Raw genomic sequence first — 71,222 nt, forward strand, 5'->3', positions numbered from 1 at the left:
CAGAGAGGCACAGCATCTCAGGCAGGGTCACTATGATGGCACGGAGGCACAGCGTCTCAGGCAGGGTCACTATGATGGCACAGAGGCACAGCGTCTCCAGGCAGGGTCACTATGATGGCACAGAGGCACAGCGTCTCCAGACAGGGTCACTATCATGACACAGAGGCACAGCGTCTCCACGCAGGGTCACTATCATGGCACAGAGGCACAGCTTCTCAGGCAGGGTCACTATGATGGCACCGAGGCAGAGCGTCTCAGGCAGGGTCACTATGATGGCACCGAGGCAGAGCGTATCCAGGCAGGGTCACTATGATGTCACAGAGGCACAGCGTCTCCAGGCAGGGTCACTATGATGGCACAGAGGCACAGCGTCTCAGGCAGGGTCACTATGATGGCACAGAGGCACAGCGTCTCCGGCAGGGTCACTATGAGGGCACAGAGGCAGAGCGTCTTAGGCAGGGTCACTATGACGGCACAGAGGCACAGCGTCTCAGGCAGGGTCACTATGATGGCACAGAGGCACAGCGTCTCCAGGCAGGATCACTATGACGGCACAGAGGCACAGCGTCTCCGGCAGGGTCACTATCATGGCACAGAGGCACAGTGCCACGATTGAGAGACGGGAACGCAGTTTGATGCAAACAAGTGTTCGATTTATTGATCAGAGGCGACACATTTATATAGTCTATGGCTAGCGTGTTACATACTGATTAGTTACTTTTTGCAAAGTTAGTTCGGCTGAGAAGGTTTTACAAGCTACGTTCCCATCGCTAATAGTTGCTAACAGTTGCTAGTTTCATGGTCATAAGATATACTCTGTTGCAAGGAGAAGACAGCTGTTTATCACAGTAAGTCCCTTGTTCTTTGTTCTTGCTTCAGCACGTTGTAATTTTCCACTGCAGCACATTCCCACTGTTGTCATGGCCTACTCTTCCAACAGACTAGCTAACTTATTATATGTATATAAGACTATGTTATAGATCAATTCACATCATATGAATTTAGACAACCCACAGCACAGCGTCTCCAGGCAGGGTCACTATGACGGCACAGAGGCACAGCGTCTCCAGGCATGGTCACTATGATGGCACAGAGGCACAGCGTCTCCTGGCAGGGTCATTATGACGGCACAGAGGCACAGGGTCTCAGGCAGGGTCACTATGATGGCACAGAGGCACAGCGTCTCCAGGCAGGGTCACTATCATGGCACAGAGGCACAGTGTCTCAGGCAGGGTCACTATGATGGCACAGAGGCACAGCGTCTGCACGCAGGGTCACTATCATGGCACAGAGGCACAGTGTCTCAGGCAGGGTCACTATGATGGCACAGAGGCACAGCGTCTCAGGCAGGGTCACTATGGTGGCACAGAGGCACAGCGTCTCAGGCAGGGTCACTATGACGGCACAGAGGCACAGCGTCTCCAGGCAGGGTCACTATGATGGCACAGAGGCACAGTGTCTCCAGGCAGGGTCACTATGACGGCACAGAGGCACAGCGTCTCCAGGCAGGGTCACTATGATGGCACAGAGGCACAGCGTCTCCAGGCAGGGTCACTATCATGGCACAGAGGCACAGCGTCTCCAGGCAGGGTCACTATGACGGCACAGAGGCACAGCGTCTCCAGGCAGGGTCACTATGACAACACAGAGGCACAGCGTCTCCTGGCAGGGTCACTATGACGGCACAGAGGCACAGCGTCTCAGGCAGGGTCACCATGACGGCACAGAAGCACAGCGTCTCAGGCAGGGTCAATATGATGGCACATAGGCACAGCGTCTCCAGGCAGGGTCACTATCATGGCACAGAGGCACAGTGTCTCAGGCAGGGTCACTATGATGGCACAGAGGCACAGCGTCTCAGGCAGAGTCAGTATGATGTCACAGAGGCACAGCGTCTCTAGGCAGGGTCACTATGATGGCACAGAGGCACAGCGTCTCTATGCAGGGTCACTATGATGGCACAGAGGCACAGCGTCTCAGGCAGGATCACTATGATGGCACAGAGGCACAGCGTCTCCAGGCAGGGTCACTATCATGGCACAGAGGCACAGCGTTTCCAGGCAGGGTCACTATCATGGCACAGAGGCACAGCGTCTCAGGCAGGGTCACTATGACGGCAAGAGGCACAGCGTCTCCAGGCAGGGTCACTATGACGGCACAGAGGCCCAGCGTCTCTATGCAGGGTCACTATGATGGCACAGAGGCACAGCGTCTCAGGCAGGGTCACTATGACGGCACAGAGGCACAGCGTCTCAGGCAGGGTCACTATGATTGCACAGAGGGTCACTATGATGGCACAGAGGCACAGGGTCTCTATGCAGGGTCACTATGATGGCACAGAGGCACAGCGTCTCCAGGCAGTGTCACTATGATGGCACAGAGGCACAGCGTCTCAGGAAGGGTCACCATGATGGCACAGAGGCACAGGGTCTCCAGGCACGGTCGCTATGATGGCACAGAGGCACAGCGTCTCAGGCAGGGTCACTATAATGGCACAGAGGCACAGTGTCTCTAGGCAGGGTCACTATGGTGGCACAGAGGCACACCATCTCTAGGCAGGGTCACTATCATGGCACAGAGGCACAGCGTCTCCAGGCAGGGTCACTATCGTGGCACAGAGGCACAGCGTCTCAGGCAGGGTCACTATGATGGCACAGAGGCACAGCGTCTCCAGGCAGGGTCACTATGATAGCACCGAGGCAGAGCGTCTCAGGTAGGGTCACTATGATGGCACAGAGTCAGAGCGTCTCAGACAGGGTCACTATGATGGCACAGTGGCAGAGCGTCTCCAGGCAGGGTCACTATGATGGCACAGAGGCACAGCGTCTCTATGCAGGGTCACTATGATGGCACAGATGCACAGCGTCTCAGGCAGGGTCACTATGATGGCACAGAGCACAGTGTCTCCGGCAGGGTCACTATGATGGCACAGAGGCACAGCGTCTCAGGCAGGGTCACTATGATGGCACAGAGGCACAGCGTCTCCAGGCAGGGTCACTATGATGGCACAGAGGCACAGCGTCTCCAGGCAGGGTCACTATCATGGCACAGAGGCACAGCGTCTCCAGGCAGGGTCACTATGACGGCACAGAGGCACAGCGTCTCCAGGCAGGATCACTATGATGGCACAGAGGCACAGCGTCTCAGGCAGGGTCACTATGATGGCACAGAGGCACAGCGTCTCCAGGTAGGGTCACTATGATGGCACAGAGGCACAGCGTCTCAGGCAGGGTCACCATGATGGCTCAGAGGCACAGCGTCTCAGGCAGGGTCAATATGATGGCAGAGAGGCACAGGGTCTCCAGACAGGGTCACTATGATGGCACAGAGGCACAGCGTCTCCAGGCAGGGTCACTATCATGGCACAGAGGCACAGCGTCTCAGGCAGGGTCACTATGATGGCACAGAGGCAGAGCGTCTCAGGCAGGGTCACTATGATGGCACCGAGGCACAGCGTCTCCAGGCAGGGTCATTATGATGGCACAGAGGCACAGCGTCTCAGGCAGGGTGACTATTATGGCACAGAGGCACAGCGTCTCAGGCAGAGTCACTATGATGGCACAGAGGCACAGCGTCTCCAGGCAGGGTCACTATGATGGCACAGAGGCACAGCGTCTCCAGGCAGGGTCACTATGATGGCACAGAGGCACAGCGCCTCAGGCAGAGTCACTATGATGGCACAGAGGCACAGCGTCTCAGGCAGGGTCACTATGGTGGCACAGAGGCACAGCGTCTCAGGCAGGGTCACTATGGTGACAGAGAGGCACAGCGTCTCAGGCAGGGTCACTATGACGGCACAGAGGCACAGCGTCTCAGGCAGGGTCACTATGGTGGCACAGAGGCACACCATCTCTAGGCAGGGTCACTATGATGGCACATAGGCACAGCGTCTCCAGGCAGGGTCACTATCATGGCACAGAGGCACAGCGTCTCAGGCAGGGTCACTATGATGGCACAGAGGCACAGCGTGTCCAGGCAGGGTCACTATCATGGCACAGAGGCACAGCGTCTCGGGCAGTGTCACCATGACGGCACAGAAGCACAGCGTCTCAGGCAGGGTCAATATGATGGCAGAGAGGCACAGCGTCTCCAGGCAGGGTCACTATGATGGCACAGAGGCACAGCGTCTCAGGCAGGGTCACTATGATGGCACAGAGGCACAGCGTCTCAGGCAGGGTCACTATGACGGCAAGAGGCACAGCGTCTCCAGGCAGGGTCACTATCATGGCACAGAGGCACAGCGTCTCCAGGCAGGGTCACTATGACGGCAAGAGGCACAGCGTCTCCAGGCAGGGTCACTATGACGGCACAGAGGCCCAGCATCTCTATGCAGGGTCACTATGATGGCACAGAGGCACAGCGTCTCAGGCAGGGTCACTATGACGGCACAGAGGCAGAGCGTCTCAGGCAGGGTCACTATGATGGCACAGAGGGTCACTATGATGGCACAGAGGCACAGCGTCTCCAGGCAGGGTCACTATGATGGCACAGAGGCACAGCGTCTCAGGCAGGGTCACTATGATGGCACAGAGGCACAGCGTCTCTAGGCAGGGTCACTATGATGGCACAGAGGCACAGGGTCTCTATGCAGGGTCACTATGATGGCACAGAGGCACAGCGTCTCCAGGCAGGGTCACTAAGATGGCACAGAGGCACAGTGTCTCCAGGCAGGGTCACCATGATGGCACAGAGGCACAGCGTCTCAGGCAGGGTCACTATGATGGCACAGAGGCACAGTGTCTCTAGGCAGGGTCACTATGGTGGCACAGAGGCACACCATCTCTAGGCAGGGTCACTATCATGGCACAGAGGCACAGCGTCTCTATGCAGGGTCACTATGATGGCACAGAGGCACAGCGTCTCAGGCAGGGTCACTATGATGGCACAGAGGCACAGCGTCTCCAGGCAGGGTCACTATGATGGCACAGAGGCACAACGTCTCAGGCAGGGTCACTATGATGGCACAGAGGCACAGCGTCTCTAGGCAGGGTCACTATGATGGCACAGAGGCACAGTGTCTCAGGACGGGTCACCATGATGGCACAGAGGCACAGTGTCTCCAGGCAGGGTCACTATGATGGCACAGAGGCACAACGTCTCAGGCAGGGTCACTATGATGGCACAGAGGCACAGCGTCTCTAGGCAGGGTCACTATGATGGCACAGAGGCACAGTGTCTCAGGACGGGTCACCATGATGGCACAGAGGCACAGTGTCTCCAGGCAGGGTCACTATGATGGCACAGAGGCACAGCGTCTCCAGGCAGGGTCACTATGATGGCACAGAGGCACAGCGTCTCTAGGCAGGGTCACTATGATGGCACAGAGGCACAGTGTCTCAGGACGGGTCACCATGATGGCACAGAGGCACAGTGTCTCCAGGCAGGGTCACTATGATGGCACAGAGGCACAACGTCTCAGGCAGGGTCACTATGATGGCACAGAGGCACAGCGTCTCAGGCAGGGTCACTATGATGGCACAGAGGCACAGCGTCTCAGGCAGGGTCACTATGGTGGCACAGAGGCACACCATCTCTAGGCAGGGTCACTATCATGGCACATAGGCACAGCGTCTCCAGGCAGGGTCACTATCATGGCACAGAGGCACAGCGTCTCAGGCAGGGTCACTATGATGGCACAGAGGCACAGCGTCTCCAGGCAGGGTCACTATCATGGCACAGAGGCAGAGCGTCTCTGGCAGGGTCACTATGATGGCACAGTGGCACAGCGTCTCAGGCAGGGTCACTATGATGGTACAGAGGCACAGGGTCTCCAGGCAGGGTCGCTATGATGGCACAGAGGCACAGCGTCTCAGGCAGGGTCACTATGATGGAACAGAGGCACAGTGTCTCTAGGCAGGGTCACTATGGTGGCACAGAGGCACACCATCTCTAGGCAGGGTCACTATCGTGGCACAGAGGCACAGCGTCTCCAGGCAGGGTCACTATCATGGCACAGAGGCACAGCGTCTCAGGCAGGGTCACTATGATGGCACAGTGGCAGAGCGTCTCCAGGCAGGGTCACTATGATGGCACAGAGGCACAGCGTCTCTATGCAGGGTCACTATGATGGCACAGAGGCACAGCGTCTCCAGGCAGGGTCACTATGATGGCACAGAGGCACAGCGTCTCTAGGCAGGGTCACTATGATGGCACAGAGGCACAGTGTCTCAGGACGGGTCACCATGATGGCACAGAGGCACAGGGTCTCAAGGCAGGGTCACTATGACGACACAGAGGCACAGCGTCTCAGGCAGGGTCACCATGATGGCACAGAGGCACAGGGTCTCCAGGCAGGGTCACTATGATGGCACAGAGGCACAGCGTCTCAGGCAGGGTCACTATCATGGCACAGAGGCACAGCGTCTCAGGCAGGGTCACTATGACGGCAAGAGGCACAGCGTCTCCAGGCAGGGTCACTATCATGGCACAGAGGCACAGCGTCTCCAGGCAGGGTCACTATGACGGCAAGAGGCACAGCGTCTCCAGGCAGGGTCACTATGACGGCACAGAGGCCCAGCATCTCTATGCAGGGTCACTATGATGGCACAGAGGCACAGCGTCTCAGGCAGGGTCACTATGACGGCACAGAGGCAGAGCGTCTCAGGCAGGGTCACTATGATGGCACAGAGGGTCACTATGATGGCACAGAGGCACAGCGTCTCCAGGCAGGGTCACTATGATGGCACAGAGGCACAGCGTCTCAGGCAGGGTCACTATGATGGCACAGAGGCACAGCGTCTCAGGCAGGGTCACTATGATGGCACAGTGGCACAGCGTCTCAGGCAGGGTCACTATGATGGTACAGAGGCACAGGGTCTCCAGGCAGGGTCGCTATGATGGCACAGAGGCACAGCGTCTCAGGCAGGGTCACTATGATGGCACAGAGGCACAGTGTCTCTAGGCAGGGTCACTATGGTGGCACAGAGGCACACCATCTCTAGGCAGGGTCACTATCGTGGCACAGAGGCACAGCGTCTCCAGGCAGGGTCACTATCATGGCACAGAGGCACAGCGTCTCAGGCAGGGTCACTATGATGGCACAGTGGCAGAGCGTCTCCAGGCAGGGTCACTATGATGGCACAGAGGCACAGCGTCTCTATGCAGGGTCACTATGATGGCACAGAGGCACAGCGTCTCAGGCAGGGTCACTATGATGGCACAGAGGCAGAGCGTCTCCAGGCAGGGTCACTATGATGGCACAGAGGCACAGCGTCTCAGGCAGGGTCACTATGATGGCACAGAGGCACAGTGTCTCCAGGCAGGGTCACTATGATGGCACAGAGGCACAGTGTCTCAGGACGGGTCACCATGATGGCACAGAGGCACAGGGTCTCAAGGCAGGGTCACTATGACGACACAGAGGCACAGCGTCTCAGGCAGGGTCACCATGATGGCACAGAGGCACAGGGTCTCCAGGCAGGGTCACTATGATGGCACAGAGGCACAGCGTCTCAGGCAGGGTCACTATGATGGCACAGAGGCACAGCGTCTCAGGCAGGGTCACTATGATGGCACAGAGGCACAGCGTCTCCAGTCAGGGTCACTATGATGGCACAGAGGTACAGCGTCTCAGGCAGGGTCACTATGATGGCATAGAGGCAGAGCGTCTCCAGGCAGGGTCACTATGATGGCACCGAGGCAGAGCGTCTCAGGCAGGGTCACTATGATGGCACAGAGGCAGAGCGTCTCCAGGCAGGGTCACTATGATGGCACAGAGGCACAGCGTCTCAGGCAGGGTCACTATGACGGCACAGAAGCATAGCGTCTCCAGGCAGGGTCACAATGACGGCACAGAGGCACAGCGTATCCTGGCAGGGTCACTATGACGGCACAGAGGCACAGCCTCTCCAGGCAGGGTCACTATGACGGCACAGAGGCACAGCTTCTCCAGGAAGGGTCACTAAGATGGCACAGAGGCACAGCGTCTCCGGCAGAGTCACTATGATGGCACAGAGGCACAGCGTCTCAGGCAGGGTCACTATGATGGCACAGAAGCACAGCGTCTCCAGGCAGGGTCACCATGATGGCACAGAGGCACAGCGTCTCCAGGCAGGGTCACTATCATGGCACAGAGGCACAGCGTCTCAGGCAGGGTCGCTATGGTGGCACAGAGGCACAGCGTCTCAGGCAGGGTCACTATGGTGGCACAGAGGCACAGCATCTCAGGCAGGGTCATTATGACGGCACAGAGGCACAGCGTATCAGGTAGGGTCAATATGATGGGAGAGAGGCACAGCGTCTCCAGGCAGGGTCACTATCATGGCACAGAGGCACAGCGTCTCAGGCAGGGTCACTATGATGTCACAGAGGCACAGCGTCTCTAGGCAGGGTCACTATGATGGCACAGAGGCACAGCGTCTCTTTGCAGGGTCACTATGATGGCACAGAGGCACAGCGTCTCCAGGCACGGTCACTATGATGGCACAGAGGCACAGCGTCTCCAGGCAGGGTCACTATCATGGCACAGAGGCACAGCGTCTCCAGGCAGGGTCACTATCATGGCACAGAGGCACAGCGTCTCAGGCAGGGTCACTATGACGGTAAGAGGCACAGCGTCTCCAGGCAGGGTCACTATGACGGCACAGAGGCACAGCGTCTCTATGCAGGGTCACTATGATGGCACAGAGGCACAGCGTCTCAGGCAGGGTCACTATGACGGCACAGATGCAGAGCGTCTCAGGCAGGGTCACTATGATGGCACAGAGGGTCACTATGATGGCACAGAGGCAGAGCGTCTGCAGGCAGGGTCACTATGATGGCACAGAGGCACAGCGTCTCAGGCAGGGTCACTATGATGGCACAGAGGCACAGAGTCTCAGGCAGGGTCACTATGATGGCACAGAGGCACAGCATCTCAGGCAGGGTCACTATGATGGCACAGAGGCACAGCGTCTCCAGGCAGGGTCACTATGATGGCACAGAGGCACAGCGTCTCAGGCAGGGTCACTATGATGGCACAGAGGCACAGCGTCTCTAGGCAGGGTCACTATGATGGCACAGAGGCACAGGGTCTCTATGCAGGGTCAGTATGATGGCACAGATGCACAGCGTCTCCAGGCAGGGTCACTATGATGGCACAGAGGCACAGCGCCTCAGGCAGGGTCACTATGATGGCACAGAGGCACAGCATCTCCAGGCAGGGTCACTATCATGGCACAGAGGCACAGCGTCTCCAGGCAGGGTCACTATCATGGCACAGAGGCACAGGGTCTCCAGGCAGGGTCACTATGATGGCACAGAGGCACAGCGTCTCAGGAAGGGTCACCATGATGGCACAGAGGCACAGGGTCTCCAGGCAGGGTCGCTATGATGGCACAGAGGCACAGCGTCTCAGGCAGGGTCACTATGATGGCACAGAGGCACAGCGTCTCAGGCAGGGTCACTATGATGGCACAGAGGCAGAGCGTCTCAGACAGGGTCACTATGATGGCACAGTGGCAGAGCGTCTCCAGGCAGGGTCACTATGATGGCACAGAGGCACAGCGTCTCTATGCAGGGTCACCATGATGGCACAGAGGCACAGCGTCTCTATGCAGGGTCACTATGATGGCACAGAGGCACAATGTCTCAGGCCGGGTCACCATGATGGCACAGAGGCACAGGGTCTCCAGGCAGGGTCACTATGATGACACAGAGGCACAGCGTCTCAGGCAGGGTCACTATGATGGCACAGAGGCACAGCGTCTCAGGCAGGGTAACTATGACGGTAGAGAGGCACAGGGTCTCCAGGCAGGGTCACTTTGATGGCAGAGAGGCACTGCGTCTCAGGCAGGGTCACTATGATGGCACAGAGGCACAGTGTCTCCAGGCAGGGTCACTATGATGGCACAGAGGCACAGCGTCTCCGGCAGGGTCACTATGATGGCACAGAGGCACAGCGTCTCCAGGCAGGGTCACTAAGATGGCACAGAGGCACAGCGTCTCAGGCAGGGTCACTATGATGGCACAGAGGCACAGCGTCTCCAGGCAGGGTCACTAAGATGGCACAGAGGCACAGCGTCTCAGGCAGGGTCACTATGATGGCACAGAGGCACAGCATCTCAGGCAGGGTCATTATGACGGCACAGAGGCACAGCGTCTCAGGCAGGGTCACTATGGTGGCACAGAGGCACAGCGTCTCAGTCAGGGTCACTATGGTGGCACAGAGGCACAGCGTCTCAGGCAGGGTCATTATGACGGCACAGAGGCACAGGGTCTCCAGGCAGGGTCACTATGATGGCACAGAGGCACAGCGTCTCAGGCAGGGTCACTATGATGGCACAGAGGCACAGCGTCTCAGGCAGGGTCACTATGGTGGCACAGAGGCACAGCATCTCAGGCAGGGTCATTATGACGGCACAGAGGCACAGCGTATCAGGTAGGGTCACTATGACGGCACAGAGGCACAGCGTCTCAGGCAGGGTCACTATGATGGCACAGAGGCACAGCGTCTCCAGGCAGGGTCACTATGATGGCACAGAGGCACAGCATCTCAGGCAGGGTCACTATCATGGCACAGAGGCACAGCGTCTCCAGGCAGGGTCACTATGATGGCACAGAGGCACAGCGTCTCAGGAAGGGTCACCATGATGGCACAGAGGCACAGGGTCTCCAGGCAGGGTCACTATGATGGCACAGAGGCACAGCGTCTCTAGGCAGGGTCACTATGATGGCACAGAGGCACAGCGTCTCAGGAAGGGTCACCATGATGGCACAGAGGCACAGGGTCTCCAGGCAGGGTCACTATGATGGAACAGAGGCACAGCGTCTCAGGCAGGGTCACTATGATGGCACAGAGGCACAGCGTCTCCAGGCAGGGTCACTATCATGGCACAGAGGCACAGCGTCTCAGGCAGGGTCACTATGATGGCACAGAGGCACAGGGTCTCCAGGCAGGGTCACTATGATGGCACAGAGGCACAGGGTCTCCAGGCAGGGTCACTATGATGGCACAGAGGCACAGCGTTTCCAGTCAGGGTCACTATGATGGCACAGAGGCACAGCGTCTCAGGCAGGGTCACTATGGTGGCACAGAGGCACACCATCTCTAGGCAGGGTCACTATCATGGCACAGAGGCAGAGCGTCTCCAGGCAGGGTCATTATGATGGCACAGAGGCACAGCGTCTCAGGCAGGGTCACTATGATGGCACAGAGGCACAGCGTCTCAGGCAGGGTCACTATGATGGCACAGAGGCACAGCGTCTCAGGCAGGGTCACTATGATGGCACAGAGGCACAGCGTCTCCAGGCAGGGTCACTATGATGGCACAGAGGCACAGCGTCTCAGGCAGGGTCACTATGATGGCACAGAGGCACAGCGTCTCAGGCAGGGTCACTATGATGGCACAGAGGCAGAGCGTCTCCAGGCAGGGTCACAATGACGGCACAGAGGCACAGCCTCTCCAGGCAGGGTCACTATGACGGCACAGAGGCACAGCGTCTCCAGGCAGGGTCACTATGACGGCACAGAGGCACAGCGTCTCCAGGCAGGGTCACTATCATGGCACAGAGGCACAGCGTCTCCAGGCAGGGTCACTATGATGGCACAGAGGCACAGTGTCTCAGGCAGGGTCACTATGATGGCACAGAGGCACAGCGTCTCAGGCAGGGTCACTATGATGGCACAGAGGCACAGCGTCTCAGGCAGGGTCACTATGATGGCACAGAGGCACAGCATCTCAGGCAGGGTCACTATGATGGCACAGAGGCACAGCGTCTCAGGCAGGGTCACTATGATGGCACAGAGGCACAGCGCCTCAGGCAGGGTCACTATGGTGGCACAGAGGCAGAGCGTCTCCAGGCAGGGTCACTATGATGGCACAGAGGCACAGTGTCTCCAGGCAGCCTCAGTATGATGGCACAGAGGCACAGGGTCTCCAGGCAGGGTCACTTTGATGGCAGAGAGGCACTGCGTCTCAGGCAGGGTCACTATGATGGCACAGAGGCACAGTGTCTCCAGGCAGGGTCACTATGATGGCACAGAGGCACAGCGTCTCAGGCAGGGTCACTATGATGGCACAGAGGCACAGCGTCTCCAGGCAGGGTCACTAAGATGGCACAGAGGCACAGCGTCTCAGGCAGGGTCACTATGATGGCACAGAGGCACAGCATCTCAGGCAGGGTCACTATGATGGCACAGAGGCACAGCGTCTCAGGCAGGGTCAGTATGATGGCACAGAGGCACAGCGTCTCAGGCAGGGTCACTATGATGGCACAGAGGCACAGCATCTCAGGCAGGGTCACTATCATGGCACAGAGGCACAGCGTCTCCAGGCAGGGTCACTATGATGGCACAGAGGCACAGCGTCTCAGGAAGGGTCACCATGATGGCACAGAGGCACAGGGTCTCCAGGCAGGGTCACTATGATGGCACCGAGGCACAGCGTCTCAGGCAGGGTCACTATGATGGCACAGAGGCACAGCGTCTCTAGGCAGGGTCACTATGATGGCACAGAGGCACAGCGTCTCAGGAAGGGTCACCATGATGGCACAGAGGCACAGGGTCTCCAGGCAGGGTCACTATGATGGCACAGAGGCACAGCGTCTCAGGCAGGGTCACTATGATGGCACAGAGGCACAGCCTCTCCAGGCAGGGTCACTATGATGGCACAGAGGCAGAGCGTCTCAGACAGGGTCACTATGATGGCACAGAGGCACAGCGTCTCCAGGCAGGGTCACTATGATGGCAGAGAGGCACAGCGTCTCAGGCAGGGTCACTATGATGGCACAGAGGCACAGCGTCTCCAGGCAGGGTCACTATGATGGCACAGAGGCACAGGGTCTCCAGGCAGGGTCACTATGATGGCACAGAGGCACAGCGTCTCAGGCAGGGTCACTATGATGGCACAGAGGCACAGCGTCTCCAGGCAGGGTCACTATGATGGCACAGAGGCACAGCGTCTCACGCAGGGTCACTATGGTGGCACAGAGGCACAGCATCTCTAGGCAGGGTCACTATCATGGCACAGAGGCACAGCGTCTCCAGGCAGGGTCATTATGATGGCACAGAGGCACAGCGTCTCAGGCAGGGTCACTATGATGGCACAGAGGCACAGCGTCTCCAGGCAGGGTCATTATGATGGCACAGAGGCACAGCGTCTCAGGCAGGGTCACTATGATGGCACAGAGGCACAGCGTCTCAGGCAGGGTCACTATGATGGCTCAGAGGCAGAGCGTCTCCAGGCAGGGTCACTATGATGGCACAGAGGCACAGCGTCTCCAGGCAGGGTCACTATGATGGCACAGAGGCACAGCGTCTCTAGGCAGGGTCACTATGGTGGCACAGAGGCACAGCGTCTCCAGGCAGGGTCACTATGATGGCACAGAGGCACAGTGTCTCCAGGCAGGGTCACTATGATGGCACAGAGGCACAGCGTCTCAGGCAGGGTCACTATGGTGGCGCAGAGGCACAGCGTCTCAGGCAGGGTCACTATGACGGCACAGAGGCACAGCGTCTCCAGGCAGGGTCACTATGATGGCACAGAGGCACAGCGTCTCAGGCAGGGTCACTATGATGGCACAGAGGCACAGCGTCTCCAGGCAGGGTCACTATGATGGCACAGAGGCACAGCGTCTCCAGGCAGGGTCACTATGGTGGCTCAGAGGCACAGCATCTCAGGCAGGGTCACTATGATGGCACAGAGGCACAGCGTCTCAGGCAGGGTCACTATGATGGCACAGAGGCACAGCGTCTCCGGCAGGGTCACTATGATGGCACAGAGGCACAGCGTCTCAGGCAGGGTCACTATGATGGCACAGAGGCACAGCGTCTCAGGCAGGGTCACTATGATGGCACAGAGGCACAGGGTCTCCAGGCAGGGTCACTATGATGGCACAGAGGCACAGCGTCTCTAGGCAGGGTCACTATGATGGCACAGAGGCACAGCGTCTCAGGAAGGGTCACCATGATGGCACAGAGGCACAGGGTCTCCAGGCAGGGTCACTATGATGGCACAGAGGCACAGCGTCTCTAGGCAGGGTCACTATGATGGCACAGAGGCACAGCGTCTCAGGAAGGGTCACCATGATGGCACAGAGGCACAGGGTCTCCAGGCAGGGTCACTATGATGGAACAGAGGCACAGCGTCTCAGGCAGGGTCACTATGATGGCACAGAGGCACAGCGTCTCCAGGCAGGGTCACTATCATGGCACAGAGGCACAGCGTCTCAGGCAGGGTCACTATGATGGCACAGAGGCACAGGGTCTCCAGGCAGGGTCACTATGATGGCACAGAGGCACAGGGTCTCCAGGCAGGGTCACTATGATGGCACAGAGGCACAGCGTTTCCAGTCAGGGTCACTATGATGGCACAGAGGCACAGCGTCTCAGGCAGGGTCACTATGGTGGCACAGAGGCACACCATCTCTAGGCAGGGTCACTATCATGGCACAGAGGCAGAGCGTCTCCAGGCAGGGTCATTATGATGGCACAGAGGCACAGCGTCTCAGGCAGGGTCACTATGATGGCACAGAGGCACAGCGTCTCAGGCAGGGTCACTATGATGGCACAGAGGCACAGCGTCTCAGGCAGGGTCACTATGATGGCACAGAGGCACAGCGTCTCCAGGCAGGGTCACTATGATGGCACAGAGGCACAGCGTCTCAGGCAGGGTCACTATGATGGCACAGAGGCACAGCGTCTCAGGCAGGGTCACTATGATGGCACAGAGGCAGAGCGTCTCCAGGCAGGGTCACAATGACGGCACAGAGGCACAGCCTCTCCAGGCAGGGTCACTATGACGGCACAGAGGCACAGCGTCTCCAGGCAGGGTCACTATGACGGCACAGAGGCACAGCGTCTCCAGGCAGGGTCACTATCATGGCACAGAGGCACAGCGTCTCAGGCAGGGTCACTATGGTGGCACAGAGGCACAGCGTCTCAGGCAGGGTCACTATGATGGCACAGAGGCACAGCATCTCAGGCAGGGTCATTATGACGGCACAGAGGCACAGCGTCTCTAGGCAGGGTCACTATGATGGCACAGAGGCACAGTGTCTCTAGGCAGGGTCACTATGATGGCACAGAGGCACAGTGTCTCAGGCAGGGTCACTATGATGGCACAGAGGCACAGCGTCTCAGGCAGGGTCACTATGATGGCACAGAGGCACAGCGTCTCAGGCAGGGTCACTATGATGGCACAGAGGCACAGCATCTCAGGCAGGGTCACTATGATGGCACAGAGGCACAGCGTCTCAGGCAGGGTCACTATGATGGCACAGAGGCACAGCGCCTCAGGCAGGGTCACTATGGTGGCACAGAGGCAGAGCGTCTCCAGGCAGGGTCACTATGATGGCACAGAGGCACAGTGTCTCCAGGCAGCCTCAGTATGATGGCACAGAGGCACAGGGTCTCCAGGCAGGGTCACTTTGATGGCAGAGAGGCACTGCGTCTCAGGCAGGGTCACTATGATGGCACAGAGGCACAGTGTCTCCAGGCAGGGTCACTATGATGGCACAGAGGCACAGCGTCTCAGGCAGGGTCACTATGATGGCACAGAGGCACAGCGTCTCAGGCAGGGTCACTATGATGGCACAGAGGCACAGCGTCTCCAGGCAGGGTCACTAAGATGGCACAGAGGCACAGCGTCTCAGGCAGGGTCACTATGATGGCACAGAGGCACAGCGTCTCAGGCAGGGTCACTATGATGGCACAGAGGCACAGCGTCTCCAGGCAGGGTCACTATGATGGCACAGAGCCACAGCGTCTCAGGCAGGGTCACTATGATGGCACAGAGGCACAGCGTCTCCAGGCAGGGTCACTAAGATGGCACAGAGGCACAGCGTCTCAGGCAGGGTCACTATGATGGCACAGAGGCACAGCGTCTCCAGGCAGGGTCACTAAGATGGCACAGAGGCACAGCGTCTCAGGCAGGGTCACTATGATGGCACAGAGGCACAGCATCTCAGGCAGGGTCACTATGATGGCACAGAGGCACAGCGTCTCAGGCAGGGTCAGTATGATGGCACAGAGGCACAGCGTCTCAGGCAGGGTCACTATGATGGCACAGAGGCACAGCATCTCAGGCAGGGTCACTATCATGGCACAGAGGCACAGCGTCTCCAGGCAGGGTCACTATGATGGCACAGAGGCACAGCGTCTCAGGAAGGGTCACCATGATGGCACAGAGGCACAGGGTCTCCAGGCAGGGTCACTATGATGGCACCGAGGCACAGCGTCTCAGGCAGGGTCACTATGATGGCACAGAGGCACAGGGTCTCCAGGCAGGGTCACTATGATGGCACAGAGGCACAGCGTCTCAGGCAGGGTCACTATGATGGCACAGAGGCACAGCCTCTCCAGGCAGGGTCACTATGATGGCACAGAGGCAGAGCGTCTCAGACAGGGTCACTATGATGGCACAGAGGCACAGCGTCTCCAGGCAGGGTCACTATGATGGCAGAGAGGCACAGCGTCTCAGGCAGGGTCACTATGATGGCACAGAGGCACAGCGTCTCCAGGCAGGGTCACTATGATGGCACAGAGGCACAGGGTCTCCAGGCAGGGTCACTATGATGGCACAGAGGCACAGCGTCTCAGGCAGGGTCACTATGATGGCACAGAGGCACAGCGTCTCCAGGCAGGGTCACTATGATGGCACAGAGGCACAGCGTCTCACGCAGGGTCACTATGGTGGCACAGAGGCACAGCATCTCTAGGCAGGGTCACTATCATGGCACAGAGGCACAGCGTCTCCAGGCAGGGTCATTATGATGGCACAGAGGCACAGCGTCTCAGGCAGGGTCACTATGATGGCACAGAGGCACAGCGTCTCTAGGCAGGGTCACTATGGTGGCACAGAGGCACAGCGTCTCCAGGCAGGGTCACTATGATGGCACAGAGGCACAGTGTCTCCAGGCAGGGTCACTATGATGGCACAGAGGCACAGCGTCTCAGGCAGGGTCACTATGGTGGCGCAGAGGCACAGCGTCTCAGGCAGGGTCACTATGATGGCACAGAGGCACAGCGTCTCCAGGCAGGGTCACTATGGTGGCACAGAGGCACAGCATCTCAGGCAGGGTCACTATGATGGCACAGAGGCACAGCGTCTCAGGCAGGGTCACTATGATGGCACAGAGGCACAGCGTCTCCGGCAGGGTCACTATGATGGCACAGAGGCACAGCGTCTCAGGCAGGGTCACTATGATGGCACAGAGGCACAGCGTCTCAGGCAGGGTCACTATGATGGCACAGAGCCACAGCGCCATAGCGCCACAGCGCCACAGTCAAAGGGTCTCAGTCATACTCACAGCATCACAAAGTCACAGACTCACATAGTCAGAGTCACATATACACTTAGACACAGAGTCAGAGTCACAGTCACAAAGTCGCAGTAACAGTCACAGAGTCACAGTCACCGTGTCACAGTGTCATAGACAGACAGTGTCACAGTGACAGTCTCGTTCAGAGTCACAGAGTCACAGAGTCACAGAGTCACAGAGTCACAGTCAGTCACAGCGTCACAGAATCAGCGTCACAGCGTCAGATCCACAGCGTCACAGCGTCAGAGCCACAGCGTCAGAGCCACAGCGTCAGAGTCACTGTGTCACACTCTCACAGAGTCATAGAGACATAGTGTCACATAATCACAGTTTCACAGTCACAGGGTTACTATGTCACAGAGTCTCAGTGTGACAGTCAAAAAGTCAGAGTCACAGGGTTGTCACAGGGTCGTCACAGGGGCATCACAGGGTCTGATTTATAGTTACAGAGCCACAGAATCACAGTGACAGTCACATATTCACAGACTCACAGTCACAGTGTCACAGAGTCACAGAATTACAGTGACAGTCACAGAGTCACAGTCAAAGTGTCACAGTGTCACAGAGTCATAGAGACACAGTGTCACAGTCAAAGTGTCTCAGTCACAATCACAGTGTCACAAAGACACAGTCACAGTCACAGAATCACAAAGACACAGAGTCACAGTCACTGTGTCACAGTGTCACAGAGAGACAGTGTCACAGTGTCGAGGGTTAAGATTGCAGGGTGACAATAAAACCCTGGCAGATGTATTGTTAACCTCCTCTCCCCGCTTCCCACTAAGGACAGGCGATGGGGAGGGAAAGAAGAACAGAGAGAAGAGAGTTGGAAAAGTTAAAGATGTTTTACTAATGCTACTAATAAGAATAGAGAAAATAATACAAAATATACAAAAGCAATCTTGAATGTCTCAGCAACTGCAGAGCCGGCACCCAAAGTCCTGGATTAGACTCTGCAGCCAACCGGAGCTGGATTCAGTCTCTCACTAGGCCTCAGTTTGCAGGGACGACCAGCAAGGTCCTCTCCTAATGTCGGCCACAAGCAGAAGGGAAAAGGGCAAAAGGGAACGAGATCCTTGTGATCTCCCACTTTTATATGAAGTATTCACGTGAATGGAATGTTATACACAGTTGGTCAGTTTCTTAGTCTCTTGTTTCTCGTTACCCCTCTCGCGAGAGGTCCATCCATGCTTATCAATAAGTTTGCATTCCATTGCTAGCTTTACCAAAACATGTGTCTGGTTCTCCAGGAAAATGCAGTTAATATGAAGGCTTTAGCTGACAGGCAAAATTCACTGAAAGAGAAACTTGTTTTTAACAAAACCAGGACATTCCACCCCTTATAATATGCCATTCACTGAATACTTAAACCTTATCAATACAATCTATCAACACAATCTAATTAATCACTACTACTATGTATATATATATACATATATACATATATACACAGGAGTAATTAATCAGTGGACCATCCTTTAAAAAGTTCATTAAGTTCATTTTGTCACGACAGTCTCCCAGGGCAGGAAAAATGGTACAAGTGCATCCCATGACCACTGTTTGTGGGTTAAAGACATCAACTTCGAGGAATTTGTCAGGCGCCACTCGAAGAAGCCAGCTCTGGTTTCATCATCGCTGTCTTGATCTGAAAGACACTTATTTAATACTGTTAGTATGGCAATTCACATCCTGCAGTTCAGTATTGAATATTTTCACCTAAACTCAAATCCCCTTGAGGCACACACCGAACTTCTCCATCCTTAAGCATCACCCACCAGGTGCTGCCAGGTCCCTGGGCAAAAACAATCCCGCGAATGGGTTTGCCTTTGGCTGAGGCAGGAGGAACCCAGACTGCCTTTCCTAACATGTTTTTCATGTGTGCTACAGGGACTTTATCTCCTTCTACAGTCCGTAGAATTTCTGATTGGGCAGGCCCGGCTCGATTGGTTGATCCCCTGGTGTTGACCAACCAAGTGGCTTTTGCTAAATGTGAATCCCAGTTCTTAAAGGTTCCACGACCAACTGCCTTTAGTGTAGTTTTTAGCAAACCATTGTACCTTTCAATTTTCCCAGAGGCTGGTGCATGATATGGACTATGATATACCCACTCAATACCATGTTCTTTGGCCCAATTGTCTATAAGACTGTTTTTGAAATGAGTACCATTGTCTGATTCAATTCTTTCTGGCGTACCGTGTCGCCAAAGGACTTGCTTTTCAAGGCCCAAGATAGTGTTTCGGGCTGTAGCATGAGGTACAGCATATGTTTCCAACCATCCAGTGGTTGCTTCCACCATTGTAAGTACATAACGCTTACCTTGACAGGTTTGTGGAAGTGTAATATAATCAATCTGCCAAGCTTCTCCATACTTATACTTTAACCATCGCCCCCCATACCATACAGGCTTTAACCGTTTCGCTTGTTTGATTTCGGCGCAAGTTTCACATTCATGAATAACCTGTGAAATAGTGTCCATAGTTAAATCCACCCCTTGATCGTGAGCCCATTTATACGTTGCATCTCTACCTTGATGCCCTGAAGCATCATGGGCCCACCGAGCTAGGAAAAGTTCACCTTTATGTTTCCAGTCCAAGTCCACCTCAGCTACTTTAATCTTAGCAGCTTGATCCGCTTGTTGGTTGTTTAGATGTTCCTCGGTGGCTCGACTTTTAGGCACATGAGCATCTACATGATGAACTTTCACAGGCAGGCTCTCTAGCCGAGCAGCAATGTCTTGCCAGAGTGTGGCAGCCCAAATGGGTTTACCTCTGCGCTGCCAGTTGCTTTTCTTCCATTGCTGTAGCCACCCCCACAAGGCATTTGCTACCATCCATGAGTCAGTATAGAGATAAAGTATTGGCCACTTCTCTCGTTCAGCAATGTCCAAAGCCAGCTGGATGGCTTTTACTTCTGCAAATGGACTCGATTCACCTTGTCCTTCAGTGGCTTCTGTAACTTGTCGTGTGGGACTCCACACAGCAGCTTTGCACCTTCGATGTTTTCCTACAAGACGACAGGATCCATCTCTGAACAGTGCATACTGCTTATCAGTCTCTGAAAGAGTATTATACGGTGGTGCTTCTTCAGCACGTTTTACTTCCTCATCTGGAGACATCCCAAAGTCTTTGCTTTCTGGCCAGTGTGTAATCACTTCTAAGATCCCTGGGCGATTGGGATTTCCAATTCGAGCTCGTTGCGTGATCAATGCAATCCATTTACTCCACGTAACTTCGGTTGCATGATGTGGAGAGGGAACTGTCCCTTTGAACATCCAGCTCAGTACCAGCAGTCGAGGTGCCAGGAGGAGCTGTGCTTCAGTACCGATCACTTCTGAAGCAGCTCGAACTCCTTCATATGCTGCTAGTATCTCTTTTTCAGTTGGAGTATAGTTCGCCTCAGATCCTTTGTATCCTCGACTCCAAAAACCTAAGGGTCGACCTCGGGTTTCTCCTGGTGCTTTCTGCCAGAGGCTCCAGGTAAGTCCATTATCTCCGGCTGCGGTGTAGAGCACATTTTTAACATCTAGTCCAGTCCGAACTGGTCCAAGGGCCACCGCATGAGTTATCTCACGCTTCATTTGTTCAAAGGCTTGTCGTTGTCCAGGGCCCCACTCAAATTGGTTCTTTTTACGAGTCACTCGATAGAGAGGGCTCACAATGTGGCTGTACTCAGGAATATGCATTCTCCAAAAACCTAGAACGCCCAAGAAAGTCTGTGTCTCCTTTTTATTAGTAGGTGGAGACATTGCTGCAATTTTGTTGATCACATCCATTGGGATCTGACGACGGCCATCTTGCCATTTTATTCCTAAAAACTGGATCTCTCGTGCAGGTCCCTTGACCTTGCTTCGTTTTATGGCAAAACCAGCATCCAAAAGAATCTGAATTATTCTCTCACCTTTCTCAAAGACTTCTGTCGCTGTGTCGCCCCATACGATGATGTCATCAATATATTGCAAGTGTTCTGGAGCTTTACCTTGCTCCAGCGTGGTCTGGATCAGTCCATGGCAGATGGTAGGACTGTGTTTCCACCCCTGGGGCAAGCGATTCCACGTGTACTGGATGCCCCTCCAGGTGAAAGCAAACTGCAGCCTGCACTCTGCTGCTACAGGAATAGAGAAAAATGCATTAGCAATGTCAATTGTAGCATACCACTTAGCTGCCTTTGACTCCAGTTCAAATTGCAGTTCTAGCATGTCAGGCACAGCAGCACTCAGTGGTGGCGTAACTTCATTCAGGCCACGATAGTCCACAGTTAGTCTCCACTCATCACTAGACTTACCCACTGGCCAGATTGGGCTGTTAAAGGGTGAGCGAGTCTTACTGATCACACCCTGGCTTTCCAATTGACGGATCAACTTCTGGATAGGAATCAAAGAGTCTCGATTGGTGCGATATTGCCGGCGATGCACCGTCGTGGTAGCAATTGGCACCTGCTGATCGTCAACCATCAGCAGTTCTACAACAGAAGGGTCATCTGAAAGACCAGGCAAATCAGACAGCTGTTCAATTCTCTCAGTGTCCACAGCTGCTATACCAAATGCCCACCTATACCCTTTTGGGTCCTTAAAATACCCTCTCTTGAGGTAGTCTATGCCAAGGATGCACGGAGTATCTGCACCAGTCACAACGGGATGCTTTTGCCAGTTTTTTCCAGTTAGGTTCATTTCAGCCTCTACAACAGTCAGTTCCTGGGATCCCCCAGTCACTCCAACAATATTGATGGATTCCGTTCCTTTATAATTAGAAGGAATTATCGTGCACCGAGCACCAGTGTCCACTAAAGCTTTGTACTCCTGGGGGTGTGTTGTACCAGGCCATCGTATTTGTACAGTCCAATAAACTCTGTTATCCCTTTCCTCCACCTGGTTGGAGGCAGGGCACCTCTAATTTCTGCTTTGCACAGTCTCTGGTGTGAATTAGAGGTTCCTTCGAGAGCATCAGAATCTCTTCTGCTCCTTTTGTAAACTGGAGCAGCCACCTTCCTAGGAGTTTTTCCTTTGATCTCACGTACTCGTTCTTGAAGTTCTGAGGTAGGTCTTCCATGCCACTTATTCATGTTTTCTCCCTGCTCATGTAGGAAGAACCACAGTGAACCTCTTTTTGTGGGCTGCCTCTGTCCTCTCTCTCGAGATCGGAAACGCCTTTTCCTAATAGCTGAAACATAGGTTTGCGCAGGTCGTGAATGGTACGTGTCTTCTCTGAGTTCTTTGATTTCTTGCAATAGCTTTTCAAACCGGTCATCAGATTTTTCACAGTTTCTCCACAGCAGAGACACAAGCCCATAGAGAACCAGCAAGGCTGTCCTCAAAGTTCTGGAGTTGCTCAATCACTTCAGTAATATCTTGTACACCTCCAGCTGACCAGACCATTCCTGCCAATGACTGAGGATATGCAGGTGGTGCGCTTTGTACAAATCTGCGCCACAGAGGTCGTGTACAATTGATTCTATCTGGGTCTGTCCCCTCTTGGCTGTTTGGTCCAAAATAGATGATCTCTCGCACAGCTAATTCTCTCAGGAACTGAATACCTTTCTCCATAGTATTCCATTTCCCTAACTTGGATATACAATCTTCCTTGTAGGGAAATCTTACTTTCATAGCTGCCAAGAGTCGGGTCCAGAGAGTAGTGGCATTAGACTCTCTTGAAATTGCCCTATCAATGGTGGAATCTTTTGACAGAGATCCCAGCTTCCTGGCTTCACCACCTTCCAATTCAATTGTTTCTGCCCCATTGTCCCAGCATCGGAGCAGCCAGGTTAAAATATTCTCACCTTCACAACGACTAAAGTCTTTTCGCAGATCTCTCAGCTCACCTGGAGAAAAGGACGGAGTGGTGGTCACTTCATCTCCTCCCTGTCCTGATGGTGCCCCTTGGGTTGATGTTGGCCCTGTGCCAACATCTGCTGCACGGGTAGTCTTTCTAGTGACTTTCTTACAACCAGCAACTGATGCTGATATGGGTTCACCATCATTTGATTCATTTCCGGAGTCTGAATGACTGTCACAGTGATTGCTGTGGTTACAGCAGCAACAGTGCCCAGTGTGTGAAGAAGCGGGGGCTGCCTTGTTAGCCTTTGAGGCTGGAGAAGTAATGTTATCTGCAGTGGCCTTGGCAGAGGACCTCTGCAGAGGAGCTGTAGCTTCAGCCTGCGAAACCACCTTTGGGGGGGCAGTGGCTGCAGTGGCAGCTTTCGCTGTTTTGCTCTTTCTCGAGAGGCCAGGAGTGCTTTTTGCTAAAGCTCCCAAAGACGCACCGCAAATCTCAGGACTAAAAAGAGACACAAACCTCCTGTTGAACCCCATTTCTCTTAAGAGTAACACAAACTGACACACATTCAGCAAACCAGATAACACCATCACAGTTCTATCAAAACTCCAAGGATATTCAAAGCTCTCTAAAACATTTGCGAACTGTCCTAGCGAAAAAAAGAAAGTATTGTTAGTCAGCCTTTCTAAAGATTCACTTGACACTTGACACCTCTCTTCTTTCCTTTTGTCTCAGTCTTCTGCTTCCTGCCTCTTTTCTTTCAAATCCTCCATTTCAGTCCTGCAGCCCAACACTACTTTTTATTCGTCCTTCCCTTTCTGCTGCTCCCTTCGCTTTCTCCCTCTGTCCCATATCTTTCTTACCGACTTGTCTGTTGGAGACTTTGGGCCACTTTGGCCCCAAGTCTGGGGATGGTTTGGCCAGTTTTCAGAGGCCTGGCTGGTGACAGCAGGGACAGCAGGCAGTGACAGGCCCGGGGCTCACAGGCTCCCCCTCCCCTAGGGGGCGCTCGGCTGCCACACCCAGCTGACATAGAACCTTTGTCACAATGCCCGCTACCGTGGTGGGGATGCGGTGACTCTGCAGGTGACAGGGACACTGCAGGCCTTGGTGTCAGCTCAGCAATTTCTCAGTTCCCCAAAGAAGCTGAATTCTGCAAATTGCTGCCTTTGCTGTTGAAATGATGTCATCAGGTGGGGGTTTTGGTGTAATATACTGAAAACCACAGCAGAACTGGTGAAATATTCCCATCATATGCATGATCCCTGCACCAAACTACCATGACTCAGCCTAAGGAGATCTGCAGCTTATTTTTTTGTACTGCCAGCAGATTGTGGAAGTACAGTAGAAAAAACATCTTTATGGAGAGATCTTTGCATTTTAGGCTTAGTCTAAATGTCTCAAGTAGCTAGGGTTTTTGTTTGGGCCTAATCCATAAGGTCTGATGGCTTTCCTCCTCGTCTGAAGGTGGATGTGGTAGAAAATATAAAGCAAATAAACGTCCTGCAGCCTAGCCTTGCCTTGCCTTGCCTTGCAGCCCTTATGCTTGGCAAAGGAGAGGATTAAAAGCTTTTGCTAGTTAAAGTAATCAGTGAAATGTCATTGCAAGTGTGGGTCTTACGGTGAGAGATGTCTGGATTTCTGTTCGTAACAGCACAAATCTTTTTAGCCTGTTCCCAGGAACTGATGGAATAGGAAAGGAGTCCAAAGGAGCGTACGTATTCATTTTCCAAGTAACTGCTTTATATGTCTGTAATGGAGAAGAAGATTGTCTAGAAGAAGCCAGAGGAGTTCCATTGCACATCTTTGTCATTGGGTGGATTGGATGACTTCAGGGTTTGCAGTGACAGGAGTTTTGTGTGTGATTTACAGCTCAAATATGATCAGAGAAACTGTACTCATTTCATTATTCATTTCTCTCACATGGATACCCAGAGAGATTTTAACCTGGACTGCAGACTGGTGACTTTCACTAGTCTTTTGCTGACATGGTTAAATTAGGAATTAAAACATCAGACTTGTTTGTAAAGAAATTTTCAATTGGTGAAGGACATTTAGAGGAGGAATGATGCTAATGAACATATGTGGAATAATGTGAAATGACTCTTCAAAAAATAATAAAGGGAAAGTTTGTGAAAAAAAAAAAAAAAAAAAAAAAAATGAATCAGGGCAGCTGATGTTTTCTATCCCCCAAATCCCTTGGGCAGGAGTCTGAAGAGCTCTCTATTAGTCATGGTGCCAGGATCTGTCATGTTTCTAGAAACTGAGTTTAGAAGCTTTTAGAGGTGATTTGATCAACATGTGGTCACTGTTCCTGGTCAGAGATCAGGGTAGGTGCAAGATTTTGCAGGGACATCTGGCTGGAAGTTTTGATTAAACAGTATGGAGGATTAAATAGTACATAGGATTAAATAGTATATAGGATTGCAGTACAAGTGCTTTGCATCCTCTACAAATTGCCAAATAAGTAGTAAAGTTAAATAGACTAGACTAGCATTTTAAAATCAGGAGTGACTGTCTGCAGGCTAAATCATGTTTTCTTGCTATTTGATACTGCACTATAGCCCTTGCGACTTGCTGTCTGGAAGAGAAAAAAAACCCTAACCAAACCAAATCTGAGAGGAAAAAAATCTGGGGGGAGTGCCTGCTTTGAAATAATGTAATTATTTTTTCTGTGTTGTGTTTTTTCAAGGTCCAGGTCTCCCTGTAGTGCTTTGTCTTACCCTAGAAGTTCATATACCCACTGCAAGTCACAATCAGGTTCTTTGTGCCCTGTCAGGCTCTGTGAAACTCTGTCAGGCTCTGTTGGGCTCTATTGGGCCCTGTCAGACTCTGTCAAGCTCTGTTGGGCTTTTTCATGTCCTCTTGGACTCTATTGGGGTCTTCCAGGTGCTTTCAGGCTTTGTTGGGTGCTTTCAGGATTGGTTGGGCTCTGTCAGGCCCTGTCGGGCCCTGTCGGGCTCTGTCGGGCTCTGTTGGGCCCTGTTGGGGTCTGTCAGGCTTTGTCAGGCCTTGTTGAGCTCTCTTAAGCTCTATCAGGCACTGTTGAGCCCTGTCAGGCTCTGTCAGGTTTTTTCAAGCTCTGTCAGGCTCCATGAGGCTTTGTGGAGCTTTATGAAGCTTTGTCAGGCCCTGTTGTGCTTTGTCAGGCTCTCTTGGTCTTTATTGGGCTTTGTCGGGCTCTGTCCGACTTTGCCTGGCTGTCAGGCTCTGATGGTCTCTTTGGGGCTTTGTTGGGCTCTGTTGGGCTCTGCTGGGCTTTGTCCAGCCCTGTCGGGCTCTGTTGGCCTCTGTCAGCCTCTGTCAGGCTCTGTTGGTCTTGTTTGAGCTTTGTTGATCTCTACTGGGCTTTGTTGGTCTCTGCTAGGCTTTGTCGGGCTCTGTTCGGCTTTTGGGGGCTCTGTCAGGCTTTAAGGGGCTTTGTCGGGCTTTATTGGGATTTGTCAGGCTTGGTCAAGCCCTGTCGAGCTCTCTCAGACTTCTTTGGGGCTCTGTAAGGCTCTATAGGTCTTTGTCAGGCTTTATTGGGCTCTGTTGGGTTTTGTCAGGCTCTGTCGGGCTTTGTTGGTCTTTGTTGGGCTCTGTCTGTCTTTGTCGGGCTCTGTCACGCTCTGTCAGTGTTGAGCTTTGCCGAAAGAGACCAAAAGAGATTGACAGGGCCTGACAAAGACCGCCAAAGCCCAATAAAGCCCGACAAAGACCTGTAGAGCCCGACAGAGCCCAGAAAAATCTGACAAAGCCCAACAGAGCCTGACAGAGCCCGACAGGGCCTGGTAAAGCCCAACAGAGCTGAAGAAAGCCCAATAAAGCCTGAAAGAGACCAACAGGGCCTGACAGAGCCTGACAGAGCCAGACAAAGTCTGATAGAGCCAGACAGAGCCTGACAAAGCCCAATAAAGACCGACAGAGACTGACAAAGCCCAACAGCGACTGACAGGGCCCAACAAAGACCAACAAAGCCCAACAGAGCCTGACAAAGCCTGACAAAGCCAGACAAAGTCTGACAAGGATGGACAGAGCCCGACAAAACCCCATAGCGCCTGACAGGGCCCAAAAATGACCAAGAGGATTCAACAGAGCCTGACAGGGCTCGACAGAGCCCAATAGAGCCTGAGAGAGCCTGACAAAGCCTGGCAGGGCCTGTACAAAGCCTCAAACCTGGAGAGGGCCCAACAAAGCCGACAGAGCCTGACATAGCTTGACAAGGCTTGACAGATCCTGACTAAGCCCAACAGGGCCCGAAAGAGCCGGTCAGTGCTCGACAGAGCCTGATAGAGCCCAACAAAGACCGAGAGAGCCTGACAAGGCTTGACAGAGCCCAGCAGGGCCCAACAGAGCCCGACAGGTCCTTTCAAAGCCTGACAGGGCCTGACAGAGTCCAACAGAGACCAACAGAGCCCAACTAGACCTGACAGAGCATGAAAAAGCCTGAAAGAGCCTGACAGGGTCTGACAGAGTCAAATAGGGGCCGGAGATCTTTTGCCAGTTCCTCAGCGATGGGGCTGGCCTCATCTCGCTTCATGTCCTTTAAGAACACCTTGACCATGAGTGGTGATCACCACGCAACCTTGACCTAGAACGATAGTTATGACTCTTCCCTTTGCCTCTTCTTGAAGATGGCAGCAATGGCGAGTAGGAATAAGAACGGGAACGACTCCATGATCGAGAGCTGGAGCGAGCACAGGAAGAACCTGATCGTGACTTGCAGTGGGTATACGAACTTCTAGGGTAAGACAAAGCACTACAGGAGACTTGGACCTTAAGAAAGCACAACACAGAAAAATAATTACATTATTTCAAAGCTGTCACTCTCCCCAGTTTTTTTCCTCTCAGATTTGGCTTGGTTGTTTTTTTTTTCCTTTTCTCTTCCAGAAAGTATTAAAGTATTTGACAAGAATTTATACCTTATATTCTATTGTAATACCTTAATAAGGTGTGCCAGAGAAAGAGATGCAGGAGAGTCATTGATCTGTTCACAAAAAATTAGACACATGTTCAATTGTACATTCAAGACAGAGCGTAGTAACAGTGGAACAGCGGGACAGCAGCACAACAAATCTGTAACAAATTCCAGTGTTGTTGTCTTACTGTTCCACAATTATGGACGAACTTTCCAGTGATTTATTCCTATCAGACTAACTTCTGCTTTGAAATACATACAGAAACATGGAAAAAAGCCAAATAAACTGTATTTATGAAGACTGATTTTGTGTTGATACACATGCTAGTAAAAAAAAAAAAAAAAAAAAAAGAGAGAGAGAGAGAAAAATAACTGTTTTCAAGAAATAAAAACTCATCTGTTTTAGTTGCAATACAATAAATGCAATTTACGTTAAAATAAAGACAAAATATAAAAACCAAGTGAGCGACACACAGTATTCGACAAAAGCGGCAAATCCAGATCCAGATCCAGACCAGTCAAGTGTTTCCTTGTGTTTCTCATTTATACAATATTTTAGTAGCAGAATAAGTGTTTGCAAACCTGAAGAAAAACACCACACCTTTCCCAAATGTAAATTCATAGTTGTGTAGCAACGATATTTAAATTCACAGCAATCTATTAAAGACATTTTTTTACTCAGAGGGGCCCCAACAAAATCACTGCAATTACACAGTTTTAGGAACAAATCCCCAAGTACTTAAGGGCACAACAAGGAAGCACAGAGCTGCACAGAGCTGTCCTCACAACAATGGCATGACTCACTTTTTACCTTGTTGAGTCCAATATTTTAAACATTTACTGCAAAAAATCTTTGTAAGGAACAGAAGCCATGGGAAGGGACCCAGGAGCCCCTGACGTGTCCTGCCCCAGAAACCTCCCAGGCTTCCCCCGCTCCTCCGCACACTCAGCAGTTCCGGGTCCCGGGGTGGGCTGACACCCACCACCTCTCCTCTAGGATCACATGGAGCCACCAAAGGCCACCCCAGCCCCTGCGCGGGCCCTGGCCGAGCTGACACTCACCCTGCAGATGGTGCGCAGGGTCTGGCCGCTCCCCGCCCGGCTCAGCGTCCTGCGCAGGGCCAGCAGCGTCGCTCCCGCGAAGGGGACACAGCGCAGGGCTGCAGAGAAGGGACAGAGGGACCCAGAGGGTCAGTGGCACACAGGGGACACCAGGGTCCACTCTGGCAAGGCTGGAGCTGCTGGGATGTGTGGGATGTGTCTGAGGGTGTGGGGAGGGTGCGGGGAAGCCCTGTGGGGATAGAGGTGGGACAGAGACCCTGTGGGTTTGTCTCCAGTGGGTTCCTACAGTTCAAGCACCAGGACTGGGCTGGTGAGGCAGAGCTGCTGGCCAGTCCTGGCACCAAGCGAGGAGGCGCGGCAACTCCAGAGTCCCCCCGAGTTCAAGACGGGGCATTTAGGGAGGGGGGATCCCTTCTCCTTATTATCACAGACCCCTGCCAAAACCAGGAGGCTGCATGTGCCGTACCATAGCTGCCAGCCATCTTGCCCAAGGTGATGAGCACAGCCTCATCAGGGACCTTCCCCACCACCTTCAGGTGGCTCTGGAGCTCAGCCATGATGAAGTGGGAGCGGGCCAAAGCCACCAAGAAGTCACTGGCGGCCATCTTCACATCATCCATCACACCCTGAAAAAGCGCCGCATAGAATTACAGAATCATCTTGGTTGAGAAAGCCCCTCAAGATCATTGAGTCCAACTGTTAACTCAACCCTGGCACTAACCCATGTCCTGAGAACCTCATGTCCGTCTGTCCAGCCCTCCAGGGCTGGTGACTCCAGCACTGCCCTGGGCAGCCTGTTCCAATGCCCCACAGCACTTTGGGGAAGAAATTGTTCCCCAGATCCAACTTCAACCTCCGCTGGCGCAACTTGAGGCCGTTTCCTCTGCTCCTGGCGCTTGTTCCTGGGGAGCAGAGCCCGACCCCCCTGGCTCCAAGCTCCTTTCAGGCAGTTCAGAGATCAGAAGGTCTCCCCTCAGCTCCTGTTCTCCAGCTGAACCCCCCAGGTCCCTCAGCCGCTCCATCACACTTGTGCTCCAGCCCCTCACCAGCTCTCTTGCTCTTCTCTGCACACTCTCCAGTAGCTCAAGGCATCAAGCAAAGTCTCCAAACGCTTGGGTCACCGAGATGAACAGCACCTCCCGCGATGCTGCCGGATGGAGCAGCTGCCACGGCACCAACCGCAGCGACCGCACAAACGGCACCGACTGCACTGGCCGCACCAACCGCCGCCGCTCCGTGTCCTGTGGCTGTGACAGCAGGGGCCCTCGCATCCCCGGCCCCAGTGCGCGCGGGCCTGGTGGCCATGGCTGCAGCGTCCCGGTCCCCGGGCAGCCCCGGCCTTCCCCGCAGCAGCCCTTCCCTTCCCTTCCCTTCCCTTCCCTTCCCTTCCCTTCCCTTCCCTTCCCTTCCCTTCCCTTCCCTTCCCTTCCCTTCCCTTCCCTTCCCTTCCCTTCCCTTCCCTTCCCTTCCCTTCCCTTCCCTTCCCTTCCCTTCCCTTCCCTTCTTCCCCTCTCGCCGGTGCTGGGAAATGGAGTCCAGCTCCGCTGGCCCTGGGGGAGTTTCAAACCTCTTTGCAAAGCCCACACACCTCATGGCTTAAAACACCGAAACCTTCTGCATGGGCTTTGCCAAGCCTGCTGTCTGAGTGTGTCCACTCCAGTGCAGAGCAGCTGCTAAGCCTGGAGAGAACTACGGAATTTTGCTTGGGCTGGAGAAGTCCCACACTGTCAAAATAAACTCACGTAGCTGGAAAGGATGAGAGCCCCCAAGCTCATCCATCTTCTCCCATGTCTGCTCTGTCTGATTTCAGAGTGGGAAAAGCAGTGTCCTTTCCTTCTGGGTGTCTCCATACTGCCTGTCAGGCACCTGGCAGCATGGAGAGCCACCTTCAAGATGCTGATTTAGGCAAGATGGCCCAAAACACCCAGCAGAAGCTCTTCCTTCGGTTTTCTCCTCAGTGCTTTTCTGCCATGCCCAGGAGGGGGTGCTCTCAGACAACTTCAAACGTGCTTTGCACACCCTCATAAAAACAACCACAACAAACTCCAGGCTGCACTGAAAAAAGCCCTGAGACGGCCGCTGCAGAGCTGCCACGGTCTGGAGCTGCTCGTGCCCACCAGCTGGGATGTTGCCTCTTCCCCACGAGGGTGGACGGGAACCGCTCATCCTCCAGATGATCAGAAATTTCAGTCCGGTCACTGGACGCTGTGGGGTTTGTGAAGGGACCTGCCCAGTACCTGGCGTCACAGCCCCGACCCGCTCCTGCCCGCCTGCTGCTGGCAACAAACCCTCCCCGGAGTGACCCCAACCTGGCCTGAGCCTGGGAGGCCCCATCCTGACACCAAATGTTGGGCGTTTGTCCCATCCAGTCCCTGCAGGACCACACAGCCCCATGGCCAGCAGGACCAGGGCAGTGACTGACCCATGGACTGGGCGCTGGGGAGGCCAAACCTCAAATCCTGGGGGCAGTTTTGGGCCCCTCATGCCAAGAAAGCCCTTGAGGTGCTGGAGCGAGTGGAGAGAAGGGAACGGAGCTGGTGAGGGGCTGGAGCACAAGTGTGATGGAGCGGCTGAGGGATCTGGGGGGTTCAGCTGGAGAACAAGAGCTGAGGGGAGACCTTCTGATCTCTGAACTGCCTGAAAGGAGCTTGGAGCCAGGGGGGTCGGGCTCTGCTCCCCAGGAACAAGCGCCAGGAGCAGAGGAAACGGCCTCAAGTTGCGCCAGGGGAGGTTGAGGTTGGATCTGGGGAACAACTGCTTAACAGAAAAGGTTGTCGGCCACTGGGACACCAACGCCTCTGGCTGCCATTTTCCCAGGCTCCCTTGAGCCCTGTTCTGGGGAACACAGCACAGAAACCCAGCAGTGTCAGCAGAAAAGGTTGCTGGGGTTAGGGATTTGGGGCCCTTCACGAAATCGGGATGTTCCCCATGGTTTTTGCTGCCATGTTGTGCTGCAGTTTGGGTTTTTTCCTCCAAAAACCGGGCTCCTAGAGGGCTGGAATGGCAGAGGGGTTGGTGCTATTAACAAGAACAAGTGTGGGTCAGCTTCTTGCTCTGCAACAACACATCCTGGAGCAACACGGAAAGGAAAGGCTCAATGAAAGGAGCACTGAATCCTTGATTTGAGTTCATTTAATGATTTTTCCAGGATCTTACAGCCATGCAGTTGGCACGGTGCTGTGCGCAGAGTTTGCAGGTGGAGCTGCCCCACCACCCGGGACCGCTCGGTGGGTCACGGACCAGAGAATCCCAAGTGGGTGATGGAGAGGACGCTCGGCGCAAAGCACCTCTGCCCCGAGATGCCAACACAAGGCAGGAGGGTCCGTCCTCCTGTCCCACCACCCTGTGGGGGCCACAGTCCCCAGAGTGAAAATATGGGAAGAACAAGCCCAGCCCTTCCTGCCAGCGCAGAGCAGAGCACCTCGAGGGGAGGCCCGGCCATAGTAAATGCCGTACGTGGGCTCCTTGGTGTTTCAGTATCTGTCCAGGTACCTCAGGGGCTGGTGGCGTGGGAACTTCACCTGGGGAGGATGGTAAACGGGCGGCCGCACAAATTCAAACACAAGCTCTCTCCTATCTGTAAAAGGGTGACACAGAGCGATAGCGAGACGGTGCAGATCCAAACCCCAGGCCCTCAGACGGTGCAGATCCGAACCCCAGGCTCTCCCCGCCACTAACAAGGGCCCTCGGCATCGACCAGGGCCGGTCGAGCACGCCCTGGTGAAGGCTCTCGGTGTTATTTGAAAATGCTCATTCAAAATGGGCTTTTAAGAGGTTGCTTCCTCAGACTGCTGTTAGTCTGGGGAAGGACGGCTCCATAAGCGCCCAGTCTGTGCTGTAACAGCTCCCAGACCAGTGCCGGGACCCAGCAGGAGCCCACGGGCACAGCTCGTTCACCAGCCCTGTGCCTTCCCCCAGGGCTGCGTCACGGCTCCCCAGCCCCCCGCACGGGCCATTTCTCACTGAGGAGCTGATGGGAGACCCAGGTAACGCAGCTGTCCCACTGGCACTGTTGAAACGCCAGCCCTGCCGGGGTCATGGCATCCTCGTGCTCTCTGTACAAGTCAAACGTGCTCAAGGTTCACATCTTGAGCCTGTGGCTGGAAACAAGACACAAGGACAAGAGCTGAGGTGATTCTCTTCTCTTGCAGCACTCTGGCAGGCAACTACTTCCCCACAGCACCCCAGAGTCTGTAAAACAGAGGTGGAAAAGGAAGGCACATTGAAACTTCTCCCAGCTTCTCCAGCCCTCTGCACTTTTCTGCTCCAGGCAGGAAAAAAACCCACTTTCTTAATGGCCTGGTTTAACGCAACAGGACAGCACAGTGCTTGCAGGGCTGGGATTGCGGCTTCAGGCGACACACAAACTCAGAGCAGCGCTGGACAACCCTGCAGACTCCAAGGAACTTGCTCTCCTCCAGCAGTAACGACCTTGTCATCAGGACACGCCAGAACAGCCTGGCCAAGAGAGCGTGAACCGCCCAGCAACAGCCCCAGTGACCAGGGCCTGGGCCCAACACCCTCGCTGGAATCGATGGGGCGGTTCTGGCTTGAAGAGCAGGAAGATGAAGCGATGGCAGCCAGTGCCCATGGCGGGGAAGGGGGGCAGGTGATGGCAGATCTCCTTACTCAACTGCATGTCGTTGCCTGGGATGTTCGTCCTGAACACGCACAAGTTTACTTCACTATATTCATTTCCCTCCCTTAGGGCCAGCAGATTCCCCCAGGATTGCACATCACTCTGGGCTACGTTGTAACGTAACCTACGCCCTGTTTGACAAGCAAACAGACAGCAGAGGCTGCTTTCACTGGGAAAAAAACATCACACTCAGCGTTTTGAAAGCCAAACAGCAGCAACACCTGAACTCCTGCGTCTTTAGCAGGACCCAGAACATGGGCGTGAAGAAGCCACTGGCAGGAGCACCAGAGAACCACAGAACAGTCTCAGCAAATCCGTATTCCCGAGCTCTGTTGAAGGAGTTTCTGCCCACTCCGCTGGGGCTTTCCCCGAGCCCAGCAGCCGGCTCTGCCGTGCGGTACTCACTCCAGCCAGTGCAGGTACTCCGAGTGCGCGTCTCTTCAGCGTCCATCTGCAACAGAGAAAGCCGACTTCGTGATAGGATCACAGAATCGTTTGGGTTGGAAGAGACCCTCAAGATCATCGAGCCCAACCATAACCCAACTCTGGCATTACCCCATGTCCACAAGAACCTCATCTACACGTCTTTTAAACTCCTCCCGGGATGGTGACTCCATCACTGCCCTGGGCCGCCTGTTCCAGTACTCTACAACCCTTTCCAGGAAGAAATGTTTCCTGCTATCCAATCTGAACCTCCCCTGGCACAACTTGAGGCCGGTGTTTGCATCAACCCCAAAGTGAGAACGCCCAGACCCGCTTTGAACCAACGGGGCAGCTCAAGACCACCCAGCAATCCTTTCCTAGCAGAAGAGTAACTCGTTCTTATAGGACTGAGCTTCAAATGAGAACTCAACAGTGGTAATTTCAAGATTGGTCAGCTGCTTCACCGTGCCTCAGTTTCCCAGAGCAAGCAGTGGCAGCGAATGCACCTGCCAGGCAGACTGCTGAGGGAGAGGAGTCTGGGGGGAAACAGAAGACGGGAGTCAGGGAATTGCTTCCACTACACTGCGACACCGGTCCTGTCTCATCTCTCAACTGCTAGAGCTTTGGGGAGGCTACAATCTTTCCTGCGTATGTAACATATCCCTACTCAGATGATACGGCATCGCCTCTGCCTGTGCAGCCAAAAGAAACAGCAGCAAACAAGAGCAGAGGGAAACCATCCTGTTTAAACACGTTCTTTGTAAAGAACCTGCTACTCACCTGGATTTGTGAGCAGCACAGTCCGCAGGGAGCCTTTATCTGCCTCGGATGACACTGCGGGAGCACTGGAAGCCTAAATGAGCAACAAAACAGAATGTCTGTCACTGAAACAACACGTTCCATTAAGATCAGGTCATGATTTCCAAGGCAAAGAACACAAACCGGTCACGGGCACGGCCAGGACCCAGCACAGACCAGGCATGGCCGCGACACCAAGTCATCCAGCTCCACCGGAGAGCCCCCAGAGCCTTAAGAAACATCAGCCTGCTGACAGACAGCCATCCTGTTGCAACGCTCTGTCTTTATCACATCCAAGAAACAAGTTTGGATCATCACAGAGGAAATACCCTTCTAAACAAAATCCCCCGGGGCAGACAATGCCCATGAGGAGCTTCTGAGAAAAACAGAGGCTTCCCGTGGGGCCGAGGCTGTGCCCCGCTCCCCCCCCACTCCTCTGACGGAGTCACCGTGCTCCCATAGCAGACCGGCACGGCGTGCTCGTCTTCCTGGCTGTACTGCACCCTCAAGGTGACCCGGGGGGAACGTGGGCCCTCGGAACAAGTCACGAAACACCGCGCAGTGCTCGGCCACGCGCTGCTTGTGGAACGGGCCGCTGCTCTTCTCCCACTCAGCTCTGACCTCGTCGAGGGGGATCAGCGCTGCTAGGAGAGGGAAACGCTGGAGGTGACACCGGGGGACCCAGCGCGGCCAGGGCAGGGAGGGGGTGGCGGGGCACAGACCTGTCCGGAGCCGCGCTGCTCTTTCCAGCTCGGCATTCTGATGGCTCTCCCTCGGGATCTTCTTTCTTGCCTTGATTTCCTTTGCCCGCAGCAGCTTCTCGTGCGGCAGGCTGATGTCGGTCTTTGGCTCTTCAGACAGGGGTGAAAAAAACACATACGTGAAAAATTCAAATACCCAAAACACCCAAACACAAAACGCCTGCAGAGCGTTAGAGAGGCTGTGAAAGAGACGCAAACTCCAAGAGAGCAGAGACTCAAATCTACCACCTCTGCCTTCCCTCGGCACCTCCACGCATCTGCCGCCTCCTCCTCCCCCAGCTCATCGCACCCCCAGAGCCAGCGCTTTCCCAGCCCAGGAGCAGCTCTGCTCTCTGCAGCCAAACTGGGTTATTTGCTGCAGGTGGCCTAAAGCTCTGGTTCCTGCTCTGGTTCCTCTGACACTACTGGGTTTAGGACAAGATGAAACGGCCTCAAGTTGTGCCAGGGGAGGTTGAGGTTGGATCTGAGGAACAATTTCTTCCCCAAAGGGCTGTGGGGCATTGAACAGGCTGCCCAGGGCAGTGATGGAGTCACCATCCCTGGAGGGCTGGACAGACGGAGATGAGGTTCTCAGGATATGGGGCAGTGCTGGGGGTGGGTTATGGTTGGACTCAATGGTCTTGAGGGTCTTTTCCAACCAAATGATTCTATGATTCCAAGGAATCACTTCTCTACTCTGCTCCACATCTCTTGGCAGGTCCTGGCCAGCCTCCCTCCTCCCAGAACTGCCATCCGGTTCCCTGAAACATTTGCTCTCTGCAAACTTCTACATCAGAAAAGGGCCAACCTTGTGCCAAAGCCCCTCATCAGCTCTTTCCAGAGCACAGTTTGGGGCAAAATGCAGCCCCAGCAACAGCTGCCTTGACCTCCAAACCCCGCACAGCGCAGCCCCCTGGGTGAGTACCTGGCTGGGGCTGTTGTGCTGCCGGGCCGTCTGCCCCCAGCGCAGCTCCCTGCTCTCCTCCGCCAGCCTCAAGGACCGACTGAAACTGCGGGATTTTTCCAGCGCTTCTAAGTTGCCGACATCAATATCCTCGTTGGGCATTGGCCCCAGCGGGGCTGCCCGCGTGAGAGCGCAGCTGGGAATGGAGAGTGAAGAGAAGCTGCTCAATTCATGTACAGTGTGATTCACTTACAAAAGACGCACCCATTGTAAATGCTTTCAGAGAACCTGCAAAACGAGGGGAGGATGATTCACAGAATCACAGAATGCCAGGGATCCTGAGGGACCTTGAAATCTCATCCAGTGCAATCCCCCCATGGAGCAGGAACACCCAGATGAGGTTACACAGGAAGGTGTCCAGGCGGGTTGGAATGTCTGCACAGAAGGAGACTCCACAACCCCCCTGGGCAGCCTGGGCCAGGCTCTGCCACCCTCAGCAGGAACAAGTTTCTTCTCATATTTAAGTGGAACCTCCTGTGTTCCAGTTTGCACCCATTGCCCCTTGTCCTGTCACTGGTTGTCACCAGCAGAGCCTGGCTCCATCCTCCTGACACTCCCCCTTTCCATATTGATCCCCAGGAATGAGTCCCCCCTCAGTCTCCTCTTGTCCAGCTCCAGAGCCCCAGCTCCCTCAGCCTTTCCTCACACGGGAGATGCTCCACTCCCTCCAGCATCTTGGTGGCTGCGCTGGACTCTCTGCAGCAGTTCCCTGTCCTGCTGGAACTGAGGGGCCACAACTGGACACAAGATTCCAGGTGTGGTCTCCCCAGGGCAGAGCAGAGGGGCAGGAGAACCTCTCTGACCTACTGACCACCCCCTTCTAACCCACCCCAGGTCCCATTGGCTTCCTGGCCACAAGGGCCCAGTGCTGGCTCATGGTCACCCTGCTGTCCCCAGGACCCCCAGGTCCCTTTCCCCTACGCTGCTCTCTAATAGCTCATTCCCCAGCTTACACTGGAACCTGGGGTTGTTCCTGCCCAGATGCAGGACTCTCCCAGTGCTGCCCAGCGCTGATGAAATAAAGAATGCCGCCGCACAGCAGCATCACTCTGCTGTTCAGTCGGTCTCTTCGCTTCCAGGGAGTTCCCGCTTTCTCCGGAGCGCAAGAGACGGGGCCGAGAGAGCCCGGGCAGAGCCGGAGCCAGCCCCGCCTCCCCGAGCCGGCCCCGCCAGGAGTTCAGCCGCCCGAGCGCTCTCCCCGCCACGCCCCAAGCGGCTCCCGCTGCCCCCGGGGGAACCGGGGCTCCCGGCCCGGACTCACCGGCCGTGCCGAACGCCGCCCGCTCCGGACGCCGCACAGCGCCGCGTCGGCAGGGGCACCGCCATGCTGCGCGCCGCCCGCACCGGAAGGGCCCGTTACCATGGCGACAGGGGCCGCGCCGCGCGGGGTCTGGCCTGGAAGGCCCCGCAGCCGTAGCAACGGGTCTGTCCACCGCAGCGCCGGGCTGGGAATGCCCCCTGCCCTAGCAACGGGGCTGTTTAGCGCGGAGCCTGCCTAGAAACGTCCCCACAGCCCCGCGGGACGGGCTCTGCCCTCCCCGGGAACCCCTCCCCACCGCCGGCCTTGCTGCTCCGAGCGGGCAGAGCCCGCGGGAGGGACCGGAGCGGCCCCGCTGTCACCCTGGGGTAGCAGGACGGGAGGTGAAGCCCAAAACAACAGCCATGTTTTTTTCAGAAATCAGCCCGGAAAGGAAAAGCTGCCGTTGCCTGTGGGCTGTGGAACATCCTGGGGTGCTGGGGACCCGCAGTGCACAGTCACAGAGTCACAGAATCCCAGGCTGGGGGGGCTGAAGGGACATCTGCAGAGCCCCCAGTCCAACCCCTGCTCACAGGGTCACAGAGCAGATCACCCCGGGAAATGCACGGGGAGGAAACACAGCCTGGACACTTCACTGGGATTGCTGTTTTCTGGAAGATGGCCTTTGAAAACCAGAAGAACATCCCAGAACTATCTCCAGACCCAAGGACCTGGGGCAACTGATTTCCGCCCTCAAATTCTGGCTTCATCCTTCCAGGTCAAACTGGCGGTTTCTCCAACCACCGCGTGTGGTTTTTCGGCTCCAGAGAAGGACGAGTATTTCCTTCCCAGCTCCATCAGCAAAGCAGTGCCACACGCGGATTCATGCGCACAAACTGTCACAGAAATGTTCTTGACCCCAGGTTCCCTGTATCAGAGTCTCAGACGTTTGCGCTTTAAAAAGATACTTTAATTATAAGATAAAAAACAACTTAAAAGGTACAGCAAAGAAACAGTCCAGGCTGGGGGCCTCTCAGGGGAGGGAACACAAGGTGAAAGAGACTTGGGCTTCTAAACCCATTTCTCTCAGAAACCCTCTAAGAAATGGTGGTCAGGGGCAGGGAGAGTGGCCGGGACGCTGGTAGAGGTGAAGTGCAGTAGGGCCCTTTCCTCGGGATCTCCAGAAATAACTGCGTAACCTCAAAAAAATCGTGGTCCAGAGAAGGGCAGAAGGATGGACGGATGCTGACAGACGTGAAGTGTTGTATGGCGCTTTCTTCAGGGACTCCAAGAAGATCTTTTCTAAGTCATCATCCCCCTGAGAAGAGGGGAAGGATGTGTGGGAATGATCCCAGAAAGTGCCGCAGAAACAGGGTCACAGTCCAGGTGTTGCTCACCAACGAGAGAAGCATCCCAAAGCCTCCCTCGTGCCGTGTCCCCATGAAGGGGACCCCTCCCCGTGCTCCTCCAGAGCCCAGAGCCTCGCAGTCTGAGCAAGACCCGCAGGGGAAGCCGCTAAGGGTGTCCCTGCCTGGGGAAAGACCCAGCGGGGACCTGGCGGCACAGGACGGGGACAGCACAAAGCCAGGGCAAGTGGGCTTTAAACCCCTCCTCCTGCCCCCTCCAGAGACAGATTTACCCTTCTGTTCTCCCTGTTTTGTTAATCTTTAAGTTAATCTTTAAGTTTAAGCAAAGAGGAGGAATTAGCCCCAAGGTTTCCCAGAGACCCTTACAAACTGCATACCAGGGCACCTCAGGAGACTTGTCTGTAAGGAAAATGCCAAGATTCATCTCAGAAGTATAATAATTTCAAAAGACTTTTATGGGGGCCATAAACAAAACATGCCACTATATACAGGGATTTTCCAGCACTAGTCCCGTGCCTGTTTTCCACCCACAGATTCACATGAAAATCTCAGGAGCCTGTAGAGGACATCCTGTAGTGGCTATTAGGCAACTATGCAGTAGCTTTTTGTACTATGTTTATTTTGGGTGGAAAAGGCCATGTCATACAAGCAGTGACAAAATTACAATCCGAAAATTTTGTCAGTACAACTATTCTTACACTAGTGACTCTTTCTGGAATAGGTGACTTGGCCAAAAATGACAACACATCCCATCTCTGCCCATCATATCCCTGTTAGCACATGTCAGCTCTGTAACGCAGGCTCTGTTGGCTGAACTACAAGCATAGGTTTTCTATTACAGAACACAACCCTGATACAAACCTGCCATCAGCTTAGAAGTAAGAAACTGTAAAGGTAAAACCAATCCCTGAAGTGTCTAGAGCTCTTTGTTTCTTTTAATTTCCCTAACGGTACCAGATAAACTTTGGAAGTAGCTACAGGGAAAAAAAAGGTAGACTAAAAGGCTCCCAGTTTAAATTGTCAACATCTGGATTCCTCTGGCAGGGATATGACATTTGCAGAGCACTCCCAAAACTGGAGGTCATTCAGTTGGAAGCTTTTGCATGTGAGAAGAAAACTTCTCCACACTTCTATTTGAGAAAAAACTATGTCACTATTTATTTTATTTAAGACAAGGGCTTAGCTTTATCTTCCAGGCCAAGCACCAAGCTTCTCATCAACTTGTGCCTCTCAAAGTTCCTCCTGCAATTACAGTTAATAAATACAGTTACGAGCGCCGACCTCCGGGGACGCGTGCATTTATCAGACCAAAACAAACCCGGGCCCGCCCAGCAGCTTAAGGGGGTATGGGCTTAAACTCTGCCAGGGGAAATTTAGGCTGGATATTAGAAAGAAATTCCTTACAGAGAGAGTGGTCAGGCATTGGAATGGCTGCCCAGGGAGGTGGTGGACTCGCCGTCCCTGGAGGTTTTGAAACTGAGATTGGACATGGCACTTAGTGCCATGATCTAATGAACGGACTAGAGTTGGACCAAGGGTTGGACTCGATGATCTCTGAGGTCTTTTCCAACCCAGTCGATTCTGTGATTCTGTGATTCTGTGAAATCAGACACTGTTCCCTCTGTGTCCCCAATGTTGAAAGAACAACTTAGTTAAACTGCTTCAATAATCCACTCCAGTCATCAAAGAATGTCCAATTGCAGTAAAAGCCAAAACCCTTCAGGACGGCACCAGCCACAAAGCCAGGAGTTGATGTGCATTATACATTTCTGGCTGCCCCCTCTCCTCCGAATGGTAGAATGGAGGAGAAGATGACTTGGGCACCACTTTAATTCACTGACACCCCCAGAGCTTTAGAGTCTTCCTTGATTCTACCCAGGTTCCGCCTTGCAGTGCCATTCCTGCCCACATGGAAGAGTGGCTGTGCTGTACAGGGGCAGAGCGAGATCAGAGCCTGCAAAAGGATGGCCATGGACAGGGAGGTAAACTTCAGCTACTGCAGGAACCAGCTGGAGAACAACATTTCTGAGGGGTGAGGATGGCTGCCGCGCGTGACGGGGCAGTTGGGAAGAACCGCTCAAGGCAGCACCGAAGTATAACTGGTTGGGATTATGAATTTGGTGCAAAGGCAGGTTAGTACATCCACAACCACCATTGAGAGGGGGTCATCCCCATCCCTGCTGCTCAGCTGACACCAGAGTGCCCATGCAACCGAGGTGTGATGTCACGGCCCGTGTTCCATCTGCAGTGCTGCTGCCCAGCAACGACCACAACACAGTGACCCTCTCCAGCTCTCAGCACTGCCCGCCTTGTCTGCTCCTCCTGCTTTCTTCCCACTTACCCTGCTCCCAGTCCAGCCCTTCTCTCCCGTTCCCAGTGCCTTGAGCACATAACCCAGGCAGTGCTACAGGCCCAGGGAAGAGTGTCTGGAAAGCTGCCTGGTGGAAAAGGACCTGGGGGTGTTGGTAAATAGCAGGTGAATATGAACCAGCGTGTGCCCAGGTGGCCAAAAAGGCCAACAGCTTCCTGGCTGGAATAGTGTTGCCAGCAGTGACCATCCCTGTACTGGGCACTGGTGAGGCTGCATCTTGAATCCTGGGGTCAGTTCTGCCCCCTCACGACACGAAAGACCTTGAGGTGCTGGAACAAGCTCAGAGAAGGAAATGGAGCTAGTGAGGAGGCTGAAGCACAAGTGTGATGGGGAGTGGCTGAGAGACCTGAGGGTGTTTAGCCTGGAAAAAAAGACACTGAGGGGAGACCTCATTGCTGTCTACAACATAGAGGATGTTGGTCTCTTCTCCCAAGTAGCAAGTGATAGGGTGAGAGGAAATGGCCTCAAGTTGTGCCAGAGAAGGTTCAGATTGGATATTAGGAGGCATTTCTTCATGGAAAAGGTTGTGAAGCAGTGGAACAGGCTGCTCAGGGAAGTGGTGGAGTCACCATCCCTGGAGGGGTTTAAAGGATGTTTAGTGGATTTCTTAGGGACATGGTTTAGTGCTAGAGTTGGGGTATTGTTGGACTCGATGATCCTGAGGGTCTCTTCCAGCTTAAATTATTCTATAATTCTATTGAAAAATCAAATTCAGGGCAGTTATTCCCTTTAATGCCAATTACAGGCCTGCAGTGTTACGTGAGGTGCCAAGGCTCTCACATACAGACAATGCACTTGGAAGGCACAGCCAGGACAAGCTGCAGCCTGTGCTGTTTGACATCCATGGAGTAACCACCAAGGCGTGTGGGACAAGTCACACAGCTTGGGGTGCTGCCATGGGTGGGTACAGGCTTTTCAGGAGAGATGGGCTGGAAGGATCAGGAGTGGGATTCCCTCAAAGCGAAGAAGTTGCTTGGATCTATGGAGCTCCTTTATGTGGTATCATGGGTTTTCATTGTGAGTGAGAGTACCAATGACAAGGCCCTGGGGCTGTGGGGGCAGATGGCCATGTCCCCCGATCTGGTGCCACTGATAGTGGGGCACAGCACTCAGGGAGAGGCAGCAGGATAAGGAGGAGAAAGCAGCACTGAAAGACTGTGCTAGGGAAATTGGAAATTCTTCCCTTTTTTTGAATAAACTCTTGATGGAACCTGCTACTGCTGCCATTGTAGTGGCCTCTTTCTGGGCTCAGGAGAGTCCTGGAGGCTGGGGCACCTTTTCTTCAAGGGGCACCGGGGACTCTCTGGGCGAGTGGCCCCTGCCCTGGCCAGAAGTGGAGGGACTGTGGCTGCAGCAGTCCAGGGAGAGTCCAGACCTTGAGAAACTTTGGGGTTCCACCATCAGGAATATCATAATTTTAAAAGGTTAAGTGGCCAGTTCTGTATTGGGGCAGGAGAATAACCCCATCCATCAGGACAGAGCAGGACCTGACACGCTGAGCAGTGACCCTGAGGAGAAGGGCCTGGGCACTACAAGGTCCCCACACCAGCCCGTGGTGCACGCTCACCATGAACAAGGCAGCTGCACACGGGGCTGCATGAGGAGGAGCGTGGGAACCCAGACCCCTGGAGTTCTCACCCCATTCGGTTCAGCGCTGGTGTGACCCACACACACGGGTGTGTGCCAGTGTGCGGCTTCCCAGGTTGGAGCAGCAGGGAGGAACTGCAGAGTGCAGGGCTGTGCCAAGGCAGGTTCAGGACCTTGTGCACATGGTGTGAGGTGCTGAGGGACCTGGGATGCTTTGGCCCAGCAGCGCTGGGGAGGCTGCAGCAGTGCAGGAGTAGCCTGAGAGTGCTTGAAGGGCGGCTTCAGAGGTGGTGGAGGTTTCTTCATAGTGGGAAAGAGCATGAGAAAGAACTAATGGCACAAAGTGCAGCTGGGGAGGTCCAGGCTGGACATGAGCAGAAAGGAATGTGAGTGGAAGGGCACTGCTGTGGGGGAGCAGGTCAGCAGAGGGAGTCTGCATCAGCCCAAGGCTTTGTGCTTCAAGGACCAGCTGGGGAGGATGGAGAGATCTCAGCAAAGGAAGGAAGATGCTCAGACAAGAGCAAGGTGGGCAGCAGGGGGGATGTCTCCAGCCTGCAGGGAAAGAGGTGCAGGGGATGGACAGCACAGGACAGGCTGTCGTGGAGATGATCACGGGATGGAAAGAGGCTGAAAGCCCCACCAGACATGAGCTCCTTCTCCCCTTGGCTATGGCTGTTGTCTGCACCTCTGATGCCTGTGAGGAGACACCTTGTCCTTGCAGCACAGGGGCCTCATGGCCTCCTTGTCCCCAGCCAGGAACCTGAGAGGGGTGGGACCATAGTCCTGCCCTTGGCCTTGCACAGCCCCACATCACACTGTCCCAGGAAGGGCCCTGGGCAATGTGGGAGAGACAGGTTCTGACTTCCCATGGTATAAGGTCAGGGCTTGGCTTTTGGTTAAAGAAACACATCCAGGTTTCCTCAGCATCAGAGATATCTTTGCTTTTCCTGACCTCCAGTTTTCTTCTCTAACTAAGCCTGGATATTGTTTCTCAGTAGGTTCCCTCAGTGGGAAATCAACAGTACAAGAAACTTTGGAGTTTGAATCTGAATCTGACTTCTTGAGAAGTTTCTTCACCTTCCTCCAGGGTCTGAGGTCCATGGACTCAGCACCAAACCCACCAGAGGGATCATTAAAGTGCCTTGGGCTGCTCCTGTGCTGCTGAGCTGGGCTGTGCTCCTGGGACACAGGGAGCTCATGGCAGCGGCAGCGCTGCAGAGAGACAGCTCTGCCCAGGAGCAGCTCCTCTGCACACGCAGCAGGGCTGAGGGCTCTGCCTGGGGATCTCAGGAGACGAGCAAGGCAGAGAGAGATTAAAGGTGGTCAGGACTGGGAGGATGACTGAGAGCTCACTGGAGGAGAAACCTTTGCAGCCCTTGCCATGGTAAGTCTCTGGTGCAGGGCAGTGCAGCTGTAGCTCCTGGAGGCATCTCCTGAAACAGGCACAGGCACAGCTTGTGGGATCTGTAAGGACGGGGCTCTTGTCAGGCCATGTTGAACAGCTGTGAAGCCGGGTGAGCACCCAGGGGTGCCCAGGGCTGTCCTGCAGAGCAGGGTCCCTGCACCCCAGGGCTGTGCCGGGCAGGGACTCTGCCGCCTGCCAGGGTCAGCGCTCAGCCTGCCCGGGAGATCCCATGGCAGCAGCTGTGGGGGGAAGGAGCAACCCCCGGCAGGGCAGGCAGGGAGCTTGTGGGGTTGAAGGGGGCTGTGTGGGTCAGGGCTGCTCAGAGCTCCAGATCCCCCACAGACATGGCAGAGGGTCCTTCTGAACAACGACATTGAGACAGCAACAGCTGCCAGGGAAGGAGTCTGTGCTTTCAGTTTTCCACTCTTGGTTGTCTGGGTGTGCAGTGGGAGATGGGGATTTATTTCTCTCATTGGAGAAGACACTGAGACCCCAGTTCTCGTTAGGACGTGTCTGAGCTGCTCCTGAGCCCCTGCACACACAGAGCTGCCCCTGGGCAGTGCCAGGAGGTGTGAGCAGGACAGAGCTGAGCACACAGCGGGTGGGACGGGGTCTGTGACACTGACAGGGAGCAGACTCAGGGACAGAGACACAGCTGCAGGCAGCAAAGACGTGGGCAGTAAGAGTTAACGGCTTCCAGAAATGCTGGGGACAGGATTTAAAAACCTCTCTCACATCCTTTTCAGCGCAGACACATTTCCCAGTGCAACCCCTGATCTCCTCTCCTCCCCAGCAGACCTTCTGCCCCAAAGCCGTGGGGTCCAGGTCACGAGTCTCCACCTCAGCAGCTGGACCGCCAGGTGAAGGGTTCCTGCAACGTGGTACACAAAAAAGGTGCTAAAAGTACTTGCCCTCCAGTGTCATTAAGTGAGTGGCAGCAGCACAGCCGGGTCAGGAGAAGGTTCCACAGCATGCCCGTCTGCCTTTCTGTCCTTGCTTTATTTTCTGGTAGCACTGCAGTGTCCTTCCCTGTTTCTCCACCTGTCCCTGGTGCTCTTGCTCTCTGGGGTTGGGGTGGGAGTGTGGGTCACTTTTTGTTCTGACACCAGTTCAGTGGATTTTTCCCCATACGTGTTCATGGAAACCAGATGCCCAATTGCATTTTAAACTGTGATGAACTGTTTTTCTCAATTGGTAGAAAGAGAGAATGAGTGGAAACATCCCTCCATCAGGGAGGGGGTTTTCCATGAGAAACAGCATGTTTATTTTCCTCAGAGAAGTCTCCACTAACTTGTCACTGTCTTTTCCTCCTTGCACAGGTCCTCATGCCCACAGACAGCCAATGTCCAACAGCAGCTCCATCACCCAGTTCCTCCTCCTGCTATTCACAGAGACACAGGAGCTGCAGCTCTTGCACTTCTGGCTCTTCCTGGGCATCTACCTGGCTGCCCTCCTGGGCAACGGCCTCATCATCACCACCATAGCCTGGGACCAGCACCTGCACACCCCCATGTACTTCTTCCTGCTCAACCTCGCCCTCCTTGACCTGGGCTGCATCTCCACCATTCTCCCCAAGTCCACGGCCAATTCTCTGTGGGATTCCAGGGTCATTTCCTACGCAGGATGTGCTGCCCAGGTCGTCTTTTTTTGTTTCTTGCTTGGTGCAGAGTGTTCCCTTCTCACCATTATGTCGTACGACCGCTACGTTGCCATCTGCAAACCCCTGCACTACGGGACCCTCCTGGGCAGCAGAGCTTGTGTCCACATGGCAGCAGCTGCCTGGGCCACTGGGTTCCTCTATTCTCTGCTGCACAAGGCCAATACATTTTCACTGCCCCTGTGCAAGGGCAATGCCCTGGGCCAGTTCTTCTGTGAAATCCCCCAGATCCTCAGGCTTTCCTGCTCACACTCCTACCTCAGGGAACTTGGGCTTATTGTGTTTAGTGTATGTTTAGTTTTCATGTGTTTTGTGTTCATCATCCTGTCCTATGTGCAGATCTTCAGGGCCGTGCTGAGGATCCCCTCTGAGCAGGGACGGCACAAAGCCTTTTCCACCTGCCTCCCTCACCTGGCCGTGGTCTCCCTGTTCCTCAGCACTGGCACGTTTACCTACCTGAAGCCCCTCTCCATCTCCTCCCCATCCCTGGATCTGGTGGTGTCAGTTCTGTACTCAGTGGTTCCTCCAGCAGTGAACCCCCTCATCTACTGCATGAGGAACCAGCAGCTCAAGGATGCCCTATGGAAACTCATATCCTTGTGTTTTCTGAAGCAATAAACTGCCCATCTTCTTCTATACAGGAGTTTTAATGTAGCTAATTATAAGCCCAGCCTGTCAACTGGATTTTCTGGTGTTGTTGGTTATTTTCTTATTGTGATAATGTTGTCATCCCCTTTCTAATTCACTGTTGGCTTTTCTTTTATAACTGTTGGCTGCTTAGATGAGCAGCAGTGCTCTTCTTGTCTCTAAAAAGAATAAAGGGCTCTTTAGTGACTTGTTTTTCACTATATCTTTCCTGCAAGGGCTTTTTGGAGCTGCAGGGATAGTTCCTGTGCGTGGGTGGAGGGGAAAACAGCTCTGGCATGGCAGCACTGCCAGGGAGCACCAGCGCTTGTTCTTCCAGAGCTGTTCTGGCTCCACTCCCACACTCTCCTTCTCATCCCTTGTGTTGGTGCAAGGCCTGAGTGCTCTGGCAGCTTGGTCACCGTCCTGCTGTGTGTCAGTCCTGTGAGTGCAGGCAGGGACAGGCAATGGGCACTGCAGTGACAGAGCTGGCCTCACAACAGCCTTTCCAGATAGAAAGGTGATCTCCTATGGGCAGTGCATGATGGTTTATATCTTCAAGCATATGCTTATGATAGTGTCCCACAGATTCAAACCCCAGTGTACATCTGAACAGCGTGTGTGTGCAGGGCTGACACACAGCAGTGTCCTCTCACAGCCAGGCTCCTGCCAGAGACCTGCAGGACCAGCAGAGCAGGGGCTGGGCTGTGCCCCTGTGCACTGGACACCCCACAGAATCTGCCCCAGGGCATCATCATGGACGGGCCCCTCTCAACCACCATTTCCAGCCCTGACTTCTCTCCCAGCTCACAGAGATTGTTCTTCCCTCCATGGAATGACACTGAATGACTAGGTCAGCAGTCCATGTCTGCATTGTACAGATGAGATGTGAGCACGCACATCCTGGATGTGAGGTGAGATGTACCCAGGAGCACAAACAACATCAGCTATTCCTGGGGGTTCCATGAAAGCCTGTGGGACAGACAGTGTCTTGAGGTCACTTCATGTTGGCAGAATCATCCTATGGGAAACCGCCTGAATGCAGCACTGGGTTGTGCTTCCTTGAACTGAGGTCCCCGTGTCCATTCCTCATGATGTGGGACATGTCAGATGAGTGCAGAGCAGGTGACACACCACAGGGCTGAGGTGCCTCCCGTCCTTTGGAAGTGGCACCAGGAGGCCAGAGGGAAACCAAGAGTATGGCCTCTATGTGCAACAGGGAAAGATTCCCTCTCTGAACACCCCTGGGTGCAGAAGGAGTTCACGAGGCCAGCTCAGACTTGGATGGCAGACAGAACTTGACATTTCTGTGTGTGACTCCAAGAACAAACCTCAGTGGCTTGGTGATATTCATCTCAGCTGCTGGAATAGCTCATTGCAAGTGTTCCTGTTTGCTACATCACCCTTGCCCATGATCCTGGGTTGTGCTCTCAAAAGTACCAGAGCAATCAGAGAGGTTCTGGGTTCCTTGGAAAAGCAGACATCCGACCCAACTTCAAGAAGGGCTCTTTATTAAAATCCAGCCATTTTCCTCAAGAGGAGCTGCTCCTCCACCTGGTTTAGCGCCAGCAGCACAGGGCTCTCAGGCTCCATCGTGATCTTGGCCGCTTCCATGAAGAGCACACGATGACAATGGTCTCAGTTGCCAGGTAGCAGATGAAGGGTTCGCTGTCCTCCTCCAAGGGCTGAAGGGCTGCAACAGAAAGAAGCAGAGCCCAGATGAGCTCCCATGGCTGCAGAGACCCCCAGGCATCCCCTCCAGACCACGCTCCCTACTCACCGCTGCAGATCTCAGACAGACTCTCCTTGCTTGGGTCCCTCAGGTGCCGCACAGCCAGCCCTGGGCACAGAGTTCCGTCAGCCCCTGCTCCCTCCCCTCATCAGGGCTGACCCCAGGGGAGAGCAGGAGCCGAGATGCTGGGACCGAGCGAGGCGGCCACCACGGCCACCTGCATGGGCAGGGCTGGGAGGGGAGGCCAAGGCCCTGTCCGGGGCAGCCGGGGCTCTGGCAGCCACAGGGCTGCTCCTTGTGCCAGGGCAGCAGCGGGGACTGGGGCCAGGCTGCCGAAAGAGGGACCCGGGGGCTGTGACTCACCGATGAACCTCACGGCCGCCTCTCGCAAGCTGGCCTGAGCATCCCTCAGGTACGGCAGGCTCAGGCTCAAGAGCTCCTGAGCTCTGCTCCTGTCCCGCTCCAGCTGGAGAGAGCACAAGGGTGTGAGCACGTCACTGTCCCTCCCCAGCTGGCCGGACCAGTCCCTCCCCACAACAACCCACATTCCCCTTCCCCCTCGGCCATCCACGTGTTCCAGCCAGGAGCCCTGTGGGGCTGAGAGAGAGACACAGGCTGAGGGGTCCCAGGGGTGCTGAGAGCCCTCCCTCCCGCTGGCTGCGGGGCAGAGGGAAGAGCCCCTGGGGGCTCTGTTCTTGACGACAGGGAACAAGGATGCAGCTCGGGGCTGCAGCAGGACAGGCGAGGCACATCTGCAGAGCCCACAGCACAGACATGTGGGGCAGCCTCGTCCAGCCTGGGCCCTGGGCCTTGGGGGTTGTCCTCACCAAGCTCTCTCCAATCCGCCATGTCTGCTCTGTCTGCACCAGGTGTTTGAGCTGTTTCCACCTGAGCAGTTCTGCGGCACCGAGGAGGGCTTCCCTGGCAACCTACGGAACAGCAGAAGCTGGGACATGACACCATGTTCTGGGGCAGGAGACCTGGTGTCCCCCTGCTCTGTGCTTTGTTCCTGGGGTGATTCTGCCCTTAGGGAGCGGGGACGTGCCCTGGCCCAAATGCCCAGGGGTCTCTTCCCTGCATCACTGCTCGGCTTTGAAATCTGTACCTTGGCCACACTCAGCACTTGGTCACTCATGCGGAAGAAGAGAGGGAGCAGGCCAAGTCGCACTGTGTTCTTCATCTCCCTCTTGTCATTCTGCACCACCATCTTCATCAGGTCTCTGAAGAAGCTGATGGAGCTCTCTCTCAGCTGGCTCAGCTCCTGGGAGGGAGCAGCACAGTAGGACCTGAGCACCAGCAGCTCTCTGCCCACGGGGAGCAGAAGCTCCTGCATGGCTGATGGGAGGGGAGATGCTCCAGGGCGGCATTGTGCACACTGCAGTTGTGGCCAGATCTGCGGCCCTGGGTGCGTGAAGGGCCACTCAAGGGACTTGCTCAGGCAGTGCCTGTGCCTCAAAACGCCGTCCCCGCATCCCCCAGCAGCCTCAGCAGCCATGGTGGGGAGGAGCTGTGGGAGCAGCTGGCAGGGAGAAGCTGGGCTGGGCTGCAGAATGCAGAAACCATCCCACAAGAGCCCCAGGGAGAAAGGAGAGAAGCCCCTGCTTTGAGTGGCTGGGCAGAAGGGCAGCTGTCATTGTCCAGTGCCCACCCGCGGGGCTCAGGCTTATACATCAGTCTTATACATCAGCCTTATACATCAGCCTTACGTCATCAAAGAAGGGCAGGAGAAATTCTGCCAGCAGCACAGCGATGGGACTGGCCTCCTCCCTCTCCAGCTGAGCCATCACGTTTCTGAAGACCACCAGAGCCTTCATCCTGATGGCCTTATTGCCATACTGCAGGACCCACATCAGGTCTGGCAGCATGACCTTCATCTTTCTGGCCTGTATGAAGAAGAGAGTTGCCCTTTTGGGACCAGGTCCATGTGTGGAGAGCTCCCCAGGCAGCCCCCAGGCCCCACCATGGCAGGGAGGGCCTTTGGAGCAGGCACCCCAGCGCCTGACTGCCAGCCAAGGCCAAGCCCGAACCCACTGCCCCGGCCCTTGGCTGCCACCATGGCTGCCCTTGGCGACACCCTACTCACCATCTCGTCTCTCTGTGACAGCGTCATCATGCCCCTGAGCAACAGGGAGAGCACCGTTGGCCTTCGTTGCCTCAGAAACCTCATAACTAGGTACATTGGAGCAAACTCCTCCTCTTGCAGATCACTGCTGGCCAGTATCTGAAAGCAAGCCAGCAGTGAGCGACCGGCAGAGCTGCTGGGGCTTCTGGCACCGTGCAGCTCCTGGGGCACCAGGAGCTTCTTCCAGTAACTCACAGCCAAGCGAAGGATGGCGGTGTCCTCCCGGTGTGTATACAGGACCCTATAGTGCCGGTCCTGGAGTTGGATGTGCAGCTCCTTCAACACGTTCTGCAGGGTCTGGGGCACGGAGAACATCACCTCCCACAGTGCCAGGGCAGTGCTGCAAGAGAGCGCTCTGTCAGCAGGGCAGCCTGGGCCACAGCAGCGTGTCTGGGCTCCGCGCTGCAGGACGCCTGGGATGCCCTGGGCAGCAGCAGAGGCTGAGCTGGTGCTCCCGTGGGGCTGGCAGGAGCGCAGTGAGGGGGCTCTGGGCTGGCTTGCTCAGCTGTGGCTGCTGCGGGCCTGGCTGACCCCAGCGCTGGAAAGCGTGGTGGGATGGAGGGTCCTGCTCCTCGGGGGTGTCCTGCAGGATTCCTTGGTGCTGGCAGCCAGGGTGTCTCCGGGCCCCTTTCCCCACAGGGAACAAGGCCTCATGGCTTTTGTGGCCGGTACCTGTCTCCTGGTGGTGCGATTGTCAGCAGCGTCGACACCACCTCCCCAGGGCACTTGTCAGCCAGGGGGACAATTAGGGTCTCAACACTCTGCCGGGCTGGTGCCGTGCTGATGCACTCCAGGGTTTTATAGATGCAGCTCGTGATCTTTGGCACCTGGAGGAGACACAGGTGAGGATGGTGCTGCCACTGGAGTGCAGCCATTTCCTCAGCTTTCCTTGCCATCCCTCTCTGCCACCTTCATGTGGCTTCATTTTACTGGGATTTGAGAGGAAGAGATGGATGGAAGGAGGAACAAGGCCTGACAGGGCCGAAGGGCAGGACAATCCAGCCAAAGGCCACTTACATCCACCAGCCAGAAATCGCAGTCTCTCTTGACCATGTCCAGCATGTTTCTGGCCGCCTCCTTGCCAAAGGTGCTGGAGTCGCTCATGGCCTCGATGAACACCAGGACTATGTCTGTTTTCTCGGAAGGCTGGAGGTATTCTGTAAAGAGCTAAGGGAGGAAGGGAGGCAGCAAAGCCAAGTCACACCGAGTGCCCCGGTGCTGCTGCGTAGCCGGGCAGTGCCAGCAGCCCTGCAGAGCCACCCGGCAGTGCTGCGGCAGTGCCCGCAGCAAAGCTGGCAGCAGGGGCAGCAGTGACTGCTGGGGAGGAGGAGAAGAGAGGCCCGGGGAGAGGGAGGAGGGTTGCGGTCATTGCGCAGCGTGCTGGCCCTGCCGTGAACCTGGGGTTGCTGGTGGCCAGCAGGACTGGGGCTGCTGCTGGGACACTGGAGAGCAGCCCTCGCATCGTCCCTGCTTGGGGACAGCAGGAACCCTCTCAGCAGGGACAGGGAGGCCACGCCAGCCCCCTGATTGTGGAGGCCTTTGTTCACACGAGTCCCCTGCTGGTGCCACCAACAAGAGTGCCAGCAGGAGCTCTTTACCATGACGTCGGGTTTTAGCCAATCCTCAGAGGAGCTGTCGGGATCTTCCAAGTGGGGCTGTCGTGCTTGATTCCTCCTGTCTGAACAGCAGGGAAACAGAGAGAACTCAGTAAAGCACAGCAGCTTTGTCAGCAAGCTTCCCAAAGCACCCCGAGATCTGCCCTCGTGATGGCAGGGCGTAAGTGGGCAAGGAGAATTCTGAAGGGCATCAGGAACAGCTTCTTGCTACAAGCACTGGAAGCTCTAGCCAGGAGGACTCAGAGATAGACCTGCTCTTCACTGGCAGGAAAACCATGGCTTTGGGTCATGGCAATCAGCCGTATGTTTGGGTCTGGGAACCACAGAACAGTGGGCTTCAGGATCCCGAAAGGAGGGAGGAAGGAGAGCAGCAGAGAACAGATCCCAGACTTTGGGAGAGGGCTCAGCTGCTGCAGCAAAATGGCAGCTGGGATGCTACGGGAAGCAGCTGGGAAGGACAAAGGAGGTGAGGAACAGGAGCAGACCCATTGGGAGATGTCTGTGTGTAGAGGAATTGAGCCCAACACAACTTCTCTTACTGTTTTGTCCAGCCAAGAAGACAGAAAGGTGCTGCACTGCATCTCGAGCCAGAGTTCTTGCCTCTTCCCAGGAATGTTGGAAAAGGAGGAGATGCCCCAGCAGCTGTCCCAGCTCAGGGATCTGGATGTCTCTATAGCTGACAGGGCCGTGTATGTCTGTCCTAGAGCGGCACCAGGCCTGGGCGAGGGAGACAGAACAGCAGGAGGGTTGAGGGCAGGCGGCTTTGCCAAAGCCCTGAACCCAAGCGCGTGTCCAGGGCTCCGTGGGCAGGCAGGACTGTCCAGGGCCATGCCGGTCACAGCTCCCAAAGCAGCTGGGTGGGCAACAGCCCCGCGTGGGGAGAGCTGCAGGCTGCTCTGGGGTGCAGGGATGGACAAACGGTCTGGCCGGAGGGTGCCTGGCTCCTTACCCCCAGTGTGGGATTCTCAGCCAACATGAAGCTCAGCCCCTCAATCCTCCCCACGGTCCTCTGCCGCACATGTTCTCTCTCGGAGCTGCTCAAAGTCAAGAGCATCTGGGAAGAGAGAAGCTGCTGGTGAGCACTGGGAGCCGCCACCGCTCCAGCAGAAGCAGCACCGCTCAACTCTTGTGCTGGACTGGCCCACTCCATTAAGGGTTCCCCAGGACTCGACCAAAGCCTGTAGCGAGGCTCTTGCCCTGGGGTCCCTGGCAGGCTTGGGGCACATGCCCCAGGCCAGCCCTGTGGCCAGGCAGGAAGGCAGATGCCACCCTCTGCGGCCACTGTGCTGCAGAAGAGCCTGGAGGGCAGCCCCTGGCTCCCCGGGGAGGTGGGCACCCTCCCGGCAGCGCTCTCTGCACGGCATGGGGTGGGACTGTCCGCTCCAGAATGGACACCCCGTCCCCCAGGGTGAGGAACAGCCCTTGCGAAGCCCAGACTTTGCACACCCAGACCTGGAAGATATTGTGCAGCAGGTCACTGACTCTGGAGGCACGAGAGTTGAGAAGCAACGCCTGCAGCATGTTGTCCATGGACCGCATGGTCTGCAAGAACACAACGGGTTGTGGTCATGTTTCCTGCCACCCCTCTCACTCCCAGGAGACTGATCTGAACTCCCAGCACTGAGGGACGACTCCCGCACTGCTGCGCTGTGCCCGGGAGAGACCCGGGGCAAACAATCTGCTCTGGGCAGAGCAGCCTGCGAAACTGGACGTGGCCAGGCCCACAGGCAGGGGACAAAGGGATGAGAGTGGGACAGCAGACCTGAGACCCTGCCCTGCCTTGGATCTCTGGTTCTATCGTGGCACGGGGTGGTTGGGGAGCAGACAGAGGGACCGGGGGCTCCTGTAGCTCACGCAGCACTTACTTCTAAGTAGAGGTAACGGTCCATGTCCTCCACTTCTGGTGGAAGCGTGAAGACACTGGAGAAGCAGGCTTGGAGCAGCCGTGTCTCCTTGCCCTCCAGCACCCTCTCCACTGCGCTGCAAAGAGAGAGAGCAGCCAGCCGCACGCTGGTACCTGGAGCAGCGCCTCGAGGCCTCGTGCAGGCGGCCCCGGGAGGGATGGGCAGGTACCTCAGTTCGGCAATGGCACGCATGGCGATCTGCCGCAGTGCCGTGCGCAGTTGGTCCCTGGGCTCCTCTTCCAGCAGCACCTGCAGAGCACAGCCGGGATGGGACCTGCAGCTGCCAGCACCCAGCGCCACCAGCCCCCGGCCCTGCCCAGCGCTGTCCTCACAGGGTGCCGGTGCCGCAGTCCTCGACCCCTTCCCCAGAGCCGCCGGGTATCCCCTCACCTCGATATTCTCTGCCAGCTTGTATCTCCGGCAGAAGACATCCAGGCCCCTTGGTGAGCAGTGGCGCCTGCTGGTGTTGCACAGGTCACGGATGTCCATAAGAAACCCAATCTTGTGGCTCTCCTCCTGGCAGCCGGGGAGCAGAGAGGCAAACAGGGAGCGTGAGATGGGGACACGCGGTCAGCGGCACGGCAGCATTGGGGTGCAGTGCCCATTAGAGACCTGGGAGCAGCAGCTCTGCCCAGCCAGCACCCTCCAGCACTCCACAGCAGAGCCCCTGTCAGCAGATGCCGGCACAGCCGCCTTTGAAGCGGCCGCGGTTACCTTTTCTGGGCTGCTGAGAAAGGACACGATGGAGTCCATGTATCCCCTTAGAAGTCCATTCACAGGTAACGCATCGGCATCTAATAAAGGGGGAGAGCAGGGAGGGCTGCAGAGAGGGCTTGCAGGCAGGACAGAGCAGAAAGAGCTCTGTCCCCCATCCAGCCGCACGCCTGCTGCCCCGGCACAGTCTCCCCGTGCGTGTCAGGGCTGCAGGGTGCCCGGCAGACGGGCTGCGATGCTGGAGCCAGGCAGGACGGGGAAAGTGCCCAGTGCAGCGAGTGAGGAACTCGCTTCAGACGGGCAGGAAAGGTCCCCGTCCCGCAGCATGGCTGCCTCCTGCCCGCCCAGCTGCCTCTCGCTGCCCATGCCCTGCAGCAGGAGCTGGGTCCCCTCTGCCCGCAGAGGCTGTGCTGGGGCCGGCTCCCAGCTCCGAGCAGCCCTGGGCTTCAGGCAGCATCATGGCCAACACCTGTGGAACCCCCCTGCCAGCGTGCAGGGAAACGTGGTCCTGGTGTTGAGCAGGGAGCGCTCGCTGGCCCCCGCCCTGCCCAGACAATCAGGGCCCCTCACTCACCCATCTCCAGGTCCTGGGCCATGCACAGCTCCTGGGGCTCTGCTGGAGAGCTGCTCTCCTGGGGAGCCCTGTCCTCCTCCAGGGCCACCACGGGGCAGGTGAGGTGTTTGTCTGCCATCTCGTGGGTTTGGGGAAAGAGGTATGGGTGAGGAATGGGGAAGACTTGGTGAAACACCACGAGTCTGCCAAGGGCAGCCGGGAAAGACGTGGGCTGCACTTGGGGAGTCCTCAGCACAAGGCTGCCGGGGGCAGAGGGGAGTCTGCCAGGGGCAGCTGAAGTGAGGGTATGGTTGGACTCGATGATCTTAAAGGTTCGCTTCCAACCAAAAAGATTCTCTAAATCTCAAACTCAATGAAAGACGTGGGCTACGCTCGGTGGCTCTCGCCAGCTCCGTGCTCACACCCTGTCTCGTCACCGTCCTGCCGGACAGTGTGGGCTGGGGCTGCAGCTGCGCTGAGCACAGGCAGGGCAGTGGGTGTCACAATGTGAGGTCACAAAGGGCCCCACTGTGACCCTGCGCCTGGGGAGCGAGGGGCAGCATGTCCCGTTGGGAGGAACAGGCCAGTTCAGCCCTGGGCACGTGGGTGCTCTCAGGTGTCTCCAGGTCCCCCTTTGCCCTCATGTCCCCTCGGGACTGCCCTGTTGCCCTGTGGTATGTTCCAGAGCCCCGTGTTCACCTGGCTGGCTGATCTGAACAGCAGTGAAGCTGCTCCTTTAGTGGGTTTGTAGAGATTTCTAGGGAACTCCAAGGGTGGGCAGCAGAGGGGATGGGCTTTGTGTGCTGTCTCACTGCTTACAGAAGCTCTCAGTGGCTTGAGGATAAACTGACCATATAACCAAGTGACAAACTGTTGGAGCGGGCAGAGCACAAAAGGAGGAGTCCAGGTGGTGGGGGGTGAAAAAGGTGGAAAGGCTGAGGTACTAAATGCCTTCTTCGCCTCAGTCTTTAACAGTCAGAACAGTTGTGCTCCAGGTACCCGGCCCCTGGAAGCAGAAGACAGACATGAGGAGCAGAGTGAAGCCCCAATGATCCAAGGGGAAATGGTTGGCAACCTGCTGCACCACTTGGAAACCCACAAGTCTGTGGGGCCAGATGGGATACACCCGAGGGTTCTGAGGGAACTGGCGGAGGGGATCACTGAGCCACTTTCCATTATTTACCTGCAGGAGGACAAGAGACACAGAGAATATCGCTGCTTTCCCTTATTAAATTCATCAGTGGCCACACAGTGACTTTGTTTCTCGTTTAACTGTTCCTGCAGTAGTAACAGCTCATTATGGGGCCCTTGAATTGCCTTACAGGTCTGGGCTGAGTTTTGATCTGGACTGTTGCTGTGCTTGGAGGCTGCTGTCCTTGCAGAGCAGATGAACTCACTTCTGCCACCTTGCCTGGCAGTTCATTCCATCCGTGTCACAGCTCTGTCTGCAGCACTGACAGCTCCAGCTCCCCCAGTCAGGTCCCTGGCTGAGGACATTGCCTCACATCTGGGCTGAACCACCCCAGCTGTGGCACCAGCCCAGCTCTGACCTGCCACAACCTGGTACCAAGTGTCCAAGAGCCCATGTGTGCAAAGGCTTTGAATCAGAGCACAGACATGACATGGCCAAAGATTGATGAATGTCTCTCTAGACCTAGGAGTATAAAACCAGAATAAAATTACTAAATCCATTCAACTGAAGATATTCCTCCTTCAGCTTGGAGAAATTAGATCCTTTGCTGTAACCTTCCTGGTGTCCTGTCTAATGATGGGACAAGAAGAGATGATTTTCATACCAGTTTATTTTCTAAGAGGAAGAATATAATGCTGGCAAGAAGTGTCTGTGCAGAGGAGAGAGAATCAACATCACTGATTACTTGAAGCTGTTTGAAAGGTTGTGTCCCCGGAGCCCCAGTGACACCTGGAGGGAGCCCAGAGGGGACAGAGAAAGGGACATCATGGGCTGCTCCTGTGCTGCTGAGCTGGGCTGGGCTCCTGGGACACAGGGAGCTCATGGAAGCGGCAGTGCTGCAGAGAGACAGCTCTGCCCAGGAGCAGCTCCTCTGCACACGCAGCAGGGCTGAGGGCTCTGCCTGCAGCACCGAGGGCACAGGAGACAGGCAAAGAGAGGTTAAAGACAACATGGGGTGGAGGATGCTGAGAGATCACTGGGAGACAAATCTTCACAGCCCTGAAAAGAGTAAGTCTCTGGCCATAGCCCAATTCAGCTGCAGTTCCTGGAGAGATGCTAAAGCTGGAACATTCCACAAGCTGTGGCATCTGTCAGGAGGGACGTTGCAGTTTCTCCAGTGTAGAGAAAACATGTTATATAGAGGTGAGTTTCTCTGCTGCACCTTCAGAGGGACATTTCTAATGGGCTTTTTCAAGGAGAAGGTAAAGGAAGGGGTTACAGTAAAGCTAAGGAGCTTTCCCAAGTCCTTATTTTCAATTTCTTTCTCTTGGGGAATTTGAGAGGAGAAATGGAAGAGTAGCTCTCATATTTGAACAAATCACTGAGACCACTCAGCTGTAACTTCAAGCAGTTAGTAGGTCTGATAGGAGCCTCCTGATGAGCCTTCATCCACTCCTCTGCCCATGGACAGATGCAGCATCGCCTTTGCTGGACCCAGCAGGATCACCCACCTGTCTTTGTTTTCAACCTGCAAACAGGAAGATGCTCCCAAGCAGTGCCCTGCAAACAGGCAGGTGTCTGTAGGGCCAGGGTGAGGGCACAGAGTTTGGGATGGGGTCTGTGAGCACCGACAGGGAAAAGACATGGGACAGGGAATCACCTCCCAGGAGGAAAATCTCCTGGCAGCAGGGACATGATCTGGGAAGGAGGAGAAAAAACAGAGCTCTTGTGGGAGGGAGGATGTAGAAATCTCTGATTGATCCCCTGCAGGTCAGATCCCTCCTGTGAGCAGCCCCCTGGCCTCCTCTCCCACCCAGCAAAGCCTCTGCCCTCAGGGCTGGGGGCTCCAAGGCATGAAGCAGCTCCTGTGCAGCCAGAGCTCCAGTTCCTCTGCAGAGCACAGGGGCTGAGAGCAGCTGCCCGGTAGTGTTGGTGTCTGGGAGGTGGCTGCACAGCTGGGGAAGGGTGACGCTGTCTGAGTGCCCGGCTGCCTCTGCCCTGGCCTCTCTCACACCCACCCTCACCGCATTTTCCTTCTTGCTCCCCTGCTCTGGGTCCCTGCTGTTGGGATCTTGTTCTTGCTGTCAGGCTCTCTGGGGATGGCAGTTTCAGCTGCAGAGTCACAGCCTGATCTTGTGGGTCCTTTCCTGCAGGTGTGTCCATGGGCACAAGTGTCCCAGCTTTGCTCTGACCTGTGGGGTGTGGGCAATGAAGTCTGTAGGGTTGAATCTCCCTGAATGAAATGCCATCATTCGGACACTTGGCTATCTGCATGAGGTTTCCATCCCAGCTGTGAGCTCCCCTCTGGGATGCAAACCCATCCTACAGCATCTTTGTGTTATCTGAAAGTCTCAAGGAGAAGCACGGAAATGGTGTGACAGACAAAATGCTGTTTGGTTTGTGAAATGAGCTACTTGTTCCTTGGGCTAAATGTGGGCTGCTGAGACCTTAGAAAACAGTGAGATGTGTAGTGGTCTGAGGTGGATCCCTCTGCTCTCAGCAGTGTCTGGTGGCTTTTCAGGGTAACATGGGAGTGTGATCACCCTCCATCTCAGAAAGTGCCAGCCCAGGGCAGCTGGAGCAAGACAGAGGGACAGACCAGGTCCCCTCACTCTGCACTGACCCACAGGCATCCTCTTGCCTTGCAGGACTCACTCTGTTCTCCCTGAGTGCAGCAGAAATGCTGAGGGTTTCTGACACCCAAGAACATTCCCCAGGGTGAGAGGGGAGAAGGAGCTGTAAAAAACCCCAAACCTCTCAAACTGCCTTCTGCCATCTCATTTCCTTATCCCTGGGAGTGCAGATGCTGACAGGTATTTCTGGACCAGGAGCAGCTTCATGTGACAAAGCTGAACCCCAGGACTGTTCCCTGCCCCCCGTTCCCATGACCCCACTGCTGCAGAGCAGGGCTGACTCCTCAGCAGCCAGCGGGCACAGGCCCTGCTCCTCACGGCACCTCCAGCCAGCACCACCCAGGGCTCAGACATGGAGCTGAGGGAAGGTCTCGAAAAGGACAAGGGGGGTGTGGAGCAGGGGGAGGGTGTATGAGAAATGATTTTGACTCTGCTCAGAGAAGCCTCCCCTAACGTCTCACTGTCTTTTCCTTCTGTAACAGTGCCCTATGCTTGGAGGTAGCAAATGTCCAACAGCAGCTCCATCACCCAGTTCCTCCTCCTGCCGTTCACAGACACACGGGAGCTGCAGCTCTTGCACTTCTGGCTCTTCCTGGGCATCTACCTGGCTGCCCTCCTGGGCAACGGCCTCATCATCACCACCATAGCCTGGGACCAGCACCTGCACACCCCCATGTACTTCTTCCTGCTCAACCTCTCCGTCATTGACCTGGGCTACATCTCCACCACTGTCCCTAAGTCCATGGCCAATTGCCTCTGGAACACCAGGGCCATCTCCTACACAGGATGTGCTGCCCAAGTGTTTCTGGTTGTCTTTTTAGCTTCAGCAGAGTATTGGCTCCTCACCATCATGGCCTACGACCGCTACGTTGCCATCTGCAAACCCCTGCACTACGGGACCCTCCTGGGCAGCAGAGCTTGTGTCCACATGGCAGCAGCTGCCTGGGCCACTGGGTTCCTCTATTCTCTGCTGCACACGGCCAATACATTTTCACTGCCCCTGTGCAAGGGCAATGCCCTGGGCCAGTTCTTCTGTGAAATCCCCCAGATCCTCAAGCTCTCCTGCTCAGACACCTACCTCAGGGAAGTTTGGCTTCTGGTGGTTTCTTTCTTAGTAGTCTTCAGCTGTTTTGTTTTCATTTTTTTCTCCTATGTACAGATCTTGAGGGCCGTGCTGAGGATCCCCTTTGAGCAGGGACGGCACAAAGCCTTTTCCACCTGCCTCCCTCACCTGGCCGTTGTCTCCCTGTTCCTCAGCACTGTCATGTTTGCCTGTCTGAAGCCCCCGTCCATCTCCTCCCCATGGCTGGACCTGGTGGTGTCTGTTCTGTATTCAGTGGTGCCTCCAGCAGTGAACCCCCTCATCTACAGCATGAGGAGCCAGGAGATCAAGGATTCAGTGTGGCAACTAATGAATGGCTGTTTTATGAAGCAATAAACTGCCCAGAATCTTCTGCATAGCATACATAATGTAAATCATTTTCTCACTGAGTGGTTGTGCCCATGTCCACTGGACACCCTAGAGAACCTGCTGCAGGTCAATCATCATGGACCAGCCCCTCACAACCACCATTTCCAGCATTGGCTTTTCACTTCAGCTTGAAGAGGTTCTTTGACCCTCCCTGGCATCACAACTATTGAGTAGGTCAGATGTGGATGTTTGCATTGTGTAGACAAGATGTAAACAAACGCACGAAGTGCTTCTGAGGTGATGAACCTGAGTGAGCAGAAACACCATCAGCTATTCCTTGGGGTTCCATGAAGGTCAGTGGGACAGACAGCGTCTTGATGTGACTTCATGTTGAGAGTAACATCCTTTAGGGAACCACCTGAATGTAGCACTGGGATGTGCTTCCTGGAACTGAAGTTCCCATGTCCATTCTTTATGCCATGGGGCATCTCATGTAAGTGCAGAGTAGGGTGACAAATGGCAGGGCTGAGGTGCCACCCAGCCTCCTGGAGTGGCAGGAGGAGGTCAGAGAGACACAGTGACTCCTGCACCTGTGTGTACAAGGGAAACACTCTGTCTCTCAACATCCATGGGTGCATAAGGAGTCCATGGTGAGGTTACTTTTCTCCGGTCAGGCTAAAGACCACAAGAAGTCTGATGGGTTGGGGTCCCTGCCTGCAGAGCAGTTTCTGAGATAGTCGAGCTTTCCATGATAGTGGGAAGAGGCTGGAGAGAGGAGAAAAATAATAACTGAAAAGGACAACTTGGGAGGTGCATTGTGGATATCAGGAGGAAGAAACGTCAGTGGAAGGGCAGTGCTGCGGTGCAGGAGGTCACCCAGAGGCCGTCGGGATCAGCCCATGGTTTGTGTTTCAACAAACAGCCAGTGAGGGTGCAGTGAATGAGGCACGGACTCTCGGGAAGGTGCAATGAGAGACATTTATTACAAACTCAGGCTTGCATTTATACTTGCTATGATTCTTGCTCAAGCATTTGCTGATTTGCAAAGTGAGTCATTACATAAACGATATATTTTGTGTTCCCACCAAAGTTACTGCCATAAACACAGGTTTTGTCTGTCATAAGCTATCCCTCTGTCCTTGATGTATCAATCCTGTATCAGTCCCTCTGTTCTTGATGTATCTTGCAGCATACGGTACTTGCTGCTTGTATTTTTCCACTAGCGCTCGTTCTCACACTGTCAACTCTCGCAGTTTCTCACAGGCCCAATCTTAGCACACTGCCGCATCTCCCCTTTGTGTTTAATAAGTGCATAGCCATAGCAGTATGTAATTGCATAGCTATTACCTGATTAAACCTTTTTTCAATCATTTGTTGTAACTAGATGTCTCTTTAAGACGGTTTAAAAACCCAGTTGGAGATTCCTTACAATCCTGTTTAATCTCAGAAAGTTTTAGCATATTTATAGCTTTAGGTATAGTGTGTCTAATCCTGTATAAAATCTGCTGTCAATAACAATTCAGCTTGTTGCTAGATTTAAGAATGTTATGATTCCACCCTGGATCGACCAAGGGACAAATTTGATCTAAGTTCCCTGTATATTCCCTGACAATATCTGCCCTATACAATAGTGTTTCAATCTCTTTCCCTGATTATCCTGTTCAAGGGTCAAAACAAACAGATCTGAAGGGGATAAATATAATGCCTATGTATCCTTATTTATTGTGTAATATACATTATGCAATAGGCAATATATGATTTAAAATACACTTCTTATGATATATTACATATAAGGCATTACTATACTACACATCACAAAGTATACCCACCTAGATCTGTGCAGCATATTCATATTATTTACAGTGGCCTCCATTGATTAGAAAATTCAAACAGATTCTCCCTGGTTGCTGTTCCCCAGGGAGTCAAACAATCTCTTTCCAACGTCACAAAATACAACCCGGGACGGGGAGGGGATTCCTTCCGAATCCCTCCTATCGATTACCCACTACCTATTTCACGATCACAATAACAGACGATTGGTGAACTGTAAGCATTGGACTGGAAAATCACCAAAGACACAAGTAACAACAGCAACAAATCACTAAAGACGCAAACAACAATACAATTACTAATGCACGAACAACAAAGTCACTAAAGGTACCTTTATCAAATTACTGTTTTCTTGTTTTTCTCTTTTATTTAGTGTTTTATCATTTTTCTCTAATTTCCTTACTTTTCTTTTTTCTTTTTATTTTTTTTCTTTTCTTTTCTTTTTCCCTTTTTTAAAGTTACCCAAGTTACCAAAGCTTCCAAAATGCAAAGGCCCAATGCACTGGTATCCCTCCGAAAGACAGACAAGTTCCACATGTGTCACTTGGGTCACCCAAGTATCAATAACCAAAATGCAAAGACTGAATGCGCTGGCAATAAAACCATGATAGCCACTCACCGCCCCCCCACCTTCCCTCGAAAGAGAAAGGAGAAACTTGGATTGAGATAAACAGAGTTTAATAAAATAACAAAATACTAATACACTACTAGTAAATATATATATAATATAGCGATAAAAGCTACGCAGTGCAATTCCTCACAAACTCTGTCTGCACACAACCAGTCCCAGGAAGCAGCACCCTGGTCCCAACAGCTGATCCCAAAGAGAGAAAAAACGCAGAAAAGCGCAGAGGCCTCTCCAACATGGCAAAAGGCCAAATCAAATGTCCTGAACTGAACTCCCCTGGCTCCCATAAAAAAACTAAGGAAGAACTCACAAGAAAAATAAAAGAGCCCAAGAGCAAGAACGCCCGAGAGAGAGAGGCTGGAAGATCCCAACTCTCCTAAAGATGAAGCGTGAGGCTAATGGGATGGAACACTCTCATTGGTCAGCCTGGATGTCAGTCAAGCTCTGCCCCGTCCCTCCCCACTTCCTCCATCCTGCACACCTGTGGGCAGAGCACTCAGAGTGTCCTTGGCTCTCAGACCAGAGCAATTACAAAGATCAACTCTGTGCTGGGCTGTTATCTCTTGTTCTCAAACTAAATCCAAATAATGACCATGCTTATATGAAAAATGAAGGTTTCTAACTGCATGAGGAAAATCCTTTTCAGTCAAACCAGCACAGACCTGAAGCTCTCCCATGCCAGACCAACAAAGCTAGAGAAGTACTAAAGAAATTATTGAAGGGAAACAGTCTCAGCACAGCAGCTCTGCCAGGGAGCACCAGCCTTGTCCTTTCCAGAGCTGTTCTCCTTCCACTTCCCCACTCTCCTGTGAGCCCTTGTGTTGGTGTAAGATCTGAGCACTCCTGACCCTTGGTTACAGTCCCGCTGTGTGTCAGTCCTGTGACCACAGGCAGGGACAGGCAATGGGCACTTCTGTGACAGAGCTGCCTCCAGAACAGCATCTCCATCAGCAAGGGGATCTCCTTAGCACAGTGCTTGAAGGCTTAAGTCTTTGTCCAGAGTTGCTCTCAAGAATATGCCTAAGGAATAGACTCTCAAAAGGCTTTGTTTTCTGTGTTTTCTGTGGGCTCAGTGGGATGAGATCAGGGTCCCAGTTTGGCTTTCAAGGGATGTAGAGCTGGTGGTTCAGGTTTGGGTTGTTGGTGGCCAGCACCCAGGCAGATGGTGGATAAGGCAGGGCAGCTCTGAGCACCCTCTATGGCCACCTCAGAGCTCGTGTGGGAGGCCGTCACAGTGACAGTGACCAACATCAGCTGGGTCTGTCTCTCAACCTGACCACTATGTCCCTGCAGAGTCACCACAGCCTGGGCATCACAGCTCACTCACTGCACAGAGCAAAAGCCCCAGCTTGGGGGCTGTGGGGAATGTGGGAACAGGGTGCAGGAACAGCTGGCCAGGCCAGTGCAGATGTGCTCTCCTTGGGGAAAGGCTCTGTGGGGAGATGGGATGTCCCAGGAGAAGATCAGGGCACCATGTGTGTGCAGACACGGAAAGAGAAACCCTTTTCTGGCGTGGGTGCTAGTTTGGGGCAGGCTGCCCTGTCCATGGGGCAGCAGGAGCTGCCTGAAGAGCCCCAGGGCCAGGACTCGGTGCTGTCCTGGGGAGCGGGGCTGGCACAGGGTGCTGAAGGCTGCCGGGCATCGGGACATCCTGAGCATGGCAGCCAGAGAGACACTGTCACTGACCTGTTTCTTCCATCTCACTCTACAGGGCCTGCCCAGACTGGGCTTTCCTGCTGGGCTGGGCTGGGCTTGAGTGGGAGCAGGATGTGGGGAGAGCTGGGGAGGAGCTGGGCTGGAAAATGCCCCAGAGAGGAAACCACCCGTGAAAAGATGAAGTGAGTGTGCATGGTGGGGGCACACAGCAATGTTCTCACACAGCCAGGCCTCCTGGGAGAGACATGAAAGACCAGCAGAGCAGGGTCTGGTCTGTCCCCACGCTCCTGGACAACATGGAGCACCTACTCCAGGACAATTGTCACAGACCAGCCCCTTGCAACCACCTTGTAGGTCATTGTCCTCTCACCACAGCTGAGAGAGATTGTTCTTCCCTCCATGGAAGGACACCAAGTGACTAGATCAGAAGTCCAAATTTTCAATGAGGCAAGATGTGAGCATGCACATTGTGAGATGGGGGAGATGAACCTGAATGACCATAAACGCCATCAGTTATTGCTGTGGAGGCCATGGAGGCTTGTGGGACAGTGTATCGAGGTCACTTCATGTTGAGAGTAACTTCCTCAAGAAACCACCTGAATGGAAGAGTCATGCACTGGATGGTCTGTCTTCAGAAGGCACCTGCGCCTTGGCTATGGGGATTTCTATTCTCATAATTTCATTCTTGCCCTAGACAGAGTTCTGTGACCTCAATGGAGTTGATGACTTCTGCGATTTTGCCACGTTGCTGGAGACTTCCTGAAGTAATACTGTGGCACTCATGTTTTCATAATCTGCATTTTAGAGCCAGTTTTCCTCTTCCCATTCACATGGGCATCCTGTGAATGCATTGCTGCTCTTCACCCCAGTGCAGACAGGCAGAAGACCTTCTCCACCTGGCCCTCTCACCTCACCAGTGCCACTGTTTTCTACAGCACTCTCATGCTTGACTGCATGATGCCAGAACAGCACTCCTGAGACAGTTTGACAAAGCCTTTGTACTACACCATCCTCACATCCCTGCTCAACCTGCAGCCCAAGAACCAGAAAGGTTGAGCAGAAGTGAAGCACTGAGAAAAAATGTCAGGAAAGCTTTGAGCTTCACACAGAGACCATCAGAGTTGTTGACCTCCTGTTGTGTTCTGAACAGGCCCAGAAGACCTGGATGGCATTTGCTGTGTTCCAGAAACTCACCTGCAAGGACAGGATATAGAGAAAGCCTTTGGTGTGGGAAGGGGCAGAGAGTTGCTGGTGGAGCTGGCTTGGTGTCTCTGTGACACATCTCTCAAACACCCCAGAAAAGTTGTGGCTATCAGGGAGGTTCCATGGTTCTCTGAGAAATAAAATCACAGTATCACAGTATCACAGTATGTTTGGGATTGGAAGGGACCTCAAAAGATCATCTAGTACAATCCCCCTGCTGGAGCAGGAACGCCTAGGTGAGGTCGCACAGGAACATGTCCAGGCAGGTTTTGAATCTCTCCAGAGAAGGAGACTCCACAACCTCCCTGGGCAGCCTGGTCCAGTGCTCTGTCACCCTCACTGAGAAGAAGTTTTTTCTCAAATTTAAGTGGAACCTCTTGTGTTCCAGCTTGATCCCATTACCCCTTGTCCTATCATTGTTTGCCACCAAGAAGAGCCTGGCTCCATCCTCATGGCACTCACCCTTTATATATTTATAAACATTAATAAGGTCACCCCTCAGTCTCCTCTTCTCCAAACTAAAGAGACCCAGCTCCCTCAGCCTTTCTTCATAAGGGGGGTGCTCCACTCCCTTAATCATCTTTGTTGCCCTACGCTGGACCCTCTCCAGCAGTTCTCTGTCCTTCTTGAACTGAGGGGCCCAGAACTGGACACAATATTCCAGATGTGGTCTCACCAGGGAGGAGTAGAGGGGAAGGAGGACCTCTCTCGATCTACTAACCACCCCCCTTCTAATCCACCCCAGGATGCCATTGGCCTTCCTGGCCACAAGGGCCCAGTGCTGGCTCATGGTCATCCTGTTGTCCACCAGGACCCCCAGGTCCCTTTCCCCTACACTGCTCTCTAATATGTAATTTCCCAACCTATACCGGAACCTGGGGTTGTTCCTGCCCAGATGCAGGACTCTACAGTTGCCCTTGTTAAATTTCATTAGGTTATTCCCCGCCCAACTCTCCAGCTTGTCCAGGTCCTGCTGGATGGCAGCACAGCCTTCTGGCGTGTCAGCCACTCCTCCCAGCTTAGTGTCATCAGCAAACTTGCTGATAGTACACTCTATTCCCTCGTCTAAATCGTTAATGAATATATTGAATCATATTGGCCCTAGTACTGACCCCTGAGGCACTCCACTAGATACTGGCCTCCAACTAGACTCCGCAACATTGACTACCACTCTCTGGCTTCTCTCCTTAAGCCAGTTTGCAACCCACCTCACTACTCTATTGTCTAGACCACACCTCCTCAACTTAGCTGTGAGGATGCTGTGGGAGACTGTGTCAAAGGCTTTACTGAAGTCAAGGTAGACCACATCCACCGCTCTGCCATCATCCATCCACCTTGTTACATTCTCATAAAAGGCTATGAGGCTGGTCAAGCATGACTTACCCTTGGTAAAGCCATGCTGCCTGCCCCTAATAACCTTCTTATCCTTGATATGCCTTTAGATGGCACCAAGGACAAGCTGTTCCATTAGTTTCCCAGGGACAGAGGTGAGGCTGACCAGCCTATAATTACCCGGGTCCTCCTTCTTGCCCTTTTTGAAGACTGGAGTGACATTTGCTTTCCTCCAATCCTCGGGCACCTCTCCCGTTTCCCAAGACTTGGCAAAGATGATGGAGGCCGGTCCAGCAATGACTTCAGCCAGCTCCCTCAGCACCCGCGGATGCATCCCATCTGGACCCATGGATTTATGGATGTCCAGACTATTTAATTGTTCCCTAACCCAGTCCTCATCAACTAAAGCAAACTCCTCCATTGACCTGGCTTCATCCGGGGTCTCAGGGGTACAGGGCTTCCCAGGGCAGCTTCCGGCAGAGTAGACAGAGACAAAGAAGGCATTCAGTAATTCTGCCTTCTCTGTATCTTCTGCCACCAGGGCACCCACCCCATTCATCAGTGGGCCTACATTGCCTCTGGTATGCGTTTTATCTGCTATGTATTTGAAAAAGTTCTTTTTGCTGTCCTTGACCCCTCTCGCCAGCCGTAGTTCTAAGGAGGCCTTGGCTATCCTAGCTGCCTTCCTACATCCTCTAACAGCAGCCTTATATTCCTCCCAAGTGGCCAGGCCCTGCTTCCATGACCTGTAAACTCTCCTCTTCTGCTTGAGCATACCCAACAGATCCCTATTCAACCACGCAGGCCTCCTGCCTCCCTTCCTTGACTTCCTACGTGTGGGGATGCTCTGATCCTGAGCGTGGAAGAAGCAATCTCTGAATGCCACCCAGCTATCTTGGGCCCCTTTTCCTTCAAGCAGTCTTGCCCATGGGATTTCCCCCAGCAGTTGCTTGAAAAGGCCCAAGTTAGCCCTGCTGAAGTCCAGGGTTGCAATTCTACTTGCTATTCTGTTCCTGCCACACAAGATGCTGAACTCCACCATCTCGTGGTCACTGCAACCCAGGCAGCCCTCAACCTTTACTGCTTCGACCAGAGCCTCCTTGTTAGTGAGGATGAGATCCAGCAGTGCACCTCTCCTAGTCGGCTCCTCCAGCATCTGCATGAGGAAGTTCTCATCAATGCACTGGAGGAACCTCCTGGGCTGTGGCTGGCTGGCTGAATGGTCCTTCCAGCAAACATCAGGGAAGTTAAAATCACCCACAACAACCATGGCCTGTGACTGTGAGGCCACTCTCAGCTGCCCATAGAAGGCCTCATCAACTTCCTCAGCCTGATCTGGTGGCCTGTAACAGACGCCCACAACAGTGTCAGCCCTGCCAGCCTGCCCCTTGATCCTGACCCATACACTCTCAACTCGCTCGTCATCCGCTCCTGGGCAGAATTTAGTACATTGTAGTTGCTCTCTCACATAGAGAGCAACTCCACCACCACGCCTGGCTGGCCTGTCTTTCCTGAAAAGGGCATAGCCATCCATGACCACATTCCAGTCATGTGAACTGTCCCACCATGTTTCTGTAATTGCCACCAGATCATAATCTCCCGACCGAACATGGGATTCTAACTCCTCCTGCTTATTCCCCATGCTGCGCGCATTGGTGTACAGGCATTTCAGGGAGCGAGCAGAGCACACCCATTTCTCCCTAGGGGCATAGGAGGCCACTGGTCCTCATCGGTTTTAGAACACTGCCCCACTGGGACAAGCCCAGCTACAACCCCATCCCCCTTCGAGCCTAGTTTAAAGCTTTCCAAATGAGCCCAGCTAATTCCTGCCCCAGCATCCTTTTGCCCCTACGAGATAAACCTTTCCTGCGTGACAGTGTCCGGACTGGTGTCTTATAAAACCAACCATTATCAAAAAATCCAAAGCCCTGCCTGTAGCACCACTCTTGGAGCCAACCATTTAGAGACTGAATTTTCCTATTCCATCCCACATCGTCACTTGAAAATGGAAGGAGTGAAGAGAAGATCACTTGAGCCCCTGAGTCTTTCACCATCCTTCCCAAGACCTTGAAATCGTTCTTCATTCCCCTCAGACTACGGGAAGCAGCTTCCTCCCCAGAGGCAGTCTTAAGTTGTGAAGTCAACGGCCTCTTCCTATGTGATCTTGTAGGCAGGCTTGGCACCACCTCCTCAACTACCTCTTCTTCAAGACCCAGGGCCTCAAACCTATTACGGAGGGGCACCTGGGGAGACGAAGCAGGCAGGGAGGGGGGCTGCCCGCGATGCCGAACTGGAATACGCTTCCAACCCTCGTCATCTTTTCGGTCCCCTACCTCTGCCCGACAGCAACAAGGGTGGGGCCGTCTCAGGACTTCCGCCTCTGTCCGAGAGGGCAGGAGGTCCATCTCCTTTTGGGGGGTACCTCCCTGGGACCTTTCCAACTGGCACGTCAGGGTGTTACTCCACGAGTCGATCTCCCTTTCGCACTCCTTGATGGTCCTCAGCGTCTCAACCTCCTCTTTAAGTTTCACAACCATGTCGAGCAGGTCTTGCACCTGCTCACACCTCACACAGGTGGAGTGCTGGCCTCCCTCCCCCAGCAGCAGGCTCTGGCACTCCCTGCACTTGGAGACCTGAACAGCCACCGTTCGGGACAGAGCCTCAGTCTGCGTAGCCACAGTCTGTTAGAGACAAGCTCTCCTCCTGGAGACGCCCATGGTCGTCAGTAGTCTGGGATGCTGGCAATAAGTTAAAGGGGCTGACAAGCAACAAGTGCTCTCTGCACCCTGCTGCACAAGCTACCACAGCCACTGCTGCAGCACAGTGCGGGTGGGACTCACCCGCTACACAAGCTGGTTGCTCCTCCCTGTACCTGGTGACTAGTCCCTGCCCTCCCAAAGGCTTTTTCAAGGCAAGGGGAGGGGGTGTCACAGTCACTGTGGGAACGCCCCCCGCCACATCAGCCTCTCTCTTGCAATAGCTGCCGGGGCTTTGGCGATCGGGACCCGCCGGGAATCACGCTGACCCTGTATGTTTCCCTCTGAGCTTCCTAATATTGGCTGAACCTCATGGTTGGCTGAACCCTGCCGGCTCCGGCTCTCGCTGGGCTGGCTCCGATCAGCTGACTGATGACAGCAGGTGACAGCAGGGACAGCAGGCAGTGACAGGCCCGGGGCTGACAGGCTCCACCTCCCCTAGGGGGCGCTCGGCTGCCACACCCAGCTGACATAGAACCTTTGTCACAATGCCCGCTACCGTGGTGGGGATGCGGTGACACTGCAGGTGACAGGGACACTGCAGGACTTGGTGTCAGCTCAGCAATTTCTCAGTTCCCCAAAGAAGCTGAATTCTGCAAATTGCTGCCTTTGCTGTTGAAATGATGTCATCAGGTGGCTGTTTTGGTGTGATAATCTGAAGACCAGAGCAGAAATGGTGAAATATTCCCATGATATGCATGATCCCTGCACCAAACCACCATGACTCAGCCTAAGGAGATCTGCAGCTTATTTTTTTGTACTGCCAGCAGATTGTGGAAGTACAGTAGAAGAACCATCCTTACAGAGAGATCTTTGGATTTTAGGCTTAGTCTAAGTGCCTCAAGTAGCTGGGGTTTTGGTTTGGGCCTAATCCATAACATCTGATGGCTCTGTGTAATATTCCCATCAGTGTCTGTGTCACAAATCGCCCTGGACAGTGAGTGTGTCTAAAACCCCATTGGACAGTGTGTGTGTCACAAACCCCCCTGGACAGCGTGTATGTCACAACCCCATTGGACAGTGGGTGTGTCACAAACGGCCCCGGACAGCGTGGGTGTCACAAACCACATTGGACAGTGTGTGTGTCACAAACGGCCCTGGACAGCGTGTGTGTCAAAAAACCCATTGGACAGTGTGTGTGTCACAACCCCCCCTGTACAGTGTGTGTGTCACAACCCCCATTGGACATTTTGTGTGTCACAAACCCCTTTGGACAGTGT

At 54.4% G+C, this 71,222-nt stretch overlaps 2 protein-coding genes across 2 annotated transcripts; one reads left to right on the top strand and one right to left on the bottom strand.

Annotated features, from left to right (window-relative positions):
* Nucleotides 1-28,104: 28,104 nt before the first annotated feature.
* Nucleotides 28,105-38,010, bottom strand: LOC309451856 (maestro heat-like repeat-containing protein family member 2B; the record flags this gene model as incomplete). The annotated part of the gene is made up of 6 exons (XM_082076562.1): nt 37,794-38,010; nt 35,551-35,679; nt 34,013-34,058; nt 29,435-29,594; nt 28,969-29,066; nt 28,105-28,230 (listed from the first exon to the last, which is right to left on the bottom strand). The coding sequence occupies exons 1-6, from the start codon at nt 37,856-37,858 to the stop codon at nt 28,105-28,107; spliced, it is 624 nt and encodes a 207-aa protein (XP_081932688.1). The 5' UTR covers nt 37,859-38,010.
* A 7,831-nt stretch (nt 38,011-45,841) lies between these two features.
* LOC309451857 (olfactory receptor 14J1-like) lies at nt 45,842-46,774 on the top strand (the record flags this gene model as incomplete). Its single annotated transcript, XM_082076563.1, has 1 exon — nt 45,842-46,774. The coding sequence occupies one exon, from the start codon at nt 45,842-45,844 to the stop codon at nt 46,772-46,774; it is 933 nt and encodes a 310-aa protein (XP_081932689.1).
* Nucleotides 46,775-71,222: the final 24,448 nt, after the last annotated feature.

This window comes from Streptopelia decaocto (genome assembly GCF_964273445.1).
Source record: "Streptopelia decaocto genome assembly, contig: HAP1_SCAFFOLD_131, whole genome shotgun sequence".
Classification (NCBI taxonomy): Eukaryota; Metazoa; Chordata; class Aves; order Columbiformes; family Columbidae; genus Streptopelia; species Streptopelia decaocto.